At 36.5% G+C, this 72,089-nt stretch overlaps 3 protein-coding genes and 1 long non-coding RNA gene across 5 annotated transcripts; 3 read left to right on the top strand and 1 right to left on the bottom strand.

Annotated features, from left to right (window-relative positions):
* The first annotated feature begins 37,039 nt into the window (after positions 1-37,039).
* LOC127092553 (uncharacterized) lies at positions 37,040-38,953 on the top strand. Of its 2 annotated transcripts, XR_007792210.1 has the most exons (3): positions 37,106-37,385; positions 38,267-38,354; positions 38,679-38,953. It is a non-coding gene; the product is annotated as an uncharacterized LOC127092553 (long non-coding RNA). The 2 variants fall into 2 exon arrangements; XR_007792209.1 differs by lacking the exon at positions 38,679-38,953 and having other exon boundaries at positions 37,040-37,385; positions 38,267-38,543.
* A 10,840-nt stretch (positions 38,954-49,793) lies between these two features.
* LOC127093333 (transcription factor bHLH36) lies at positions 49,794-50,815 on the bottom strand. Its single transcript, XM_051032244.1, has 3 exons — positions 50,498-50,815; positions 50,072-50,422; positions 49,794-49,926 (listed from the first exon to the last, which is right to left on the bottom strand). The coding sequence occupies exons 1-3, from the start codon at positions 50,648-50,650 to the stop codon at positions 49,852-49,854; spliced, it is 579 nt and encodes a 192-aa protein (XP_050888201.1). The 5' UTR covers positions 50,651-50,815; the 3' UTR covers positions 49,794-49,851.
* An 802-nt stretch (positions 50,816-51,617) lies between these two features.
* LOC127096133 (uncharacterized) lies at positions 51,618-64,137 on the top strand. The gene is given in 7 exon segments (XM_073004561.1): positions 51,618-51,794; positions 56,922-57,066; positions 57,120-57,246; positions 57,337-57,442; positions 57,488-57,498; positions 63,707-63,827; positions 63,928-64,137. Coding segments are annotated over 7 exon segments (897 nt in total).
* A 2,101-nt stretch (positions 64,138-66,238) lies between these two features.
* Positions 66,239-67,586, top strand: LOC127097509 (transcription factor bHLH118). The gene is made up of 3 exons (XM_051036006.1): positions 66,239-66,649; positions 66,749-67,036; positions 67,140-67,586. The coding sequence occupies exons 1-3, from the start codon at positions 66,314-66,316 to the stop codon at positions 67,233-67,235; spliced, it is 720 nt and encodes a 239-aa protein (XP_050891963.1). The 5' UTR covers positions 66,239-66,313; the 3' UTR covers positions 67,236-67,586.
* Positions 67,587-72,089: the final 4,503 nt, after the last annotated feature.

The raw sequence follows: 72,089 nt of genomic DNA, 5'->3' as shown, positions 1-72,089 counted from the left end.
GGAACCTCCAAACGAAAAGGAAAAAGACTGCATTTATAGATCTCAGGTACTAATCCCTGTTCTTATTTCTGGAAATTATTACGCTATGTTAGGTCCCCTCCCAAACCCAGAGATTAAACCAGAGCGTTTAAGAGAGTTTTTTCCATCTTACTTTCACACAAAACCCATAGGCGCTGGAAGAAAACCTCAGCCTAAAGAGAAAGTTGTAGAACAGAAAGATTCATCAAGTTCGACAGATGTTGGAGAGTTGGACTTAGCCTATTTGAATTTTCCCAGGATATTTAGAACCTGCCCATGGTCGAAAGATCCTTGTGACTACATATCTTGGTTAGATAAAATCGAAAAAGTTAAAGGGTCTTTTTGGAAAGAAGTAGGCATTTTCGACCTTATCCAGTTGTCAAGAGTAGGACCCAATATCTGTCCAAATATGCTTTTGGCTTCTCTCTACTTTTGGGATAGTACTTACAACACCTTCCACCTTCCTTGTGGGATGGTTACGCCTACTCTTTTCGACGCAGCAGCCATTGTTGGTCTTCACCCCAATGGTATAGATTTCGACCCTACTGTCTTAAGTGAAGATACCATTGCCTTCGAGACTAGCCTTGCACCCTACTCCTTATTCATGTCCTATTACCATGATAAGAGTACCACTGAAGTTTTAGATGTCGAACATATAGCCTTTTTGACATTATGGCTGTCCAAATATGTGTTCTGTTCTCGCTCTCTTCAAGTTGCCAAGAGATTTATCACCATAGCCAATCAGCTTCATGCAGGCACGAAACTATGTTTGAGCGAAATGATTCTGGCGAATCTCTATGAATCTTTGAGCGAGAGCGTACATTTCTTAAAGAACACCAAAACCCAAGGGAAAATCAACTTGTCAGGACCTTTTTGGCTCTTGCAACTATGGCTCAACGCCACCTTTGAAGCCAATCTGCCTGTAACACCAGAAATAGATGAAGAAGAAGTAAGCGATAGGACTGTCGAATGGCCAAGATTAGTGCTACTAACGCCAACTGACGAAGGAATCAGCCTTCGACAAGCTTTTAAAAGCTATGTTATGATGTTTGCTAAAAGGTATCAATTTACTTCGACCATGGCACCTTTTGCTGATAGAAAGATTGGACCTAAGTGGTTTACCCAACAACTGCCTCTGGAGATGCAAAAGGATGAAAATACATTTCTGAATGTTTGGGAATCATTCTTGACCCCTAGGCTCCTTTTTTCTTATCGTAACACCACAAAAAATCAGGTTGCTTTGATAGTTTATCAACCCAACCTTGTTTCTAGACAGTTTGGTCTAATCCAAATCAAACCTCAACCTATATTCCCCAAAAAGGGGTCCATCATTTTTTATAACTCCCTTCACACTGAAGACGAAGGCAAAGAACTGTCGAAGAAACTAGCTGATGCTTCTCTCGACATTCGACCAGTTATTTTTCGACCATCATTCTTATGCACTCCTGAGTTTGATGAATGGTGGAAGGATTATTATTCCAACAAATTTTTCGACGTAGCTGCTTTTGCCACGCATTTGACAAATGCTTTCGCTTTTGTGCAGGATCGGACCAAAAAAGGTATTCAACGACATATTAAGGAAATACAGAAATTTCAAAAGTATTTTGAAACTGCGTATAGACCTGATGATCTTAGTCGAACCATATGTGAAGCAGCGGCTGAATTAAAACGCAAATTGACAGAGAAGTTTAAAAAACTGTCATTGCCTTCCAATCTTTCACCAGAGGCGCGCTATGACCTTGCTTTCAATTGTCATCCACCAAAGTTTCCTCCCTTGCCAACTGCTGACTTTGGGGTGGCGTTTGGTTTTCCACTTCCAGACTGGTTCCTTTGTGGGGATTTTATGAAAATTCTTCGTCAAAAGTATCAAAAACCTGCTGAGCGTGTGGTTCCGACTAAGTATCATCTGGGCGAATATCCAGGACACCTTCATATTGGAATAGAACACGTTCGCGTGGAAGATACCATTCTTGAAGGTGTTCACAGAAAAAATATGATTTTTCTTTCTGTTATTCTAACTGTCTTATCATGTATCTCTTATATTTGTTTCTGAATTTTATTTCTTTCCTTAGCCGTGAAGATCCCTGCTAAGAAAGCTGCTGTCGAAGCATCGCCCAGTACTGCTAAAAAGCCTTCGACAAAGGTGCAAAACTTTTTTTTTTCTTCTTATTATTTTCCTTCCATTATTTGGAACTAACTGGCTTTGGCCTGTATGACTAGGTAAGTCGAAAACCCCCAACAATCCAAAAGAAAAAGAATGAAGAGGAGAAAGAAGAGGATAAAGTCCCTAATGAAGAGTCTGGTGATGAATCTCCAGAGTTAATCCCTCCCCCTCAGAAGAAAAAGAAACTCATGAAGGTCTCTTCCCAAAGGTCCATTGCTAACCCAATCAGGAAGGATCCTGCCAGTGCTTCTCCTGCCAAGCCTCCGTCGAAAGATATGGGGAGTGGGAAATCCAGTTTTAATACTGAAATTCCTGAGGTAATTTTTATTTCGACAGCATACGTTTTACCTTTCATACACCTTTCCTTCTAAATCTTAGAATTTATTTTCAGGAACAAGTGGTTGTCGAAAAAACGCCTGAGAAAATTCTGGAGGAAATAGCCCCAGAGGCAGATGTCTCCACAAGTGACCATGATATGCAAACCGTAGGAGAGTTCGACACCACGGTGGGTGAAGCCTCTGAAGACGAGTCTCCTCCTCATCCAGGATTACATGCTGCACCTCAGGGTGATGATATTGAAATGGAGGTTGTGGTCGAAGATACTCCTGGAGATGAAGCTGCCAGAGATGGGGACAATCAGTCGAAACGAACAGAGGTCGAGCATACTTCGACGCGAAACGCTCCACCTGATCCTGATCGGGTCCAAGGGAGTAGCAAATCGACTGGTTCGACCAGTTTCTCTCGCGAGGAGCTTGAAAATCTCAAAGTGCAAAGACCTTTGGAGTATCTGAAAGCCATGCTTAGCACCCGTTTCAATTTCCAGGATTCTTCTCAGAGTAGTTCGACCACTTCTGGGGCAACTTCTGAAGCACCATCACTTGGCAGCCTCCTGACCAAGATCAAAATGAAAATCCTTGATGTCGATTTGTTTAAAGTCTTGGAAGAGGATTCCCTTGCTCAAATTAGTCTTAAGAAACTCTTGAAGCAAGTGAATGTTTTGGAAACCTCTGCTGAGATTGGAAGTTTTGTGATGGAGTTGATGACTCTCATTGACTTGGCCACTGCGGATCTCCATCGTCGAAGGGATCTTACCGCTCAAATCTCCTCCAAGTCTGAAACTCAAACTGCTGAATGGGATGCGGTTTCGACTTCGACTGACAAAGTTTCAAAATTGCAAAAGCTTTCTGAAACGTATGTCGAAGAAGTCGCTGCTTGTAATGACAATATTCAAAAATGGAAAACACAGATAGCAGCCCTTCAAGAAAAAATCTCTCAAGAGGAAAAACGTAAGGCATCCATTCAGCAAACCAAACAAAGCGAGATTGACGAAGAATTGAGGGTGGGTATTCGACATGCAGAGAAAGCCCATCAACTTAGTCAAGAGATTGAGACTCTCTCTACTCACAAAAGTCTTTGTGATCATCGACTCCAATTCCAGAGGCAGAAGTTTGCCACTTTGAAGGATACTTTTGCCAATTTTAATTTTTAGTCGAATTTATTTTAGCAACTCTCAGCCCTGTGAGGCTTTCTTTGTAATAACTTTTGACTGCCATTTTTTTTTTTTGCCCATCTTATCACAATTATGTTTTGCACTTATTCTGTTATTATTTTTATTTCCTGCAATATAGGCTTATATTTTTTCAAATACTTGCCATTTATTCTTAGGATTCTCTTGTCCTTCTCTATTTCTTCTATTTCATATGCGCCGTTTGAGAATGTTCTCAAAACCTGGAAAGGTCCTTCCCATTTAGGAGACCACTTTCCCATTAATTTATCTTTTCGATCCATAGGAAGGATTACTTTCCACACAAGATCACCTATTAAGAAGGTCTTGGATCTCACTTTCTTGTTGTAAAATCTTTCGACTCTCCTCTTTTGTCTTCTTATTAGGTCTAGCGCGCGCAGCCTTTCTTCGTCTAAATCAACTAGTTCGTCCATCATCATGCTCCAATATGTTTCTGATGGGATTTCATGATGCCTTTGCACTCTAACTGACTGCAGATATATTTCGACTGGCAAAACTGCATCATGTCCGTAAGTCAACTTGAATGGGGTCGAATTCGTTGCCTCTTTGGGGGACGTTCGACAAGCCCACAAGGCTTGATCCAAAGTTTTATGCCAATTTCTAGGCTTTTTCCCCACATGCTTCTTAATCAAGTTTATCACTACCTTGTTGGCTGCTTCAACCTGCCCATTTGCTTGAGCGTAGTAAGGTGTCGAAGTAAGGAGCTTAAAACCTGTTTCTTGTGCAAACTTCTGCATGTTTTTACCAGTGAACACAGATCCTTGATCTGTTGTTATTGTCTCAGGTATCCCAAATCTGTAAATTATGTATTTTTGGATAAAGTCTATGACTGCTTCTTGATCCACATTCACCAATGGTATGGCTTCGGTCCATTTTGTGAAATAATCTATCCCAACCAAAATGTACCTTTGCCCTTTTGAGGAAGCTGGTCGAATCTCCCCGATCAGGTCCAACGCCCATCCTCTGAATGGCCAAGGTTTTATAATTGAGTGCAACTCACTTGCAGGGACATGAGGTATGCCTGCATGTACTTGACATTCCTGACAACCTTTTGCGAATTCGACACAATCTTTCAGCATTGTTGGCCAATACATCCCTTGTCGAAATAAAAGCCACTTCATTTTGTGACCTGCTTGGTGCGCGCCACACGCTCCACTGTGTACATTTGACAAGGCTATGTAGGCTTCATCCTCACTCAGGCATTTCAACAAAACCCCTTCTGCAGTCTTTTTGAACAATTCATTTCCCAAAAGTACGTAACTCAAAGCTCTGTATTTTACCTTTCTTTCTGCTTTCTGATTTGGGTCTTGTAGATAATCTTTGACAGGCTTTCTCCAGTCTGTTATTCCTGAATCATCTATGTTGAATATCTCGAAGTTTTCTTCGTCACCGTATCCTAATCTTATTGACTCTAGATCCGATGGGGATAACCTGGTGGATACGACTCTTCTTCTGACTTCGATGGCTTCTTCTAACTTTTCCTTCGACACCTTGTATCCGGACGCTAGTTGAGCAAGATCATTCGCTTCTTGATTCTCCAACCTGGGGATGTGTCTGAAGACGACATTGTCGAACGCCTTGAGAAGTCTATTGGCTATTACGAAGTACATGATCAAATTTTCTTTCACGCACTTATACTCTTTCGTCAACTGTTTTATTACCAGTTCGGAGTCACCCATTATTTCGACTCTTGTTGCCCCCAATTTCAACAAGATTTCAAGTCCGGCGATCAAAGCTTCGTATTCTGCTTCATTGTTTGAACACAGACTTTCAACTTTGTACTTGAATTTTGTTGGAATTTTTTCAGGAGAAATAATCAACATCCCAACGCCCGTTCCGTTTTTATGACTGGAACCGTCGAAGTACAGTTTCCAAGGTTCCAGTTCGACGTATTCTACGTCTTCGTTTATAGAGTGGTCTGCTATGAAATCAGCGACCACTTGTCCTTTCACTGCTTTTAAAGGCAGATATTTCAAGGAGTATTCTGTCAAAGCTAAAGCCCACTTTCCAATTCGACTATGTAAAATAGATTTAGATAACATATACTTTATTACGTCGAAATGGGAAGAAATATATACATCGACAGGTTTTATATAATGCTTTAGTTTAATACAAGAGAAATATACACACAGGCATAACTTTTCTATAATGCTATATCTAGTTTCGGCATCGTTCAGGACTCTACTGAGATAATAAATGGCCCTTTCGACGCCATTCTCATCTTCTTGACACAACATACTTCCTAATGTTTTGTCTGATGCCGAAATGTACAATCTCATACTTCTTTTTCTGCAAGGAGACATCAGGATTGGGGGATTAGCCAGGTACTCCTTGATTTTGTCGAAAGCCGCTTGCTGTTCTTGCCCCCATGCGAAGTCTTCTTTCTTCAGTCGAAGTAGAGGAGAGAAAGCTTGTGTCTTCCCACTGAGGTTGGAGATGAATCTTCTGAGAAAGTTGATTTTCCCTAGCAGAGACTGCAACCCCTTTTTGGTTGATGGTGCTTTCGCTTCCATTATGGCCTTGGCTTTATTTTCGTTTATTTCGATCCCCTTCTTATGGACCACAAAGCCTAAGAAATCACCCGCCTGCACACCAAAAGCACATTTGAGTGGGTTCATTTTCAAACCAAACTTCCTCATCCTTTCAAAGGATTGTCGAAGATGATCTATATGATTTTTTCCTGAAACAGACTTAATCACAATGTCGTCAATATACACTTGCATAAAAGTTTCGATGAAATCATGAAAGATGGAATTCATGGCACATTGGTAAGTCGCTCCAGCGTTCTTTAACCCAAAAGGCATTACTACCCATTCGTACGTTCCTATGGCTCCAGGACAACGGAAAGCCGTTTTAGGAACGTCTTCTTCTGCGATAAAAATTTGGTTATAGCCAGAGTATCCGTCTAACATACTTAAGTACTCATGGCCGGCTGCAGAATCTATGAGCATTTCTGCCACTGGCATAGGATATTCATCCTTTGGGGTAGCCGAGTTTAAGTCTCGAAAATCAATACATACCCTAAGTTTGCCATTTTTCTTAATTACTGGAACAATATTTGCAATCCATTCGACATACCTGGTTGTGCGGATGAACTTGCATCTTAGAAGTCTTTCGACCTCTTCTTTTATCTTCGACAGGATTTCTGGTGCGAAGCGTCTCGGAGTCTGCTTTACTGGCTTCTTCCCTTCCATTATTGGCAGCTGCATTTCGACCAGATTTCTGTCGAGACCGGGCATTTCGTCATAATCCCATGCGAAGCAATCTTTGAATTCTTTCAGCAACTGGACTATTTCGACCTTGAACTGGGGGTCCATTTTTGCACTTATGTACGTTGGTCTCTGTTCTGCCCCCACTCCTAAGTTTATTTCTTCTAAAGGATCCTGCGCCACCATCTTCTCGTTTGTTGACACTGGATCTTTTTCGAACCCCAGAGGTTCGTCGTCGTAAATGGCGTCAAGCTTTTGGTGTTGCCATCCGCTCATTTGGTTGGTGATATGATCTTCCGCAACGTCTTCTTGAGGACATTGTTTGTTGGAGTTCTCTTGGTTGGCTTCGACAGCCATATTTTTTACTTCAGCCTCAAGGGCCTCTTTTAGTTTGTTTTCGGCTATGTAAGCCGTAATCTTTTCGATCGCTGATTGTTCACTCGTCATCGTCAAATTCACTACCCCATCCCGTCGGCGCTATATGAGTGGTTCCCCATATATAAGTCTCGCCAATCACTTCTTTATCCCACTGGAATCCATGCGTTGGATGCAGGTACATGGAGCAATAGGCATTGTCTGTCGTCTTCAAGTCGAATTCTGCCGGGCTGCAGGGAGGTATATGAGCCAGGTTTTTGTCGAAGCTCTGGCTGTTGACAGTGTTTACTTCGGTCATGAAGTAGCTTTGGTCAGCCTCGATGTTTTCGACGATTCCATCTGGCCTCCATATGGCTATCCGTTGGTGCATTGAAGAGGGTACCGCTCCTACGCCGTGAATCCATTCCCTACCAAGCAGCAGGTTGTAGTTGGCTTTCGAAGCGATGACTATGAACATCGTAGGTCTTGTTATGGTTCCTACAGTTAAGTTCACTTGGATGACTCCCATAGTTGTTCCTATCTTCCCTTCGTAATTCGACAGCACCATGTTGTGGGGCTTCGCGTCCGAATCGTCTTTTCCAATCTTCTTCAGCATGTAGTGGGGCATCAAATTCACTGCCGCTCCCCCGTCCACCAGTATCTTATTCACGCCGACATTTTCCACCTTTCCTTTTATAAACAGAGGTTTCAAATGCGCTTTCATGGAGTCGTCTGGTCTTTCGAAAAAAACGTTCTGCTCTTCGACGCATCCGTTGTTCATTACATAGTAGCAGACGGGCTTGTGTGCCATTGTTTCTTCCTCCATTTCGTCTCCTTCATCCTCAATTTCCATGACTCTATCGTAGTCTCTAGGGAGAACAGAAACAACGTTGCAAATCACGTTGAAGGATGCCTCTGAGTCAGAGTTAAAACTGTCGGTTACTTCATCATCTTCCTGCATCTTCTCTTTCGACGCCACTGATTCGACAACTCTGCTAGGATTGATCTGGAGGGGAGTCTCTTTCCTGCTCCTTGTCTGACGATTGTTGCTAGATTCTGCTTCGTTTGGACCATTCATGTTCCTTTTCGCCATCTCCGTTTCTGCCCTCTTTTGCCTTTGGAACCTCCTCCATTGTGACCTGGACATGGGATTTTTGCCTTTGTAATTCTCTGATGGGTATGGTCGTGGCTTGTGTTTTTCCATTTCCTTCTTGCCCTCCATCGACGCACCTCTCTGAACCTCGAACTTTCCCCATTTCTTCTGCCCCTGGGCGTCCCTAATGGGTTGAACCCATTTGTCGTCTGTGGCTTTGTCAGATGGTTTATAGGTGTTCTGGCGTCTCTCTCCGTGCCTCCATTGGTGGTGATTACTTCTCCTTGGGTCGTATCTCACTGTTCCCCAACTTTCTTTCCTTTTGGTCTTATCCACCGCTTCCAGGTTGGTTGCTGCCTTCCTGTCGAAGACTGCGCTGCAGCGTGGGCACAACATTACTTCGGTTTTCATCCTTTGGCATCTCTTGATGAATTCCATTAAGTTTTCCTCCTCTCTAGGGTACGCCAACCTTTGGTATTCTTTCTGACGGCGATTTTCGCCCTCTTCGACCTGGTCCTTCTGAGACATTTCTACCATATTTACCCCAACGTTTCGTTCGTCGGCGATGCTCAATTCGTTCATCTTCCTGATGAGCCTCTCTTCTTCGCCTTCGACGTCTTTTGGTGTCTGGTCGAACTCTTTCTCTGGGCAGCAGCACCAAGATATGGTCCTGGGACCATGTTTGCAACAACATTTGTTCCAATTCCTTCTGGGGTCTTCCATTGTCCTACGCAGAATCCCACTGATCACGGGCTTCGAAGGACCGTCAGCGGCTTCCGCTTTGATTTTTGTGACTTCTTTACTGAAAGGCCCCATAGTGTTGACACAGTTGGCGATATCACCATCCTTCGTTTCGTCAGAACCAAGGCCTTCAGCAGCCTTGTTTTCGATCGTAAGGTCTTCAGTAACCTTTTCCTTCATATTAGGGGAATGCTCAATTGCGTCGACTATTTCCTCATTGTCTTCTGAAGAAGCCTCCCCCCAACCACTTGGTTGGATTGTGTTGATGTCGATCTGAGAACTTGCCGGCGCGTTGTACTTCACAAGATAATCATATTTTCCACTTGGCTGTCCCAAGCGGTCCCAATTCTCCTCTTGTCGAAACTCCACGTTCTCGACAGCATTGTCACCGTCCTTCTTGTCGAAACCTTCAGTAGTTTCTATTCTTTTCTGGCTTGCGAGATCATCAGTAATCTCGACCATGTTGACATTTGCGTCGAAGCTTCCAGGGGCTTCCACCATTTCCGAATTGCCATCAGGAGCAACTTTGGCCTCCACCATATTTATGACGGATGGTTCAGCGTAGTGGGCTTCGACTGCTTGCATAGGATTCAAGTCGATCTTCATTTGTTGTTTTGGTTTATCACCGAACTTGAGCCTTCCGTCACGGATAGCATTCTGCACAAGATCCCTGAAAAGGAAACAACGAGACGTCTTATGGCCCAGAAAATTATGGTACTTACAAAACCCTCTCTTTTTCTGTTGTTCCACAGGCGGTTCTTTAGCGCCTGGTGGTTTTATTAATTGACCATCTTTAACCAACAGATCGAAGATTTCGTCACATTTAGTAATGTCGAACGTATAAGTCCTTTTGGGGAACTTATCGTTGGCTTCGACTGGGTTTCCGTTCGACGGCGTTAGTACTTTACACGAATAAGGCGGGCCTTGTTTTAGTTCTGCTAGGTCGATCTCTTGTTCGTCGAAATTATTTAGTTCGTTTTCGTCGAACTCGTCATCTTGGCGAACCCCTACGTAGGCTACCCTCTCTTTTTTATTCTTATTTGCCCTGAATTTTTCGTCCCTTAATCTTTCGACCTGTCTCACTCTATCCGCTAATTGTGCCATATCCCTCAGATACTGGGTATCTAGTTTCTTCCTTATGGAATAATCTAGTCCCCCTGCGGCCATTTCGACCAACTCATGTTCTGGCACTGGGGTGAAACATCTAGCCTTTAGCAATCTGAACCTATTTAAGTAATCATCTATTGGTTCGGAGTGTTTTCTCTTGACACTGGCTAATTCTTTCAGGCTTATTTTCGTTTGTCCCATGTAGAATTGTTCATGGAACAGCCTTTCTAATTGGGTCCACGTGTATACTGAGTTTGCAGGCAAAGATGTAAACCAAGTAAACGCGTTCTTTGTTAAAGAACTAGGGAAATATTTTATTTTCAAATTTTCGTTACGGGCTATCTCCCCTGCCTCGATCAGATAACGTGCCACATGTTCTATAGTGGACTCACTAGTGTCCCCTGAAAACTTTGTGAACTTAGGGACTTTCCACCTTGGTGGCAGTTCTTCTTGCAGAATGTACTCTGATAGTGGGGATGCGTAACTAGGCCTTTGTAAACCCATGTTCATCCCGTTTTGTGCCATTATCGTTTCGACCATGGCTGCCAAGTTGTTTTCGACAGGCGGATTATTATACCGTATCCGTTGTTGCAATACAGCATCCGCGTCCTGGCCTCTCTGGATTACTATCCTTCTAGGCTCTTGTGGAATGGGGATTTCGACACGAGGCTGTTCGACTACATCCTCTTGGTTTCTGACGTTCGTTTGAGGATTGTCTAACGGTATCTGGTTTATCGTAGGCTCTTCCTGGACCGCTACCGCTGGGTTATGAACCACTTGCTCTCTGTGTCGAGTTTGAGGGACTCCGAAGAAATCAGCAATGCGCGTCATTTGCGCTGCCAATACTTGGTTTGTTTGAGTGGTGTTCTGTATTAGTGGATTAAACACCGCTCCCATTTGTTGCGTCAACATTTGGACCATATCGTGATTACTCTCGTCCATCTGCTGTCTAATCACTTGCGCCGAATTATTCGTTATTGGCGGCACGTAAAGTGGTTGTTGATTCAATCTACCCATGTTTCCACCATATCCTGACCCTTGTAAGGGTGAAGACACGTTGGCCATCGAATCTGAATATATTAACGGGGAATTATGTAAACTTGCCATCACCGAAGTTGGCATTCCGAAGGGCTGTTCCCTACCAGGCGGAGGCAAGGTGAAATTCGTTACGAAAGGCCTAGAAGTGTTTCCCACAGGGGGGGGGGGTGTCCCAATGGGCATTTGTTGTGCCCTGAAGGACGAACTAGGCGCGTTTTGCGACATCGAAACCGCTGGTATCGATCCTGCTGACGAAGGTACAGCCTCTGACACAGGGACCGATCCTATATTGCCTTCTGTCGAAGGGACAGGGTTAGATACTGGGATGGATTCGTTAGGATTATTTGGCTGGTTCGCCATTTTCCTTACTCTTGTTCTTTTAGGTATTTCTACTTCGGATACGGCTAATTTACCGCTTCTCAGTCTCATACAATGAAGAACAAATTTTGATTAGTGATTATCTAAATTTCTAGATTTCTGCACTGTCCCACTGGGCGTGCCAATTTGTTCGCTGTGAAATTTGGCGAACAACCTCTGGTTTACCAAAACGTGTAGAATTGGGTTACTTGCAGGATCAACCACACAAATCCTAGGACATGTGCAAATCTAGATGGTCTCGAAGATATCTAAAATCACTTTCATATCTTTCATTTCTGTTCTCTTAGTGTTTTACGTCGAAATATGTTGATTAAGATGTTAAGTAGATGTAAATTTAACAAGATAACGTAAATGGCAGAAATTAAACTGATGAAATGTAAAGTGTCGAAAAGTATAAAGTGCAGAAAGATAAATGACTGGAAATCATAAAAGGGATTTGTAAAGACTTAAACTTTATAAAATAAACTTTGAAGGAATTGGTGTTTGTTTACACATACATTTTCCAAATATGACTCTTTTCTCTCACACGGGTACTTTGAGTGTTTTCAGGAATTTTGTATATAGTAATTCTTCACACCTTTTCTAGATAATAACTACCCTATATATAGACAAATAACATAACTGTCATTAACGACTAAATCCTAAAACTACGACACATGGCTTTCCTCCTTTCGCCAGATGCTTCCACGCGTCTTCTGCCAATCGTCACAACCTTTTAAATTCAAATTTACTTTTAAGTCGAAGTGACGTCTTCCTTCAGGATTTTGTCGAATTACCAACGCACTGCACTGCCTTTCGTGTCTTGTCGAAAGTGCTTTTCCTAGGTGTAAACATCTTTGTCGAAATGACGAAACCTCCCTCTTGTCGAAGTGTCGAACCATACCAATCAAATCGTTCCAACCCCTGTCATCATTTGTCGAAAACATCACTTCTTACACCAAATCTCATGGCGTCGAAAACGCACGTATACACTACCACAGTTATATCATACTTCCAAGGTACCGCTTTGGTGCTTTCAAAAGGAAAGGGGGTAGGCATACAAACTACCACGGGTGATGGATGAACAACATCTTTTCTATGATAAGTTATCTCAAACGGTTCTGGTAAATTGAAAACGGGTTCAATGACTGAAACTTCCTCGTTTGTTGTAGGACCACAAATTTGTAAAACACCTTGATCCATCAAGTTCTGAATGTCATTTCGTACCACTTTACATCCCCTGGGATGAATGACACATTCTTCACAATTGTCGTGGCGTGTATTAATCAAACTAGCTCCCACCAATCTTGCATGAAGTGCTATCAACGGGGCTTTAACATTTTCCACGTTTTTGATTATACACACATCAGAAGCGTCCTCGATGGCATTAACATCACCATGCGCCGGCAGAGGGTTACTTTTTACATTGGGTCCGATATCTCGAAATGAAAGAATCTTCTTCTCAACCAGGTCTCGCACAATATGCTTCAAAGCATAGCATCCCTCTAAATCATGTCCAGGGGCACCCCCATGGAAAGGACAATGGGCATCTGGATTGTACCATGGAGGTAAAGGATTTGGTGGAGGACCCAAAGGTCTGGGAGTCACCAACCCTTTTCGTAGTAACGATGGGTACAATTCAGTGTATGTCATAGGGATTGAAGCAAACAGAAGTCTACCTCTTTGTACCCTATTTTGATTTGGAGGATTTTGTGGACGATTAGCCTGTGCCCTTGGTTGTTGATAAGCAGGTGGCGCGGGCGCTTGCTGGTATACTGGTGCTTGTTGAATAGGTTGATAGGCAGGAGCTTGTGACTGGTTGAAATTTGGTGTGACTGCTGCCACATACGGTTGTTGAACATACTGCATTGGATAAGTTGGTTGTTGTTGAGCAAATTGATGTTGCTTCTTCCATGAAAGACTCCTCCTTTGACTGGTTGACACTGCATTCTTTTCACCCTCTTTCTTTCTTTGAAAACCTCCGGGAAACGTTTTGGCATTATTACCAGATGTTTCAGAGGTGGTTATCATTTTTCCATTCTTTAATCCAAGCTCGACCTTTATGCCCACGGCGACCAGGTCAGAGAAGCTTGTAGATACACTACTCACCATTCTTTCATAGAACATAGGTTTGACTGTATCCATGAACCAATCTGCTAACTCCTTCTCAGCAAGGGGTGGTTCGACTTGCGAGGCCACTTCCCTCCATCGTTGTGCATATTCCTTAAAAGACTTGTTATCTTTCTGGGACATGCTGAGCAATTGCCTCCTATCTGGGGCCATATCGATGTTATACTTATAATGTTGGATGAAAGCATCAGATAAGTCTTGGAAACAAGGAATCCTACTTTGATCAAGGCTTAAGTACCACTTAGAGGGAGCACCCCTCAAGCTGTCTTGGAAGCAATGTATCATAAGTTTATCATCCTCTACGTGCGCTGCCATTTTTCGATAGTACATAATAAGGTGACTTTTAGGACACGAGTGGCCCTCACACCTATCGAAATCTGGGGTCTTGAACTTTGCAGGAACCACCAGACCTGACACTAAGCACATCTCCTTAGCAGTAGCACCAAAAACTTGGTCACCTTCCATAGCCCTTAAACTTTTCTCAAGAATCTGGAAATTCTCCTTCATCCCTCTTATGTCCTCCTGCCTCTCATCATCTTCGTCCGAAAAGTCCGGAGCATGTTGTTGATCCTCAAAATAAGGTTGCACATGTGCACGAACGAGAGGTGGTGCGAACGTGTGGACCACTGGGTGAGTTTCATTGATGGTTGGTAGAGGAACCGTCTGCTGAGTGGATTGTGCAAAACCAGGGGCGCCTTCAACTGGAGGTGTGAAACCGGGAGGTAAACCGTAGGCTGGCCAAGTGGTTGGTACTGTCCTTGCAGGTTGGGGTTCAATCGTGAGACCGGCGATTTCTGAAACGACCGTCGTTTGGGTGTCCAACTTTGCCCTGATGACCTGTAGTATCTCCATCACTTGACCCATGTTTCCTCGTAGGTCTTCGAGTTCTAAGCTTACTCGCTCTAATTCTTGTTCTTGGTCCGCCATTCTTCGACGAGCGCTGGCTCTGGTGTTGTAGTGGTGTTGAGGACTCAGTGTGTAACAACTGATATAGAAAACGAAATGAGTTTTTTTATTTATTTATATGGAGAATGCATGAATGTATGTATGAATGCATTTTATGCTTATTTATTTTTAGGGATTCTTATAAACTTCGCAGTTGTTGAGCACGCACTTTAAAAGTAATGTGAACAGAAACAGAAAACAATAGTCAGACGCCGGTTCAAAAATTCAATACCCATTCATTCAATGAAGCCAAAAAGTACAAAGTACACAGTCAAAGTGGGTACAAAACATTAAGCCAAATACAAAAATTGGAAATAACACGAAGTAAACAACTTAAAGAGTCCTCTTAGTAACTCGCTCTTTGTGCGCCTTCAATTCTTCTTTGAACCTTCGCATCATCCTTTCACAATGCAAAACAAGGTCACGAGCCGAAGGATGAGTGTTATTTTCATCCATGCCCTCTAGAGCATTTTCTAATTTCCATGGTAAGTCTATGGCCACGACATTACAAAACTCTATGAGGTTAGCCAACTTTGTGCAGTATGCATCAAGACTTGGCTGCAGAAGGTTGATGGTGCATTCATACTCATCCAATATCTCATTCAAATGCTTCCTATGATTTAGCCAATCCATGCTTTGGCTCTTCAGAGACTCATATTGTTCCTTCCAATAACTAGCTAGCTCCTTGTTAGTATTCACCTCATCACACTTCTCTTCCCAGGCTTTAGGACATATTTGAGAGGTTCTTTGGACTTGTTCCTTAAGACGTCTTTCACGTACCACTTCAGCTTCGGAGCTTTGAAGTTGCTCCTTCAGTTCTTGTATTCGGGCTTCAAGCTCCTCCCTTACCTCCTTCTTTTGCTTAGTGGCTAGGTCCCACCAACGCTTCCACTTTTGTCCATCTCTTTTAGCCTTAGCTAACTCATCACGGAGTGAACCTAATCCACTATCAGCCTGATCCAGGCACTCCAAGACTCTTTCCTTGAGATCTTGCTCAATTCTGTTCTTCTTACGACTCTCCTCCAAAAGTTCCTTCCTTTGGTTACTCTTCCTTTTGAGAATCATATTTTTCCCAGTTTCTTTATAGAGTTCAGATTGCAGATCATCTTTCTCCTTTCCAAGTTTAGCTACCATGGCTCGAAGTTCTTCCACCTCTTCAAGAGAAACAGGGACTGGTTCTGGTGAAGTAAACCTTAGAGGAATCTCTATAGAAAAGGGAGTTTCACAACTTTGATCCTTTCTGAGATCCATTGCTGATAAGGAACCCTTGTTGCATCATTCTTCTTTACTATTTCTGTTCCTTTGGTATGCACCTTTTCCCAAGATCAAATGATTTTGCGGAAAAGAAAAGGATCATTGGTTCCCATATCATTCAAAACCATCTCTTCTAACTCTTTATCATCGGGCTTCCCACGCATAGGATATCCAAACTGCCGCAAAGCTAACATGGGGTTGTAGCTAATGCACCCTTTAGATCCTATTAGTGGTACATTTGGGAAACTACCACAACTGATAATGATTTCTTCAACATTCAGCTTGTGTCGGTACCAAATGATATCCTTATTAGACAAAGACACCAGGGTTCTTTCCCACTCCCCACTGGTCATTTCACTGATGTGATCATTAGGCTTGAACACATATGAGATAAGCCAATTATAGAGCAATGGAAGGCAAGATATCAGCATTTCGTTCTTCCTTTGATGTCGAGTATGCAAAGTATGAAAAGTGTCAGCTAGTAGTGGAGGAACCAAACTCTGTTTATCCTTCCAAACGGCCCAAAAGATACTTATGGCAGCTGAATCTATAAAACCTTCGTGGCTTAGGAACAATACTAGCCCATATATGAGAAGAGCTAGCATATTTGCCAATGCGTCCCAATGATGTATCTCAAACAACCTTTCTGCTTCTTCTTCTAGGTAAGCCCTCCAAAAACCAAAGAGATTCTCCCTTTTCTTCCAATTAGCCAATGCATCAGATATGGGGATGTGGAGGGCAAGGGCTAGCATCTCTACCTCAGGTACCTGACCAATCCTATTATACGGTGTCCTCCCTTTCATAGAAAATCCCAAGAGCCGGTCGAATTCCTCCAAGGTTGGAGTCAACTGAAAGTCTTGGAATAAGAAACTTCGAAGCGGAGGATCATAACTGAGCTAAAGCGGTGATGGCTGGTGTTTGAACATCCACTGAGAGAAGATCCAAAATGTGGCCAAACTATCCTTGCAAAGTAACCCTGAAGCAGGCGGGAAGTTCATTCAGAAGTCTTGATATGTTGGCAGTATCTGGAATTTTGGCTTTGAATGGTAATGATTTCCTTCTTTCTGAACCCATTACAAACTTTTTGTGCTAACAACTGCGTGTTAAAAAATTCCCTGAAAATAAAATTTTGTATGAGTGTCATGATGTTATGCAAATGATCATGAATGCGTGGTATTTGGTTTTGGGATAAAGTAACTCAAAACACCCTATTTGGTAGGCTTCTTAATAGATAGTTCTAACTTGGTTACCCATAGACCCACTCACAGGATAGCTTCTACGTTTTTGATAAGGTTCCCAGAGTCATGGACCATAATCGTATCAACATCATGCAACAGGCTAGCCGCTTTATGATAAGAGTGACGAAAGGTCTCTTCTGAGTGGGGTTTTCATGTTGGGTGCAACAAGGAGAGATCCTTGGAGTCCAACATTACGCGACCACCAAAGCAGGAACTGGTTCTAAGAGGGGCTCCCAGAGTCATGGACCCTTCATGAATCAACGTTATCCAACAGGCTAGCTGTCTTATAACGAGATCTACAAACAGGTCTACTCTATGGGAGTCTTCATGCTAGGCACGCAAGGAGTGGCCCTTGGGGACTAACACTACACAACTTCCAATTCTAAACTTATGTGTTCTCTCTTATTTTTCCAAAGCTCGGGTGTAGAGCTTTATTCATGATATCAAAATCCCAACACCCACACATAGATATATATACAGATATAAAAATGCGATAAAACAGAGATAAAGAATGCATATAACAAAGGAAGAAAAATAAACAAACAAAGCTAACGCCCATTATGGAGGTGAATGGTAGCTACTGAATGATAATGAATGTCAATGATCTATGATAATGATGAATGTCGTTGATTAGTAATACTGATGATGATGAACAATGAATGCCAATGTCATGGTTTTTGAATGAAAAATCTTAAACTATGGTTCTCTTGGCTTTTGTAGATGCTCCATGTAAAGGGAACCAGTTTGGGATGCACTTATTCAAGGTTATTGGTTAGCTTGGGAATTTCAGCTTGGATGCGGCTACGAAGCGCATTGGATGACGGGGCTGTTTTGGAATTCTTATGAAGTGCTATGGCCTTGATGATGTTGATTCGCTACTGTTAGAAAAATCATATGTAATGGATTGGGATATATCGAATGTATTGAAATGGTTGGGTAGTGACTATTGTAATTTGGTTAGATAATATGTAATTGAAAGTGAGTGAAAATTTGAATGGTTTATGTAATATGGTTTGGAATCAAATTACAGGAAATTTGGGGAAAATGAAATTGAATGGACAAAGAGCTCCATGAATTTGAATGGTTTATGTAATATGGGTGAAATTGTTTGTAACTTTGGAATTGAGTGGTGGTTTTGAACATGTGAATTGAAATGGTTTACGTATGTTTGTATGGTTATGGTTGTAGTATACCATGACATGTGTTGGAATTTTGAATGGAACCATTGAATTTGAAATGGAAACGAGGTGTATTTGAATTGATTAAATGAATGAATACACATTGGAATTGTTTGGAATTGAAATTGAATAGTTATGGAAAATTTCTATTGAGATTTGCGTTATGATTGGAATTACTGGTTTGAACCAAAATTGGGAACTAACTGTGATTGAAAAATTATTGGACGTTATTGTTAAATGTGAATTTAAACATGAATGTGGATTGATGAGTTAAGATTTTGAATGTCATACATTGACTTAAAGTCTAGAAATGGTGTAGTGGATTTTGATGGACATGGTTGTTAAAAGGGTTAATGGATAAATGGATATTTGGTTATAAAAATGGATATGGATTTTAGAAATAATCCAAGACTAATCTAAATGTCAATTTAAAATAAAAAACCAATAAAACCAATTAAAATCAAATTAATCTATAATTTGTTAAAATTAATTTGATATCAATTCTAACATTTATTTGAAAATTAAACTCAATTAGAGTTTGAATCATTAGTAAAAAAAACAATTAAGATTAAATTGAAATTTGGAATTAGACGTAATTTGAAATTAAAATCAAATTGAAAATTAAAAAGTCAAATAACTTAAATTAGAATCCATTTTGTAATTAAAAGCACCATGATCGAAAAGGCCTAGATAATGACCAATGTTTATCAAAATCGAGACAATATGGATTTGGGAATGGACGATTGACTTTGGTCAACTAATTGACCAGAAAGTCAACGATTGACCTCAAACGTGAATTAGGGTTTATATTAAAATGAATGCATGATGCATAGTGGATGAATGCAGATGGATCTAAAATCGGGGTATGACACCCATGTTCAAGTTTTTTTAATTGTTCTCAGCTTAAGATGCAGATAGCTTGTCCGTTTGTTTGATTAATATTAATTCAAATTCAAATTATCTAATGCTTTAGGTTAACTTATCTTCCTTTCCATAGGTCAAGACGGTACGGTATGTCCAAGATGGGAGCAATACTTAATCCTGGGGAGCTTTTGGAAATAAATAGTTTTTTCAATTATGTGTAAAAAACTGAGTTATTAGGGATGGGTTTATGTTGTACTGTAATTCCGGTCAATGTTTGGTTTTTAGGAACTATAATGAATATTGTATTCATAATGGTAGTTTTGGAATGGCAATGTATTAGAAATGCTATAATCAGGCGCATCGTCCCTTTTAAAACAACAAGAATGCATTCAATTTATGTACACAGCTTTTTGGATTAAATTAATCAATTTGTAGAGACATGTAAATATCCATTTGCCTTTGAAAAACTAATCCAAAGAAACGTAAATGTAACCACCTATTAACTCTAACTTTATGATAATTACGACGTGTCTTGTGGGTTTGGGGTCCGCGTGTTGACCAAAGGTCAAACTTTTTTATAAGAAAACTTATAATTCCAAACACACGTGCCTTACATGATTGATCGCCAAATGGACATCATTCTCTTGTTTATGACAGAAATGGTATTCGAATAATGTCGTATGGGAGTGACTTGAATCAAACCTTGAAATTGCAATATTTAAGATGAACATGTTGACATGACCGTGCTTTTAAACCAAGAGATCATGTGGATAACTAAAAGAACCAAGACCAAAAAATTGGGTACGCGTAGGCGATACATTGTTTAGATAGAACTCTATGCTTTATCAAAGACCGACCCGAAATGAGACTTGTATAACCAAAAAGTCCCAAAATGCACATGCCAATCCATGCACTGGTAGTATCTAGAAGAGATGAGCGCAACAAATCTTTGGGTTATGAACAAGGAACTTATTAGATGAAACGCCATTGAAAGAATTGTTGAAAGTTTGATGACACTGAGAGTTTTTAGAATGAACATGTGAGCATTGAATGAGCCTCTGGATAGGAAAATGAAACCTTACTAGGAATGATGGGAAGTTTGGAGTAGCTTAGGGCTGGGAAACCCTATAAAGAAAGTTGGTCATGTTTTAGGGTTGATGAAGTTTTGATCAAGTAAAAACCCCTAAGTTTTGAGTCTATGTGTCGTGCTTTTTTTTGTTATGGATGCTTAACGAAAGTTTTTAAACTACCCGTGCAAAATCAGGGTATGACAACAAGAGGCCAAAAAGACTAAGTGAATTTATGTGTAGCTAACGCACCCCCTTCCAAACTAGCCACTCCAAGGGCCTAGACAGTGGAGTCCAAAGACATCCACCTCGATCCTAGTCATAAGTCAGGGGCATAAACGAGGATCCTACACTTCACCATGGACAGTCCTCTGTGACGCAGAGCATTCATCTGACTGTAATTGCAAAGTTATGACACACATAACAGTGTAAGATAAACACAACATATAAACACTGCAACAAATATTACTTAATTTACATAGCAGCAACAAATTACAACGAGTCAGTTCTGGAAACAAACTTTAAGAAACCGTGAAAGGACCAAGATCATGAACAAATAGCTCCAATTGGCCCACAACGTTCTTGAAGTCGGGTTCCTCCAGACTGTCGTTGAAAAGATCTAGCAGTTGTTTGTATAGATCAGAGCTTCTTACAAAACCCCTCTAGCACCATAGAATGAGCAATTTTCTCTTCCTCAAGCTCTGTCTCAACCGTCCGGGCGCTTGAAGATGAGGCCTCCAACATAAGCTCCACTTCATAGGAACCTTCATTCCCCTTTCCAAGCAGGCCCTCGAGTTTAACCACCCATCCGACCAAAGTAGTAGGAGAGCCATATGTATTCACCTCTTCCAAGAAATAAGAAGTTTACTTTAGACTGTGGAACAACCCATAAGACTCCATTTCGAAGTTGGCGACTTTTGACTCAACAAGTCCATATTGAGCCTTCAAAGACACGACCTTTGAGAATAAGCGATGAGGGTCATAAGTTCCTCATGGTCGATCACATATTGAGTCATAAGGGAGGTTGCTTGCAAAAGTCAGAAGGTTGAGTCTCCCAACGAGCCATATTTTCCTGTTTTGGAGAGTTTATGCATGTGGGCATAATCCTCATCAGATACATAGTCATTCATCTCTGCCACGATCTGAGGCATCCGACTAGCTAGCATAGAGGGAAATGGAAGAGGATGACTCCCAACGCTTTTCATAAAATAGGAGCAGACCCAGGATACTTCGAACTTTTAGTACAAATCCCCCGAACGACTACCTTTACCTAGTGCTTCTTTCTCTACCGCTCAAAGGTCGTTTGAGAATTCAAAGGGATCCCTCTTGTATGGTAAGAGCCTTCAGCACCATGCGTTGGCACAGTGTGAGTGAATGTGGCCTTCTTACTCATGAGTCCATATGAAAGAAGAAAGATCAAAAAATAAGAGGCACTAGGGGCTCATAGATTACATATAAGTAAATAGTAAATTAAATACCAAATATTTACTTCCTCTCCTTAGCATATTTCACATCAATGATATCCCGATAATATATCTGGTCGATTGAAAAGGAAAGAAAAGTAGTCTTCATGGTTTTCTCCATATCAATAAATGAATCATATGAAACAGAATAAAGTCTAACCGCCTCTAAAAAGTGATCCAGGTACTAGAATTGTGTCACCTGATCAGCACATACGGTCGATCCTAAAGAAGGGGATGCAATAAAACAGAATTTATCATTAGCATGTAGGAGATGGGAATGGCTAATAAGTAATTAGTCTTGAACATTTTCAGCTCTCTGTGTAAATGCAAAAGACTTTATTGTTAGCTCGACGAAGAGAAACGAGATCGTAACTAGACCCTTTCTTGGAGGGGGTTTACATCAAAAAGGTGGAAGAAGAGGTTCTTGGAAGCTGAACCCATGCTCCCGTGGTATTCATACCAGTACTAAAACAACCTCATAAAAGCCTAAGCAACCAAATAAAGTTGTGAAAGAGGGAGACAAAGGTGATCTAAGACTTCTTTCTCAAAATAAGTTAATGGAAGACAGACACCCAAATTCTAATGGAAGACAGACACCCAAATTCTAGAAGATACAATCATAAAAAGGAATAAAACATCCTTCAAACTTGACACATATCCTTTTGTCAATAGAATTAACCAAGATCTTCCAATATGATGATCCCACCTCTAAGGAGGCTTCCCTCATAGTAGATTTCCAAGTATATGGGGAAAGTGTCTCTAGATACTAAGGATCCACACAGGAGTAACCACTCATGTTTGTCATTGCTATCGACTCTTCTGATCAAGTAAGTCATGCATCTCCATTACATAGTAAATCAGGGGGATCAGCAACAATAGGGCCAAGACTAGAAAGGTTTTCTATGAGATACTGAATGGAGTAGCCCATCTCTCGCGCCTTTATGTTAGACCAAACAAGACACATGTTAACCCATCGTGAGGTAGAGAAGCGACACATATGGTTGTATCACTCATATGTAAATCACTATCATTGCCTTAATAATATACTTCCAATTTAGATTCACCATGAGGCGTATCTAGGATGTGGATGGAAAGTTCCGGTCATAAAGGAGTTCCACAAATTTGGGGTTCTCCATTCCTACAGACGATGAAGACTCTTCGATGGTGAGCTTGAGAGCATCGTTTCAGGAAACATGTTAAAAAAAGATTTGTTTATGCCTTTAAAAGATTTTGATGATAACAAAGTATTTAAAGAAAAATATGGTTTAAACTAATCCTGATTGTTAGCATATGTGGTGAAGTAATTTAAAGTCTGATTCTGATTGGTCAGAATCTGAACTAGTTCATCGCCTCTGAAGGCATCAGACTCTGGCCTCATGACCCAACTTCTGATGACAACTCAAACTCTGAAGACATGGAGAGCAATTGATCCGTACACTGAATCAAAGAAGTCTTGTCTAATCAAATGCCCGGATTTTTGGACAAAGTCAACTAGGGTTTTTGTTTTGGAAGGCTCAAGAAAAAGAGATGTGACATCTTCATTCCATTCTACCTTTTGGTAGATACCTAGTATAATGAAACATACTTAGAGCAATGCTATTATTCAATGGATAAAGCTTCATACCATATGCAAGTCTCCAACGTCTCTCTTGACATGCTTCTTCACTAAGTTTACACATTATGTTCAAACCCTCCAACGACTCTTCTTAAGTCTTTATGAAAGAAAGTTGAACCGTCAAAGGAAGGTTACAACATCACAACACATTACAAGATCTTTGGCATAACTCTGAGATGTTATTTCTGTAATTGTTATTACTTAAAGATCATAAGATTTCTTATCTTTGATTATCTTAGAAATCTTAGAAAGGTTGAAAACCCTTGTGATTTTTGCACAACTGTTATACTTATGATTGTGTATCAAAGTATAATAGTTATCTGGTCTACTAAACTTTTGTTTAAAGTAGAGGAAGTCTCTTGCCTGCACGCTTGAGCCATGAAGTCTCTTTCTAGGTTGATTGAGCAAGGAAATCTCTTGTTTGAGGACTTGAGCAAGGAAGTCTCTTTCTAGGTTGATTGATCAAGGAAGTCTCTTGCCCGAGGGCTTAAGTGAAAGTCTCTTTCTAGGGTGATTGAGCATTGAAATCTCTTACAAGTGTGCTTGAGCAATTTATAACTTGTTTGATTATAGTGAAAAGCTCTTGTTGAGGCAAGTAGATTGGACTACTCTCAATTGACGAGAGGAACGAGGATAATATTTGTCTGTTGCTTGCATTTACTTTTAAACTTTATATTTCCACTAATGTGTTTAATTATGATATCAGATTCTGAACATTATTCGGAATCTGAACTTTCTGGTTTAGAAGAATTCTTTTTAAGTATACACAATTAAACCCCCCATTCTTGAGTATTTTTCTCACCTTCAGAACATCCTCTAGGTTAACCAAGAAAATATATAGAAAAATACAATGAAGTACCTGTGAAGGGGAAAGAGAGAGAAGGCAAACCCATATATAAATAAGCAACATAATGCCAAAATGACTGAGCAAGAGAATTAGTTAACAAACCCAAAAAGAAGAAATGAGTATAGAGCAGCAGGTAGAGCGAAAATAAAGCTTAGTGTAGAAAACCTACCTATTATTAGGAAGTCAATCACTAATCAACGATCCAGATCGAAAGCAAGAAAAATATCTAAAGGTATAAAATCAATCGTCTTATTAAAAGCAGCGAAGGGCAAAAGTACTCAAGTACTAAAGGTAGGAAAATCATGCCATAACCTACACCCCTAAAGACACACGCCTAGAATAGGAGTGAAATGTTTCACTAATGGGAAGCCATTTAATGCGTTTGTCCCCCACTACTATTTTAACTGACTCTAAGCGTTTTTACTCTTGGTCTGAAGCATACAACTTCCTCAAAGGCCGACCACTACTGCCAAACACTTCCCTGACTAAGTAACTTCCGTCAAGCCTTTGGTGTAACTATTTTGGGTCGGCCAAAGTGAAGGAGAATTGCCAACCAAGGCACAGCGGAATTTAAAAATTTCTCCATTTAGTGATCCTTACGAATGGGCATGATCAGTGATAGAATCGTTACCTCTTGTGGTGATTCAAACCTTTGGTGCAGATCTCTTGTAACAATCAAAACCTTGGATACAGATCCACGGAGCGATCACGAACGTTGAACGATGACAACGTCTCTACTCAGTCCACACGAACGGTTTCCTTCAATCGCAGTGCTAGCTGTTATGAATGAAGGCTTTGAGTGAGAGAAAAAGAGATACAAAATTCCAACTCTTCAGTTGTGTTGTATTCCCATACAATGCTTCTGCACAAGAGTTCTATTTATAGAACCACTTGTGTGGGCTTCAAGCCAAAAAGCCCACTTAAGTGTATTTTGGCCCATATCTCATAATATGCCAAAATCACTTAAGTATTTGGTACCTTACCATATTTCGTATTCCACTTAAGTGCACCGTACCTTATGATGTTCCTTAGTTACTCTATCTCTCATCAATCCGTCCTTTGTGTGTGACCCTGTAGGTTTTCGCGATGTTGGCAATTATATTAAATCACACATTTAACATAATAAACAGTGAGTGGTATCTAGCAACACATCACTGCTACCCAAGTCACGAAAATGTCATGTGATCTGACAAAACCTCCTGTGATAATAATTATGTGTATAATTACCCCTTTGCCTTATGTCTATATTGAACACAAGGTATAGACCGTGTCATCCTTGTCCAGTTCAATATTGGGCCCATAGACATTTATCCTGTTAACGTTGGATCAACAATAAAGCACTCGACTCTACATCTAGGATCCATAGTGGTTTCAGGTCGAAGAATGGTATACAATATTATCACCATGAGAATAACTTATGACACTTTGCATAACTTTCTATATAGTATTCTCATAGCGGGTCAATCCGGTATAAATATTACTCTTAATATTCATACCTATGTTTAAGACTTGATAACTCTTTATCCATGATCCATGAGATGTGATCATCAGTCTACAAACATAATAGTCTTAATGCTTTAATGTTATCCCACTTCACAATAAAGCTCGACTACGGATACTTTAAGAATAGTGTCCTTATGTTTAATGTGCTCTCATGATTAAGTCACACTTAATACATTAAACGGACTATCTATTCCAGGGACTTTATTAATCAACCATAATAAAGAAAATGCCTTTTATTATTAATAAATAATTCGATACAAGTACCAAAAGTATTGGCCTCTAGGGCTTACACCAACACAAAGGCCTAAGAAGCTAAGGCCCAAATTGATATCAATCCACTCCAAATAACCCAAGGTATAAAATCCATATCACGAGATAAACAAGGTACATTTTTTTATCTTAATTTTTTACTACTCTCATCTTGAATTCTAAACCGACTTGGGCATTGGAGTGCTAACATTTCAGGTCCACCCCTCACACCACGTATCAAAGATCAATACCACCGATTTGGAATCCTTCACCTTCAACACACACCTAATTCTAGTTCTAGAATATATATATATATATATATATATATATATATATATATATATATATATATATATATATATATATATATATATATATATATATATATATATATATATATATATATATATATATATATATATATATATATATATATATATATATATATATATATATATATATATATATATATATATATATATATATATATATATATATATACACACACACACACACACACACACACAAACATAAGTTTCTGATGCGTTGAGAGAGGGATGACTTGCAAGGTTATCACTCTAATGCTCAAGTTGATATATGAGTGAAACATGATTTTTTAATGTGAAAGTACTTGAATACATGTGAAGTGGCATGCTTTTTTTAAATAGGAGAACTGACTAGTAATTGCACGTGTGTGACACTGCGTGAGATGCGGTCAACCATCAGATTAATCTAGACGTATCACATAACACTCTCGAGATGAACTACTTGTTCGGCAGGAGAAAAGCCTTCACCTTTTTGGACCTTGTAATTGGATCATAACAGTTTCCCCCAAGCCCTTATTTGTGCTTTGCAGGGTATGAATTTGTGGCATGACCTTTATTCGGCCAAAAAATTCTTGACATGGAAGTTCTATATGGTATGTGTCGTTCTTGGGAATAAGCGCATTAAATGTATCCATTGTAAGATGTAATATGATGTTTTGAATGGTTGACACATCTCCCCACGCTAGTTAGTAATGATGTTTCTCCTTCTTTAGAGAGCTAAAATACCTTTTGTATCATTTTCAAGGAGATCTCAATTGTTGGTAGTGCATGGTGATCGTGGATCCTCAATGATCGAGCAGGGTATAAAGATACCCCAAAGCGTCATTTTACATTTTTTTGCTTTTAATGACTTACAAAGGAGAGTATTTCTAATTCATTTACCGTTTGAAAGAAAACACTCTCCCAAGTGTTTGCAAGAACATAATTATAAGTGGAGTGATTGAAATCAAAGCTTCAGACTAAATATCATATCCTTCTAAAATAAAGAAGACTCTTAAGATATAATATTACACAAGTAATCACAAAAGACTCCACTGGACAAAAATATGATGCTCAAAATAACTATTCAAAAATAGGCGAGTCTTCAAATTAGTTGGACCATCTCCTTAAATAGAAAATATGATCCAGTAGAAAAGCCCAATAAGATTTGGTAAAAAACAATCCAAATTCAAAAATAGAAAATCAAATCTTCTTTAATATAACCAAAATAATTTTATTTTCATTAAATCATATCCAATTACAATCTTATTCAAATATATGATTTAATAAAATCTTCTCCAAATTGATTTGATTTGAAATACTTATTCGAAATGCAATATTAGCAAATTTCAAGAAGAACTAAAACCGAAAGAAATCCTGATATAAATGCTAAAGCGGTTCAAATCACACCGAGTCCGTGCTAGAGTTAATCAGAGACATGATGTTTCAAAACAAGTCAATACATCTTGCTTAACAAGTTGCCTAGAAAACTTATCCCATCATCTTGAAATAACAAACTTCCTTTTGGCTATTTTTAGGTAAATCAACAAAGAAAAAACTATCACACACCTTATAGATTAAAGCACACAGCATATACAAAAAGCTAATCAAAGACAACATTCATGCAACAAAAGCAAGCATCCATACACCATAAAAAATAAAGTGGGAATATTCTCCCTTTATTTTCCTAAAAAACCAGGTAGTGAAAATCATCCAAAATGAGACAAAAGAACAATCCTCAGAGAAACCAAAAAACCATAAGAATAACTAAAATAAATCACAAAGACGGAGTAAGAGAGTCATCCTTTGAAACCGTTTCTTACGTATCTCCCTCTTCATCACTTGACATACCTTCATATTGATACACTTACAAAACATCTTTCTCAACATTTAGGACATTATCCAGAGATGAGGAGGCACCAACACTTTGAGGACTCAACATTTTGACGAGACCTTCACACACTTCTTTTATAGTAGTGGGTGTGACAATAATTTCTTGCAAACCTTTGGCTTCATGGATTAGTGCCTTTAAAAAGTGACTTTTTATATGCCCAAGCAAGGAAGATTCATCAACATTAGGAACATTGGGAAGAGAGATGTCACATAAATGTTTCCCAACAAACAATTCGTAGTTAAAGTCAACACCCTAGGAGCAACACCAACTTCATCTTCACTAGTAATAGGGTCATTGTTAGATGCCCAAAAGTGCTTATTTAAGCTATCATATGTGGGCATCTTTCACTCTTTTGCCTTGCTAAAATTGTCAAAATCACATTTATTTTACATGGAATGCGTTACATTGATAAACAAGCTTGGTGCCTTTGATGTGTTTGTTATTGTGCAGGAAAGGCATGAATTAATTGATAATAAAGACACAAGAGAATTGGCAAAGGAACCAAAGCAAAGGAGCATTTCATCTGCCTGCTCGCTAGGCGAGGCTGTGGCGAAGAATGGGTTCGCTAGGCGAGCTCCTGGCGAACAGCTCCAGTAAATCAGCAAATTAATTCGCTAGGCGAGCTCATGGCGAAGTCTGCAGCGAATTCATTCTGTTTTGGTGAAAAAGTGCAGCCAGCACTCACTCGCTAGGCGAGGCTCTAGCGAGTCCCCAGCGAGCATTCCAGTAGCAAAACCTCTCAACCTCGCTGGGGGCGAGCTTGAAGCGTTTCCTTCGCTAGGCGAAGGTATGTTCGCTAGGCGAACATGACAGTTTAGCAGGCCCTGTTTGCTCTGGGCGCAGGGGCTTTTTGTGCCCATTTTAGGACCTCGCTAGGCGAGCTATTATGCTCGCCTAGCGAACATGACAGTTCTGCACTTGTCTATAAGTAGCAGGTGCCACTTTTGGGCACCATACCTCATTTTTACCAACTTTTCCATTTTTTGTACTTTCTCCTAGATATTTTACAGCATTGCTTTGTGGGAGATTTTATGCCCTAATTTCATTTCTCTTCATCTAGCAACCATCTTCCACAAAAAGAAGGTGGATTCCCATCCAACTTCGATTATTCGACTTGGATGTTGATCAACCCTCTTTCCTTACTTGCCGACCAAGCTACCATGAAAATGAGTAGCTAAGTCTTCCATTTGTCAAGGTTAGATGTAGGTGATTTCCGAGCTTTGTGTGTAAATGTAAGGATCCTCATATGTAAACTCTTTAACGGTAAATATATGATGAAAACTTTGTTTCTATTTAAAACTCTTTGTATTGGTATTTGATCGAGAGATGTTTACCGATTCTTGACCTAGGTTTTCATCCAAACTTGTTTGTTAGCTAGAGATAGTAACGAATGATTTTGTTCACCATAAGGTTGAACCAAAAAGTTGTCATTTTGATAGATTGTGTTCGAGAGAAACAATGGATCAAAATGGCAAAACTCACAATGGGTGTTCGAGAGAAACGCATTGAGAGGACCTTGTGAAATAATTTATCATCTAAAGGAGTTTATAAGATGATTGACCGAGCAAATACATGCAAAGCAAATGTAATCATTGAAACCTAACTTTGACAATATTTCTCATATTAATCAAAACGTAACTTTTACCGCAATTAATTACTTTGTATGCAAGATAACTTGATTAAAACCAAAACCCTAGTGTTACATTAAGTTAAGATTAATTCAACCATTGAACGGCAGTGATATCTTACAATCTCTGTGGATACGATAACAAAAACCCGACACTTAAAAACTGTCTCAACAAAATGGCGCTTGTGACTACAGTTTTGAGTGGATGGCAGCATCCCAAAGAGCTATGATTGACATGCACAACAGTATGCAGAGGTTGGAGCTGCAAGGTAATGACCCCTCCGGTGCTCGAGCATTGTTAGCGCGTGAGCAGTTTATGCTCAACGCTAATTGGCCTGTGGACAGGCCAGTCTATGGTGAGGGGGAGGGAGCTGAAGCTGATGATGAGGATATTGATGATGAGGCTACCGGTTCTGAAGCCGGTAGTGAAGAGGAGTCTTGAGCCCTTTGTGGGTTAAGTTTTTGAGTATTTGTATTTCAGTTTTTATTATGTCATTTTTATTTGTACTTCCGAATTTTGTATTTTGACCATGGGTTGTACTATTGGGGTGTTTTGTCCCCCACGAACAAAATTTTATTTTTTAGTTAATGTTATTTATGTTTGTTGTTAATTTTGTGTGTTTAATAAATTTTTGGTTGAATGAGTGGCAAACCCTTCTAGATTGGTTGCTCCTCAAGAAGTACCCAATGAAGGTGCATCCGAGCTTGGATGGCAATGATAAGAATAACAAGTGAATGAAGCTAAGGTACATGGTTACCGTCGGCTAGAATTTTAGAATGCATTAGGAACTTTACTCTTTTTGGTAAATTGAATATTGTCTTTGTGCAACATAATTGAATGAATGTTTCATCTAGAACCTAAAACCACAAAGTGTGAGGAAACCTCCATTGTTCACTTAAATGCTGGATTCTAATAAGTTTTGTTGATTCATGTGATTCATTATTTGTCTGTTATTATTGTGAAATTGTGGAAGCAATTAGAAATGATCAAGGCACTTGTTTTCTTTCGAGCACAACTACATCCAAAAACAACTTACCTGTGAGCAGAGAGAGTATTTGTTAACCCCTTTGAGCCTAAACAGTTGAATCTCGGCTTGAAATAAAGCGAGATCTCAAAAATCTTTTTTTTTACAACCCGGAAAATATTGATTATTGTTCTTTTGCCGTAAAAAGGTAAGAGCATTCACTTAGGGTGTGGAAGAAATAAGTTGGGGAGAACGAAAAAGAATTGGTAAGCACCACAACTCTTGAAAAAGAAAAGAAAAACCGAGCAAGCATAGAAAAATATATGTATAGAAAATATAGAAAAGAAACATCTGTTTTGTACATTTGATGTGAAAGAAAAGAACAAAAATATAAAGAATGAAAATGAATGCTTGCTTGGAAGAAAAATAGTGAAAAATAAGAGTTGAGTTGTGGAATATGTGTTGTGAAGGTTACAAATAAGAAACAGATGAAACAAGTCGAGTAGTGTGAATAATACTGTGAATGTCTCTTTTGCATCGGCACTTTCGTTTCAATGGCCTTAGAAATGACCCTTGTTTGTTAACCTAACCAAGCTTCAACCGAAAAGCCCTTAGTGATCTTTATGCTTCCACAGTAGCATTTTTAATTGATTAGACATTGTATGAATCTGTTTGATTTCTTCATTATTTGTTAGAGAGTGAGATTAGTCCCGCGGTTGCAAACGCGCAAAATCTTCATTCCTTATTCGAAGAGGAGAGATAGGATGATTCATTCAGAATAGTATTGTTGTAGATAGATAAATATTTTGCATTGCTATTTAAGTTTAAGTTCCTAGGTATTATTTTATTCAAACCGTTGGGAACTTGTATATGCGAATTTCGCTTGTGTTTGAGCCGTTTATCCAACTTCGGAGAAACCGTTTCTTTATGCAAATCCTCTTGTCTTTCAAGAGGCATACTTTGCTTGAGGACAAGCAAGAATCTAGTTGGGGAGAGTTGTTAGATGCCCAAAAGTGCTTATTTAAGCTATCATATGTGGGCATCTTTCACTCTTTTGCCTTGCTAAAATTGTCAAAATCACATTTATTTTACATGGAATGCGTTACATTGATAAACAAGCTTGGTGCCTTTGATGTGTTTGTTATTGTGCAGGAAAGGCATGAATTAATTGATAATAAAGACACAAGAGAATTGGCAAAGGAACCAAAGCAAAGGAGCATTTCATCTGCCTGCTCGCTAGGCGAGGCTGTGGCGAAGAATGGGTTCGCTAGGCGAGCTCCTGGCGAACAGCTCCAGTAAATCAGCAAATTAATTCGCTAGGCGAGCTCATGGCGAAGTCTGCAGCGAATTCATTCTGTTTTGGTGAAAAAGTGCAGCCAGCACTCACTCGCTAGGCGAGGCTCTAGCGAGTCCCCAGCGAGCATTCCAGTAGCAAAACCTCTCAACCTCGCTGGGGGCGAGCTTGAAGCGTTTCCTTCGCTAGGCGAAGGTATGTTCGCTAGGCGAACATGACAATTTAGCAGGCCCTGTTTGCTCTGGGCGCAGGGGCTTTTTGTGCCCATTTTAGGACCTCGCTAGGCGAGCTATTATGCTCGCCTAGCGAACATGACAGTTCTGCACTTGTCTATAAGTAGCAGGTGCCACTTTTGGGCACCATACCTCATTTTTACCAACTTTTCCATTTTTTGTACTTTCTCCTAGATATTTTACAGCATTGCTTTGTGGGAGATTTTATGCCCTAATTTCATTTCTCTTCATCTAGCAACCATCTTCCACAAAAAGAAGGTGGATTCCCATCCAACTTCGATTATTCGACTTGGATGTTGATCAACCCTCTTTCCTTACTTGCCGACCAAGCTACCATGAAAATGAGTAGCTAAGTCTTCCATTTGTCAAGGTTAGATGTAGGTGATTTCCGAGCTTTGTGTGTAAATGTAAGGATCCTCATATGTAAACTCTTTAACGGTAAATATATGATGAAAACTTTGTTTCTATTTAAAACTCTTTGTATTGGTATTTGATCGAGAGATGTTTACCGATTCTTGACCTAGGTTTTCATCCAAACTTGTTTGTTAGCTAGAGATAGTAACGAATGATTTTGTTCACCATAAGGTTGAACCAAAAAGTTGTCATTTTGATAGATTGTGTTCGAGAGAAACAATGGATCAAAATGGCAAAACTCACAATGGGTGTTCGAGAGAAACGCATTGAGAGGACCTTGTGAAATAATTTATCATCTAAAGGAGTTTATAAGATGATTGACCGAGCAAATACATGCAAAGCAAATGTAATCATTGAAACCTAACTTTGACAATATTTCTCATATTAATCAAAACGTAACTTTTACCGCAATTAATTACTTTGTATGCAAGATAACTTGATTAAAACCAAAACCCTAGTGTTACATTAAGTTAAGATTAATTCAACCATTGAACGGCAGTGATATCTTACAATCTCTGTGGATACGATAACAAAAACCCGACACTTAAAAACTGTCTCAACAGTCATTCGTTTGACTACTTAAATTATCACAAATTAATGGGGGAAATCCAATTGGAAGTTTAACAACATATGATTAAACATGTTTAACCACTTGCTCAAAAATATAGAAGTATAGCAAAACACGAGATAATATTTTATCCATGGGATGAGGGAGCCCAATTTTATACTTCTATGTTGTACAAAATGGTATATTTTTATGCTCATATTTGAGGCAATCAACAAGCCTTTTGAAGGCCAATCTTCATATACATTACCCATGATCTCTCTTGCTATGATCCTTGAAGATGAAAGGTGGTCAATTGTGATTAGTCTTCATTTACCAATATATTCATTAATAACTTCAGAGGAAAAGATAAAGAAATGACCCATTACATACACCTTTATGTACTCACGACTACCAACATCATTGAATCCTTTGGGAAAATAAACAATGAATTCCTTGACCAATTTTGGATAAAATGGTCCAACACTCATCATGGTTTTAAAACTTGAGAATCATTGAGAAGCTCCATAATCTACTTGAACTTTTGAGCTTCATAGGATAGTTCCCTTTCATGAGAAACTATTCTATGGAAGACAAACTTCCACTTGGTCACACTCTCTTCAGAGTGAAATGAGACATTGTCCAAGGGAACATCAAGAATATTTTTGGAAAGTTTCTTCCCACCAATCACATTCTTCACTCTTTTTGCATTTGGTTCAACTAAAACATTTTCATCTATAATATGATCCAAAAAGTAAGTAGCATTTTTCACAACATTTTGCTTGATAGTGCTAGTAGCAGTCATTTCTCTTATTGTTGTTTGCTAACATTTTCTTCAGCAATATGCTGAATAGTGATGGTAGAAATATTTTTTCTCTTTATTGATTTTCTATCATCAACCTTCTATTAAACATCTTCTTTCTTTTTCTCATTCTTATTTTTCTTCTTGTACATCCCGAAATTCTCAGAGGCTAACACAGATCGAAATCTGGTTAGGAATAATTCAGAAACAAAGCAAACATGTCAAAGTCGACCTCGTGGTAACACTGACAGATGATAAGTCGGATCCGAATTTAGTACTAGGATATCATATGGACAGTCACAAGAGACAGTTATGAAATGACTCCATAATTGCATGAGAGCTACAGACATTGATGGAAAATACGTTATTTGATAATTATAGAAGGTGGCAAATGTTATCTGGAGTCACCTTAAACAGGGATGTGAAGAGGCATGCCTTAAAGGATCATTGAGGAGTCAATCCGTATAAAAGGTAACTTCCTCCATGGAGGAAAGGACAACTACTAATACCTCATAACTAAATAGGACGATTGCGATCTCTCCTCACTAGGCTTTAGGGAGATTTCTCCAAATAGTGATTTTCAAGAACAAGTCATATTTCCTAACAGACGATTTCTCAGTCGATTAACCAATATGACAACTACTAATACCCCATAACTAAATAGGACGATTGTGATCTCTCCTGGCTAGGCTTCAGGGAGATTTATCTAAATAATGTTTTGCAAGAACATTTGGCACCCAACATGGGGCCTCGGTAAAACTTTCCCAGGCCTTATACGAAAAACATACCCTTTTCTTGGTTTAAACACCATTTCCGCTAGCTTCTAGCTCTTTCTAGTTTAAATAACACCCATAATATTATCTCTTTCTTTCATTCTTAGTCCTCCAAACTACAAAGCTCTGACTTCCTTATTGCACGATAAAGATACATAGGCACGAGGATGCGAATCCTTAGCGAGCACTTTTATATGTCTCTCCCCCCTTTTTCTCTTTGGTTCCACGAACTACGAGGCTCTAACATTCTCATTTTACTTTGAGAACACGTAGGCATGAGGGCCCCAATCCTCCTCGAGCAATCTCTTTCTAACCCATTTTCTATTTTGCAGGTATATCAATATAACAACACCCATCCGAGCAAGAGCAATCAAAATGGTTCCCATGGAGTACCATGGACGTGAGGGTTGCTAATACCTTCCCCTTGCATAACCGACTTTCTTACCCATTTCTCATTTCCCCTTAGGTTTTATCGATATTTTCCCTTCCCTCTTTTGGGATAAATAAAGTTCGGCGGCGAATCTGTTGTATGTTTGACCATGAGACACATTCGAGTATATATTAGCCAACTTCACATATGACGTGTCGAACATTATTAAATAATGAAATACTCATACCACAAATAAAGTCTATAAAATCATCTAAATTTGATATGCAAACACTGACAAAACATCAAATATAATTATAAAAAATGATAAAACAAAGTAAAATGGCGACTAATTACAACCCGAAACTTACCATGTTGCTTGTTGTAATGTTAGATTCTTAAATAACCTACCTAGGGAGACAACTTTTAGATCGCCCTAGGAAAGAGGGCGACAATGCAGGGTCGCCCGAAAGGAGGTACCGCCTCGCCCTTATGTTTTCCTCGCCCCTGGGAAGAAGAAACGTGGGATAAGATGTGTCTAGGATAACGAGAAAGTCAAGATAGCTCCTGACCCATGTATCCCTTGGAAATAGGAATTCAACGATCCACCATTTGATGGAGTGGGCCGCGACCTTTTCCAAGAAATCCCTAGGAATCAGGAATTCCTATAAATACTTGTAAGACCCCAATTTTGACCATAAGATTCCTCATGTTATCTCATCATTTGCATTGACTTTGGGATCACACCTTGGTATCCTCCTCACCCCTTATTCACTGGGTTTGTATTGGGATAGAAATTCTCCATTCTCATCATTTTTTGTTTCTTAAGGCTCATGGCATACAACTTGAATTATGATTGATAAGTTGTTGGTAGAGTCTTCTGTTTGTTGCACTATTACTTGTTAGAGAGAGACCTGGCAATCATATGATTTGAATTATTCTAAAGTCTATGAATAAAGGTGAATACGACGAGCAACTGGGTCATGCATCCTGTACCAAAAGATATTCAGAATGAGGATATGAATTCTCCATTCTCATTCATTCCCTATTTCTTAAGTCTCATGCCACACAATTTTAACCTTGATTAACAAGCTCTTGAAGAGACATATTTGATATGCCTCGTATAATCCATTGTTTGATATGACTGGGATGCCTTGATTGAGAGTCTAAACTTGAGGCCTTGAGATCCACAACTTACAGAAAGAGTCTTATCAAGTGATCAAGGGACTTTTTATCACTTGAATAGACTGTAGGATGATACATGATCAAATGATTTAGTCAATCAAAATTGTTTTTGATCAACTTGAATCGAGGGTTTGAATTAACTTGAAAATGTAACCTAAGAGTTAAAATTATTCACAAGTTATTCCTAGGGGAGCATGCCACAATTAAAGTAATATTAATCAGATACTTCATGAAAAAACTCGATTAACCTAGCTAATTATCTAAGTCAAATTTAATCCTAAAGGAACATACATTTTTATGGCTAAAATAACCCTAAGGGCAAAATGGTTAATTCACTTGAAATATTCAACTAGAAACAAAAAAAAAATTCTAATTAAAATTCTAACTAGAACCTAAAATGCAATGAAGTTCTAAAATCTATTTTAATCAATTTCCAAACCTAATTGTTTTAGAAACCAAACTAAATTCTAAAATCAATTAAAATTCTAATTAACCCTAAATTTATTCTAATTAAAAATCTAAGCTTATTAGTCCTAAATTCTATTTAATCTCAGAATTCTAATTAGGTCCTAAAAAGTTGATTAACCTAAGCAAGATTGATTAACGATCCTAATTAAGCTAAAAATTAACACTAAATGGTGATTAAGCTAACTACTGGAGGGTGCAGAACCAAAAGAATGTGTTCTCAGCGGTAGGGCCTTAGGCCCAAAAATCCCTCCCTGAAAAAAGCAAAAAACCAAAGACCTGGACAAGGGAAGTATGATGAGTGATTGCAGTGCCTTGATTTGCAGCATGAAAGAGAGCTTGAGATGCAGAGAAATTGGGAACTTTGTAGAAGTTGCAGAATGAAACAGAGTGGAGCTTGAAGTGAAGAAGTTCATAATGAAGCAGAGTGAAGCTTGAGGTGAAGAATCTCTGCAGAATGAAGATTGTGAAATGTTATATAAAGGATGAGTGTGTAACCAACTCCGGAAGGCTTTGGGAAATTCTGTTAGAGGTGTTAGGTCAGTTAGAAATCACATGGTAAGTTTGTTATCCATATTAACTCTGTTTCATTTTTTGTTAATGTCAGTTATGGTTGCATTCTGTTAATTTTAGTTAGGGTTCAGTTATGCAGTGAGTTAGTTAATAAATCTGATAACAGAACTCGAAGTTATGTTGGATAAAAGTTCAGTTAGTGATGCTTATGAGTTGTTAGTTGGTTAGGGAATTGGCTAGTGATGTAGCAATTATGTTATGCGGTGGTGATGTTGGACTGGTGTGCTAAATGTGAATTGCACTATCATAAATATGTTAGGTCTTCTACATGATGGTTAAATGCTATAGTTGCAAGTCTGTTATGTTGGTTCATGTATTGTGCAGAAACTTGTTAAGCACATGAACTACTCTGAATGCCAAGCTTTGTTATGCTATGATGCTGGACTGCATTTTATGAATGAATTGTTGTTGGTTTTGCTTGCTATGTGATGGACTGATGATTTAGGTTAATGACTTAGGTTAATGATTTTGAAATTGTTGTGTATTTGGTGATTATCTATGTTAATAATCATGAAAGTTAGTTGGGTTTGTTAATTTGTTACATGCTTGTTATGTTAGTTAGACGGATGGGAATAATGAGCTAGTTAGTTAGCATGCTGCTCCGAGTTTGAAACATGAAATGTGATTGAAATGTGATTTTCCCTATAAATGTTCCATTGCTTACAGAGATTTTCAATACCAAAAACTGCTATTTGCTGTTATGTACTGCTGTATGAGTGAACTTTGCAGGTGAACTTTTTTTTTGTATATGACATGCTTGAAACGAAATTGGAATGCTGCTATTGATTTGCAAGAAAATGGTTAGGATAAATTGTGGTGTATATGTTGAATAATACAACTTATTAACGTGTTTCTTGCCTTTGTAGGTATTTCTATGGAAGGAAAAGCAACTTGGCCTAGAGGGAAATGGTGACATGAAGCATGAAGATGGTGGATGAAGAAGTATGGTTGAAGGTTAGTGTTTAGGACTTTAGATTAGATGTTAGAACATTAGGTCATATGTTAGTTCGTGCTTGTTTTTGAGTTTGTTCATTTGTAATGTGTAAGGTATTAGCATGGATTATGTACTTTGAATCTTGAATTTGAATTTGAATGAGAAGTTGTAAATTGAATGAAATGGAAAGTCATTGAATGTTTGGATTGGCATATGGAAATGGTTTAGGTTGCTATGCTTGCATTGTCACATGCTGTGCATCATTATGGCATTTGCAATTTGGTGAACATGAATGCATTGCTTATTGGCTTAAATGACATGATGAACTTGGTATGGTTTTGTAGGTGTTAACATGGTTTAAAGCAATCCTCAAGGCATGGCAAGTTTCACACAAAAATGAGGTTTCTCATTCATGAAGTCAATGATCATGGAATGCAAGGATGATAAAGATGTAATGAGTTTTTGGGGATGGAAAATATGTTAGCCGATTTTGGTCAACTGGTTGACTAAAAAGTCAACAGTTGACCAAAAGTCAACTTTCATAAAACTTGTATTTTTTTTATTTTCTTTTGTAAATGATGTAAATGCTAATTGTATGAATGAATGAACATTGATTTTAATAAAATGTTTTCTATGATGGAATGAGAACATGACTTATTTCAAAATGAACCTTTTTTCCATGTTTATGTTTAGGCCATAACTTATAGTGAAACCTTTGAATGAATTCGTGGATTAAGAATGAACATTAAAACACCCAAATCAAAGGATCGTGACTATATGATGACACAATGTACTAAAACCAATGGACTATGAATCAAAGACAATAGACTAGGAAACAATAACTAATGCACTATGGACCAATGAATGCACCAAGAGACTTATATCAATGTGACCATAAAGCATAATGGAACCAATGGAATAAATGGATCAACAATACCATGGGGTATGAAGCAATGTAAATAAAGAGTGGAATTAATGGACTTTGATGCACATGACATGGATGAAATCTTGTACAAGGCCTTGGATGAGATGAACCCCCAAGTAGGTAGGTCAAATGATCAACTTGCTTGAAATGATTTCCATGAGCAAAAATAAACCTGATGATTGATGATGCATGCCATAATGATCAGAAACCATCCTCTAATGAATTAGGGTTTGAACAAACCCAAGGTGAAAAGTCAAGGCAACAAGGCATACTAGAACCAAGACTTCCTGATTAGGGTTTCAATAACACCTCTTTTAATCAAAGCCTTTGGATGTATTAGGATGCTTCCCAATCAAGTCTTCAACATATATGATCCCCAACTAGGGTGTAGAAGTCAACGTAAGACCCAAGGAACAAGCATGAAGCCTCACCACCAAATCATCATCAAATTAGGGTTTGAGATCCTTGAAGATTACCATGATGGAACTTTGTTGAATTCAAGTCCCAAAGATCAAGCCATTAGGGTTTCACGATCAGATGAATATCCAAGCCAAACAAACCTCCAGGGTTTCATCCGCATCAAAAAACCCTAGCTTTGCAAGTCAAGAGCTTTAAATCTATGATGATTATTTGCAAGTATTAACATGAATGAATGATACACATGTATTTAGAATGAATGAATACAGATAAATATCAAATCAAAAGTTAGATGAAAAGTGAGAGAAGTATGACAAATTTTGGGGTATGACACTACCCTTGCAACACCATAAAAAAATCTCCACGACCTTCAAACAACTTCCTTGCTTACCACCTTTATCCTTCCCCGTAAACACTCATTTTAAACTTCGTCGTCGGCTTCTCACCATCCTTGGCCGCGCGAGTTTTCCCGTGCAAACACCCCACCATAAGAGCTTCCATTTTCGACACCCTCCAGCTCTATAAACAACAAAACTCAGCTTTCCAACACCATGTAAATCACCATATTCACACCGCATACATAATTGGCTTAACTTTCAAACGAAACTGTCCATTCAAAAGAGACATTGTAATGTCGGTTCAACATCCTCAAAGCCTCCATGCAAACCGCCGACTGTTGTGACAATAAAGCTACGCCGCCGTCGTCAGTACTGCTCACTAAGTTGATTTGTTTTCGTTTGTTTTTTTCTTTCATTTTTACTATGTGTTGATGTTTGAGTTTTGTATGGATTTCTTTCTATTTAGTTTTTATTGTATTTGGTTTTGCATAGCAAGCCGAAAAGTTAAACATGAGTGAGGAAGGGATTGAGAGGGTTTAATTTGAATTTGATATTTTGAGTTTTGTTTTTGGAAGACAAGCATCGTGAGAGAGAAATATAGGTTTTAATTTTTCTTTATTTTTGTTACCATATTTGCCACGTGTTAAAGATAGAGTGGAAGAGTTTATTTTTTAAATTTAAAAATGGGTGTCTCTCATTTTGCAACTAGAGCGACACACTTTCTTTTTTCTTCTTTCATATATATATATATATATATATATATAATTTGTATTTATTTTGATTTTTAGTAGAATTAGGGTTTAATTTTTAGTTGGGCTTTGAGTTCTAGACACAATTATTTATACCCCTTGTTCATATATGCACTCCTTTGTGTGATTTTTTTTATTTTCTTAATTATTTTAATATAGCATTTAGTTAACTAATTAAATTTTTATTTTATTAGTTGATTGTATTTTAATTAATTAATTGTTATTTACTTCTCTAATTGATTATGTGGTTATTTGTGTGATCTATTGCGTTACGATTTCAAAAGTTTAAATTCAGTTCAGTTTTCGGAATTTTTTTGGACGCATATATTCAGTTGTTCGGCTTCTTATAGAGGAATTCATACACGAGTCTAGTTTAAGTTAGCTTAACTTAAAGCTAAATTCAGTTGCTTTCGAGTTCGATTGATTTTCGGTCCCGTGGTTTACTCTTGGGTCTTATTACAATGAGATTTTTTTTTACATTTACTTGTTTGATGCGCTAGCATTTTACTCGTTTTCTTACTCCCCATTGATAAAATGCACCCCTATCCCTTAATTGAAATTTGTATTTATTTTCATTGCTCTTAGTTAGTTAAGATGAACTAAATAAATAATAGACAAAAAATAGAAATATAAAATCAACCTTTCAAAGTAATAAAGCACTTGGTTAACACCAAGTTCCATTTCAAAAAAATATTTGGTCAACATCAAGTTTCCACCATTAAATTACAAACTCATTTAAATCATTTTCACCATTAATTTAATCATTTTCAAACACTCCAATCACTTCAAACCTTTTATAACCACAAATAAAAAGTTTGATCCAACATCAAGTTTCTTTTCTCAAGCAAATCCAAAAATGAATAACCATTAACAACTTTGTTTTTTCATAATAAAATGAAGGGAAAGAACTATCTGGGTGTAAAATTCAGTCATAGTCTCGAGTATTAGACCCAAGTCGTAAAAGTCTGTAAGTCATAAATACTCTACTTTCAACCAAAAAAACATCAAACACATTCAAACCTTTTTTTCCTCTTGGCACAATCATTCAAAACCTCTTTCACAAATAAAATGTTTTTTGTCTCGAACCGATGCTAGACAGTGCTCCGTCCACAATTGTGTGAGTTGAGATAAGTGGCGTTTTCCCGTGAATGTTGATTTGTAAATCCATTCAATGTGATGCAAACACCCTCTCCTCACATGTTTTAGGTAAGTAATTTTTTTCGTCGATTGACACAAAATAACTTTTTCTAAAATTGACCGACAAACAAATATTTTCTACCCAGAACTACATAAGCCTTGAGTTCTCCATCGCACCCAGAGATACGTAAGAGCGAGATTCAAAGTCTCTTTAGGTACTCTAATAAAAAATAAACATTTTTTTCCTCTTATGTTCCCTTTTTAATAATCCGAGAAGTTTAACGTTTCTAAGCTAACACTAACACGCACAACTAACCAAACGGTTCCCGTGGATTACAATGGACGTAAGGGGTGCTAAAACCTCCCCCTTACGTAAAATCGACTCTTGAACTCTGATTTGGTTGCGACCACCATAATCTTAGTAGTTCTTTTAGGGATTTTATCAATATTTTCCCGTTCTCTCATTGGGAATAAATAAAGTTTGTTCATGACTCTCTTAGTCCATCCCGTGTGCGTGCGATTGCGCTTCGCGAGCGTCGTGTTCTCATTTTTTGAGGTACGACAAAGAGCTCTGAGCTTCACTTTTACAAAAAAACCTTTCCAACCATAGAACTGAGAATTGGACCAACTACTCAAAACCACCTTAGGGAGGCGGGGATGAGAAAGTCGATAGTTATTGAAACGAAAAGGCTTTTGGCCCCATAACTAATTAGAATATTTGAAAATAATAGATCAATGATCTAACATCTCCATAGCCAGGGCCCTTGGAGATGTAGTTCCCACACCTTCCACCACCCATCTGAGATACGTATCATATCAAGGCGAATCGCCTCCATGCCAAAAGGCTGATACCAACTAAAACTTCTACATAGAAGAGGGAGATTAAGAAAATCCATCTCAATGATGAAATTACTGAACTCAAGACAAATAGTATTACCAACATTGGGAGGGAACCATCCCCACCAGTTCTCTCATCCATAGACCAAACATAATTAAAGTCTCCTATAATACACCAAATGTCCCCTCCAAGGTTGGCCCTCCTCAGCAGGAGGTCCTTACAAATGGCCCTTTTCTCTCTCATGCTACTACTAGAATATATATATATATATATATATATATATATATATATATATATATATATATATATATATATATATATATATATATATATATATATATATATATATATATATATATATATATATATATATCCTTACAAATGACCATTTTCTCTCTCATGTTACTACTAGAATCTATCTATCTATCTATCTATCTATCTATCTATCTATCTATATATATATATATATATATTAACAATGAAACAAATCGTCTTAGCCACCACCCACTCAAGACACACACCCAGATGCCCAGGATCAAGAATGGAAAAGAGAGTTGATCCCTTTGAACTACACCAAGTAGAGAGAAGACAACCTATATTACCCAAAGATGGGGAAGATTTCGAGTTAAAAAAGGGTTACCCCACAAAGAATGGACAAGAGAATTAGAAAACTCCTCGATCTTAGTCTCTTGAATTACTATGAACTCTATTGACTTAGAAACGATGAGTCCTATCACCTTATTCTGCTTGACACTACTTCCTAAACCATGAATATTAAAAGACCCTATTAACATTGAATAAAACTCCAGGATAACCTAATTGATTTTAGTTTCCTATCTCTTTGTTCTAGGCCCACTAAACGTTTCACCTCAGCTTTAGAACTAAACACAAAGCTACAACCTAAATGTTTGTCTTCTTTAACCATCCTGACAACTTTCTTGTGATTTAAGGAAATCAAAAACTTGGATGATACAAGTATATGTCCTAAGTGACTTGAAGCTCGTGAAAGGGGAGCACAATCCAAGCTAATGGACAAGTTAAGAATTCGTCAATTAAGCATTCCTTCGAAATAGATCGTGGAACACCATCCTGCCAGCGAAAGTTAATAGAAGTTTGAGGACTAACAATACATTAATCCGACAAAGGAGTGGAGAGTCTGAATGATTGATGCACTAGAGCTAGTCCAGTAGGAGAGTCTGACACCAGTTGAATATTAGGAGGTTATGAAATTTTCACCATACAGCTAAGAAAGACGGAGAGGAACCATCTATAGCTGAAAAAAAGGAATTGGATGAAAAATTAAACTTTCAATTGACCGTAAAATTAATAACCTTAACACCAATTAAAGGGATAACCACATCCTTATTAGGAGACAAAGAAATATCTCTATGTGAACGACTAAATTTTTTTGGGAAGACACTGCCCTCCATGGAAATAATCTTGTTTTATATATATATATATATATATATATATATATATATATATATATATATATATATATATATATATATATATATATATATATATATATATATATATATATATATATATATATATATATATATATATTGAGTGGAGTTTAACTTAGTATAAGAGGAAGTTTTTTTAACTTATTTTAAATTATAGTCTTTAACTTAAATTTAATCTAATCATTTATTAAATAAAAATGTTAATTACAATTAATTAAAAATATTAATTATTAAATTATATTCAATTTAACTGCTGATATTTTTAGATTATATTCAAGAGAAGAAAAAGACGTCAAACAAAGATGAGTAAGTAGTCTAAGAGATATAAATAGGTGTGTAAACCTAATGATCTTAGACATCAGGTTAAGGAAAAGAAATAACATTCATTACATTAAGATCAAGGTGTGTAAAGTCTTCCACCTATTCAAAAATAATTCACATACATATGCTCATTAATTTAACTTTTTGCACTTCCATTAGTAAAATTGTCCAAACTCAGATTAATATACCCTAAACTATAGTAGTAATTAACAGACACAGATTAAAATTAATTAAGTAGGTTAAAAGTTAATTAGCTTGCTACTACTGTACCTCAGACTTAATAGTATGAAATATGTTCCCATTAACTTGGCTGGTAACACAGTGAACAACATCACATCCTTCATGAAGTATGAAACCACTACATATAACAATTTGCATCCTTCTTTGTTTTTCAACTTCCCTACGTATGGTTTTCTTCTCATTATTGACCAAAGTATTTAATATGTTATGCTGATTCTTATCTTCCGACATTTTCCTGGCAAGATTAATTCCCTTAAATGATTCTTAGTTGCCCCAATTCAGATCTTTGTCTATAGTAAATCCTTGCTTGATTATATGATATATATTTGAAAGAGGATCCTAATTATTGTGTAGCTGGAAAGAGGAAAAAAACAAATAAACAATAACCCTACTATTCGGAGAAGAGTGTGTTAAAGTTCTTTTAGTTATTTAGTCGAATATTTTTCCTTTTGTTCAGACCACTGTATCAAACCTAAGTGATATTGGTGTCTATTCCTACTCAATAGTTTGTTTTCTCTTTAGTTTAGTCTAAATGTGGTTTTGATTTTATCATCAAGTTACTTCGAGATAACTTAAAAGTAATTATTAATTGAGATTAATTATTATGCATGGTCAGTGTAAGAAGTTTTATACTATCGATTCATCACTATCACCCGTTTATATTATTTTATAGATTTTTAAAATAAAAGTCAAACTTGTTTCAATATCCAACGTCTATGATTAACTGACGCTGTAAAATCCTTTTACACTGTCAATGTATTTCAATTAAATCCTTATTATCTTGAAGAAAATTTAATATTATTACATCTCTAAGGTTAAATTCGAATGATTAATTTAGAAGAGATCTTTTAACTTGCATACCTTTAGTTACCGTCAAATATTAAAGAAAATATAGCTATATTATCAATTTTCTCATACTAAAACTCTGTATATTTTCAAAACACTTTGAGGTTTATGACTAATTTATTATATGGAACTAATGGAATATCAAATATTTTAGAATTTGATATAACTTACAAACTTAGGTATTTTTTATATCAAATCTAAAGAACTTGTAACATGTCATTTGCCTTGGCATTATAATTGAAAAAGGAAACAAATTAAATTTTAATTTTGTTGAATTTTAATATTCTTAATGATTTTTTTGTCTCAATATTATTTTTTGATAATCTTTAAAAGAAATTGTTTGAATCATTTAATTTGTGAGAATTGTGAATGGTTTATGATATACAATTTCATAATATCGGTATATTTCTATCAAGATCAAGCCAAACATAATTTAAAGTGAACTTGAAAACTTCTAAATCAATTAATCCAATAAGAGTATCATAAATATATGATCTTATCAATGATGATTTTGGGTCAAAAACAACCTGGGAACAACATAGATGTTTATTTAATTCCATTAATTGAAGATTTAAGACTTTTGTGGGAGGAATGCATTGATGTTGATGACGCGCATACATAAGACAATCGTTGTGAAAAGTACTCTACATTTATTATAAAACATGTGGATTGCTTGTTTTTCCTTACACCTCACTAAATATATACCACAATTAAAATTGATGTAGAAGATAATAATTTAAAATATTAAATTATTGTTGAAAAACAACCTAAATGAACCACTGTTTTTCAAATTGAATTCATATTGTAATTCATCTCTTCCTTCTTAACATATAGTATTTGATTCAATGCCGCAAATTCTTCAAAGGCAACGATTCGTTTCTAGTTTATTTTGCAAAACATCAATATGTTGACTAATTCGGAATCATCACCATTGTTTTAACCAATAGTAAAGATTATTATGATGTCAGCGATGGAGATGATATTTAATTTCTCGACAAATTTGATGTTTTACAATATAAATTAATAGAGAACGAACTGTTGCTTTGAAGAACCTGGGACAATAAACCAAGTTCTACGTGTTAAAGAGCGATATAGATGAATTACGAGATGAATGCAGTTCGAAAATCATGTTTGATCTAAGTTGCATTTCAAATATAATTTATTTTCAGATTATTATTTTCTAAATCACTTTAAATGAATGCATGTTCAATGAGGGGTTAGTGAAACAAATAATATACATACATTACAATAAACTCAACAACAACATACATTTTATTGAATAGATTCATGGAATGATCAGAAGTTGATCTACTTTGTGTTGCCATGAAGAAAAAATACAAGGCGAATGGAGCTTCCAAAATTGCTTCATACTTATTGAATTGTTTCTCCATAGCAAAATAAATCATTTATGAATCACACTCATAGTATGAGTTCTCTTGAACTAGATTTTGAAATATAAATAACTTTCAAAATGTTAACCTGTTTTAAAAACACAAACTAGAATTAACATTGTAGCATAACAATCAACAACAACCTAACATACAAAAACTTGTCAACAAAAACAATCAACAATAAATCATGTAAAACTTAATAAAGGCATTCAATCTTCCTGCCTAGTTGAGTTTGTGCAGTTCGCAAGGTCTTCATCTGATTCATAATCAGTTACATTCAAATTCATTAGATCATTTATAATAGCTTCTACCTTCTTCATCTTTTCAGGAATAATAATGTGATCCCTAATAGATCCAACTTCATTGACTTTGTTCAACCATAACTCCACCATATCAATAACCTTCTTTGTAACCTAAATCTCGTGGATAATTTTATTGCTCCCACTATTCATGCTTAGAAAAGGATCTGAAATCAGAACTAGAAAACAACAACATACAACAACATAAAACAATAACAACAACATACAACAACAACAAAACCATAAACTCTTGAACAAGAATAAAATCTGGTGAAAATCACATGAAACATAAAAACAACATACACAAAAAAGAAAAAACAAGGACAAAGAAGAATACCTTTATGTATGAAGGGAGAGCTAATGACGAAGAATAATAGAGAAAATATATGCTAGAGTTTTGCTATGATAGATACGACGATACTGTCAAGAAGCGAGAGCTAATTTACTTATATTATATATGAGTAAACAATTTCAACATGATTGTATTCAAAAACCCTGACGAAATATAATGACTTTCACAACAGTTCACATTAACAACCATGGTGATAGGTATTTTAATTGTAATTTATATGTTATAACTAATAACAAACCCGTGCCTACGCACAAACTTTGTTTTTGGATGAGATATAATTTTGGATGCGCATTTGTTTACATACTGACATAAAAGTTGGAAGGAGAAAAAATATTTTTTTTAAGAATAATAGTAAATTTAAGTGGAAATAGTAATACATGTAGAAGATGAAAGATAAATAACAATATCAAGAATAATATGATTAAAAATAAAAAACTATTGAAACTTTTTTAGATAAATTTTCGTTTTAGTTTTTTTTTACAAATAAGATAATTATTTTATAAGAGAGAATACAATTTTTAAATATCTACTGAATCTTTTTTAATAAGCTCCCTTAATCTTTTTCACATATTTGAAAAAAAGGATCAATAAATTTCTATTATTCAATATTTAGATAAGTTGTAAAGTTGTTCTCGTTTATAATGATAGTATTTTTTTGGTATATAAAATATTTTAATTAACAATGTATTTTTTTCGTATATAAATATAATTTTTGTTTTAAGATTATTTATAAAAATATTTGAATCAATAGTAAAGTTCTTCTCGTATATTAAAAATATTTGAATCAACAATGTATTTTTTTCGTATATAAATATTATTTTTTATTTTAAAAATATTTGAATAAATAGTAAAGTTGTTCCCGTTTATAACAATAATTGGATCGGCAGTTTCATTTTTCCCGTTTCAAATAATTTCTACGATATGAGAAAACAAAATTTATAAAAAATTTATTGACTCACTATATATTTTAATCAGTAATTTTATTTTTCCTGTTTCATATAATTTCTACAGAGGAAGCAAATTTTATAAATTTTTTATTGAACCACTGCATAATTCATATCTATGAGAGATATATAGTTAGAGTATACATTAATAAAAATTATATGAATATGAAAATTGTGTTTTAATTAATATATATCTAAACTTCTTTTAATGACTATTTGGATAAAATTAATTATGGAGCAATCAGTAGTATATTTCTACCCTAATGTAAACAATAATCAGTGACTACGCATTGGTTCTGATTTGTACGTGCATTTTCAAAAGAATATATTTCAACTCTTAATTAATTGTATAGTTAGAATATTTAATGATTTGTTTAATTTTTTTGAAAATTAAGAAAGTGTGTAGAGATTTTTTCATTTGTTTTTGTTAGAAGAGAAACAATTTTAGCACTAAAGAAACCACTAAAACAACCAAGTACTCATTTAAACATCGATCGAGTAAGTATATAGGACTATATGCGTTTGACTCATAAATTTGAAACCACTCATGCTTTAGAAGCAATTCCCAATAATAAGATATTTATTTCAAGCGTGGTTAGCTATTGTTAGACACAATGTCTTGTAAGCTATGACAATCTTACTCCACATAAAGGTAAGGTGACAGGTTGGTGAAACACTCAATCAACTATAAATAATATATTTCATGACGAAACTTTCACCTCAATTATTAAAAAATCGAGGTCAAATGATTTGGAACACGCTATATCACTACTACAAATAATACATATCATGCCAGACGCGAAATGAATTTCACATCGGTTACAATGCCGAGGTAACGAATGGTGACGTAAAAAGCGTGAGCTTTACCCCCGGTTTAAAAATAAATTTAAAAATAACCGAGGTATTAGTTTAAATAATCATGGGTTCGAATAAGTACCCTGCTCAAGAGGAAAAAAAAGACGAATCAAACAAAAAGTTGAGTAAGTAGTCAAAGAGAAATAAATTAGGTGTTCAAAACCTAATGATCTTATCATAGTCACACATTCATTACATTCAAATTATCCAATGACAGCTTGAGAATTCTTATCATAGTCACACATATTAACTTTAGAAAGAAATTTCTTGGCATCAAAAGCACTGACATTACAGGTACAAGTGAATCAAAAGCTGAAAATACTGATCGTATTTATATATATAGTCATGATATCACAAATTGCACTTGGTTCTACCCTCATAGCATGACATATATGACTACCTTGACAATAAGATTGCATGATCCAGTTTGGTTTGCAGCCTAGTAAGATCAAGGTGTGCCATGTCTTCCACCTATTCAACAATATTTCATGTATAAACTTTTTGCACATGATTCAATTTGTCAATACTCAGATTAATATACCTTAGACTAGAGTAGTAATTAACAGACATAGATTAAAAAAATATAGGTTAAAAGTTAATTAGCTAGTTACTGTACCTCACACCTAATAGTATGAAATATGTTCCCATTAACTTGGTTGGTAACACAGTGAACAACATCACATCCTTCTTGAAGTATTATTTTCATTAAACCTGATAAATGCGAACTGCGATCCTCGGTACCAGTACATATAACAATTTCCACCCCATCTGGAATTAGGTTAATGTTGACACACTTCACCAAATTTGAAGGATCTGCTGATAATTCAATATTTCCAGTTTCAATCATACTTGAACTAATGATTTCTTTGAGTTTATCCCTCTTCTTTCCGAGTTCAGTAACCTTCTCCTTCAAATTTTGGACATAATTTGCAGCCTCACCTATGTTATCTGATACTGAACTTTTTTCCTATAATAATATTTTAAATGATGATGATTAATAAGAAAAAAATAAAAAAAATAAAAAAGTAAGTTAATGAAAGACCTTGATGAGGTGAAAAGGAAGTGAAGATCGGAGTGATGAGCATAGAATAGACATTTGCATCCTTCTTTGTTTTTCAACTTCTCTACGAATGATTTTCTTCTCATCATTGACCAAACTATTTAATATGTTATGCTGATTCTGATCTTCAGACATTTTCAATGATTCTTAGTTGCCCCAAATCAGATCTTTGTCTATAGAAGATCCTTGCTTGATTACACGATATATATTGGGTAGCTAGAAAGTGAAAAAGACGATGTAACCCTACATTTGGGAGATAAGTATCTTAGTGTTTTAGTTCAGACCACTGTATCCCAACCTAAGTGATATTGATGTCTATAGTGTGTGAATGTAGTAAACTTTAATTAGTGTCAAGAGTTTGATTCCTACTCAATAGTTTGTTTCACCTTTAGGTTAAACTAAATGTGGTTTTGATTTTATTTATTTATTGAGGACCTTTTCATTAGTAAAAAATACATATCTTTTACACGCAAGCTTAATCCTCTCTATTGATGAAAATTACAATAAATATTAATGTTTTTTTTAAATAAATTTAATAGCACTGTGTATTTAAAACTAATTCCAAACTAGAACTTTTAGAATAAGATGAAAAAGATTCTTTAAGTTAAGTAGCTTTAGTTAACCTCAAATATTTAAGAAAATATAGCTATACTTTTTATTTTATATATATATATATATATATATATATATATATATATATATATATATATATATCAAAACTCATATTGGATACTTGTTGATGTGTTTTGTATAACATATATGTGAAGATACAACATTATGAACTTCACTCATATTGTATCGCATATTGTACGGTTTTGTTAAAGTCTCATCACTACACTCAATTGAAGATATCTAGTAAACCTCCAAATCGTGAAACGGTCTGCACCATCATGTAAGGCCAAACTGTATCCTCTGAATCTCCAAATCCAAAAAAATGCTTCACCTCTTCAACCTGTTAACATCAATATTGTTGCTCCTTCCAATTTTAATCATTTGACTGAATTTGCTTCAATTGAGGTCAACTTTAATCAAAAGATTTTTTTTTCAAAAGGAGATTGTTTTGAATGGTTTTTTAAGTATAACTTATATTAAAAGTGAAAAGATGTTTTGGAACATTTAGGCTAAAATTATAAGGTTATGGCAAGTCTCCGACTTCAATCGAAATACTCTTCCATTCTCTATTGAAATGGTTTTAATGGATGCTGAAGGAGACAAAATTCATGCCTCTATAAAGAAAACATTGCTTTACCAATCTAAGAATGAAATTTTAGAAGGAAGAGTTTATAGTTTTTAAAATCTTGGTGTGACTACTAATGGTGGTAGTTACAAAACTACTCGGTACAAATACAAACTTAATATCTAGTACACCAATGTTGTTTAGCATATGGTTAATTTGCATATCCCAAAGTCAACCTGTATGTTTGTGCCAATTGATACAATTGATGGTGTGGGATATTGTTGGAACAAGATTAAACTTGTTCGAGGTGAATCAATGGTGGAAGTTATTATTTTGGTGGTAGAAAGGTTAATTGAGGAAGATGATGAAAATAGAGAAATAAAAAAAATTGAGATGATAATATTGAATGGTATTATCTGAAGGCATTAACCACAAATATTACAATTGAGGTCTATTTATAGTGTACAAACCACTAAACAAACAGACTAAACAAAACATCCAAAACTGCCTAATAAAACAAAACTGTTTTTCTGTTTTGGCTTCAGGAAATTGCTATTTCTGCAGCAAACAAGAAGCCTTCCAAAATAGTTTCTCAAATAAGCTATTCTCCAAAAACACTTCAAAAGCCAATTACACTGCATTTGACTTATTCTAATCATCCAACACACCACCTTAAGTCAAATGCTCAATGTTCTTCATGCCCAACCTCACCACGAGTCGCTTGAAAACATGATTCGTAACCGCTTTCGTCAACAAGTCTGCGACTTGCTCTTCACTTCTGCAGTAGCTCAAACGTAACTGTCCAGAACTCACTAAATCTCTCAAGTAATGGAATCTCATCTCAATGTGCTTGCTCCTCCCATGTGCTATGGGATTCTTAGCAAGATTGATGGCTGAAACGTTGTCCACCACCAACAAAACAACTTTTCTCGTGCTGCTGTCCAGCTCACGCAGTAAGTTCACAAGCCACATAGCTTGGCATGCACACAATGACGCTGCAATGTACTCCACCTCGCAAGAAGAGAGAGCAACCACCGACTCCTTTTTAGAACACCAAGAGATTGGTGCTCCGCCGAACATAAAGACATAACCAGTCGTAGACTTTCGATCATCTTTATCTCCACACCAATTGGAGTCGGTGTATCCAAGTAAATTGCACCTTCTGCCCGTGTCACTTGCCGGAAACAAAATTCCACAGCCAAGAGTACCTTTCACATAACGAAGGATCCTCTTAACCGCTGTCAAGTGTGATACCTTTGGCCTCTCCATGAACCTACTAGCAATATCGACACTAAATGCTAAATTTGGCTGCGTATTGCACAAATAACACAATGATCCAATCAATCTCCGGTATTGAGTCGGATCCACATCTTGCTCTTCCTCGCTTTTGGATAGTTGTGAACGTGCCTCGGCTGGAGTTATGGCAGCATTACAATGCTCCATATCACACCTCTTTAAGATCTCCAAAGCATACCTACTTTGATGCATGAGCAGCCCCAACTTTGTCTTTTGGAACTCTATGCCTAAGAAGTACTTCACATACCCAAGGTCACTCATTTCAAACTCCTTCATAAGCTCTTCTTTGAAGCTTGAAATGTACTTTTCACAACTTTCAGTAATCAACAAATCGTCCACATATAGACAAAGTATGATTACTCCTTCGCTTGCACCCGATTTCACATAAACACCATGCTCGGACACACACTTTTTGAAACCAATGTCGTTAAGAAAACCATCTATGCGTTTGTTCCAAGCTCTTGGAGCTTATTTCAAACCATAGAGTGCCTTCCTCAACTTGTAGACCCTTGCCTCTTGATTTTGAACAACAAAACCAGAGGGCTGTCCAACATACACCTCCTCATCCAATGGACCATTCAAAAATGCCGATTTGACGTCCATTTGATATAACGGCCAGCTATTGTTATTTGCTATCGCAACAACTAACCGGATGGTTTCATATCGAGCAACCGGAGCAAATACCTCATCAAAGTCTATGTCTTCCTTTTGCAAAAATCCCTTTGCAACTAATCGAGCCTTATGCTTGATTATCTCGCCTTTCGGATTCGCTTTCACTTTGAAGACCCACTTCACACCAATTGCCTTTTTACCTTTCGGTAAGTCAACCAACATCCAAGTATTGTTTTTCTCAATCGATTCAAGCTCTTCCTTCATTGCATTCATCCACTTTGGATCGCTTAATGCCTCCTCCGTATCTACCGGTTCGGATTCGGCCATTAAAGCGAAATGAATGAGATCACCATCGTTATTGATATCACTATCACGGAATACCTCACAATCTCCGAGTCTTTGAGGCATACCTCTCTGCCTCGCTGGTCGTCTACTCGATTCACCATTCTCTGTTGCGAATGGTTGTTGTCAGCATCATTAACAGGCTGAAAATTCAAATTTCCTCCCAGGAAATCGATTTCCCCATGTGGTAAATCGATTTCTGGGCCTGCATTTCGAATCTCAGCAGCTTTAGGAAGTGCAATTTCGGGCTGGAAATCGATTTCCCCTTTCTGGGAATCAATTTCCTAGACTGGTATAGCAGAAATTCTGCTGTTAAAAGTCCGAATTTCATCCACGATCACGTCTCGGCTAATCACGATCTTCTTGCTACTCATATCAAATAACTTGTAGCCTCCGGTAGGATGATAACCAACAAGCAACATTTTTCCACCCATGTCATCTAACTTCTTTCGAAGTTGACCCGAAATATGTCGAAACACTACCGAACCGAAAACACGCAAATGACTCAAACTCGGTTTGAATCCGGACCATACCTCTTTTGGAGTAACCTTTTCAAGCTTCTTTGTAGGACACCTATTCAGCAAATAGGCGGCAGTAGAAATGGCTTCACCCCAAAGCGCTTTCGGTAAATTCTTCGCTTTCAACATGCTACGCACCATGTTCATAATCGTCCGTTTTTTCCTCTCGGCAACACCATTTTACTGAGGCGTATAAGGTGGTACAACCTCACGCACTATACCCTCGTCATCACAATAACTCCTAAATTCACCCGAAGTAAATTCGCCTCCACCGTCGGTTTTGAGAATTTTGAGTTTGTGACCTCTTTGTCGCTCAACCATGGATTCGAACCGTTTGAACACTTTAAACACCTCATCCTTCCTCCTAATGAGATAAATCCATAGCTTCCTACTAAAATAATCAATGAACGTGACGAAGTATCAGTTGCCTCCATACGAATTGACTTGCATTGGTCCGCATACATCGGAATACACCACCTCAAGGTGATGCTTGGTCCTATGACCCGCATCCTTGCTAAAATTACTCTTGTGTTGCTTCCCTTGCACACACTCATCACATATTTCAGATGGAATATTAATCCGTGGCAGCCCGGACACCATACTGTGCCTATGTAACGCGTCGAGGTCTCGAAAGTTGAGATGACCGAGACGGTAATGCCATAACCATTCTTCACGACTTGCAGCAGTAGCTAAGCACCTATGCTCCATAAATTTCAAATCAATCTTGAAAGTTCTATTGGCAGCCATAGGAGCCTTAAGGATCAAAACACCGTTTTGGTCCAAAACACGCAAAACCTTATTTTCCATGCGAATCGTGTAATTCCTTTCAAGCAATTGGCCAATACTTAAAAGATTACATTTGATTCCAGGAATATACAATACATCTTTGATAAAGGAATGACCACTATCCCTTCTCATGATCAAAACATCACCGACACCGTCGGCCGCTAAAGTCGTGTTATCTGCGAATCTCACTCTACTTCGCGTGGCTTGATTGATCTTCACGAACCAATCCTTTCTACCAGTCATATGAGTCGAACAACCAGAATCCAAGTACCACTCATCACTACCTTGAACTCCATCTCGAACCGTTACCAATGCGTTTTTCTCCGAACGCGTTTTCTGCACTTTTTCGGTACTACAGTAGTTGCTGTCCATCAACTTTCTACTGCTGTCCATGCCATTATTCTCCTCTGTAATCACCACAAGAAGCATATTTTCATCATCCGTTTCTTGCCTAGCTACCTTAGCCTCATCCGCATCATTTTCCTTGCATTTTGAGCGACATTCTCTCGAAAAATGCCCAAACCTTTGACAATTATAACACTTCATGGAACTTTTGTCGAGTGGTTTGTAGGCGCTTTGATTACCCTCTTTGGAGCTTCCATCACCCTTTAGCCCCTTTGAATTTTGTGGATCTTTTCCACCAAAATTCTGGAAATTCTTCTTACTTCTAGAAGACCATTTCCCTTTTGATCTGTTATTCTTTTCATTTAAACGAGCTTGCAAAGCCACTTCCGCTTTCGCCTTATCGTTTCCTCTTTCATCCATCCTTTGTTCATGAGCTTCCAATGAGCTTTGAAGCTCATCTTTGGTCATAGTCTTGAGGTACTTTGATTCTTCAATCGCAACCACAATGTTATCGAATCTAGGTGTTAAAGAACGCAACACTTTTGATATAATATTCTGCTCCGAAATAGCTTCACCGCAAGACTTCATTTGATTCACCAAACGCGTAACACGCGTCACATAATCGTTGACCGTTTCCTTTTCTTCCATTTGAAGTAACTCGAATTGACGTTTGTGAGTTTGTAACCTCACAACCTTCGCTTTGTCTGCCCCTGCATAAGCCTTCTCAAGAATCCCCCAAGCTTGCTTTATCGAGTCACAATCGCCAACTTTCTCAAAGTTGTCACTATCGATGCAAGAATGTATCAAGAAGAGATCTTTGTAGTCTTTCTTCTTCTCTTCTTTGTGAGTAGCTTGCTGGGCTGCAGTAGCCTCTTCAACAAGAGGAGTAACATCGGTGGTAATCACATCAAGCACATCTTGATAACCGAACAAGACTTTCATTTGCTTGCACCATTTGTCGTAGTTCTTCGAATCAAGAAATGGAAGGTTGTTGGGTATTTTATCGTTTGAAACAGACACGATTGCAGTGGAATAGGATCAGAACCAAAGCTCTTGATGCCAAATGTTGGAACAAGATTAAACTTGTTCAAGGTGAATCAATGGTGGAAGTTGTTATTTTGGTGGTAGAAAGGTTAATTGAGGAAGATGATGAAAATAGAGAAATAAGAAAAATTGAGACGAGAATATTGAATGGCATTATCTGAAGGCATTAGCCACAAATATTACAATTGAGGTCTATTTATAGTGTACAAGCCACTAAACAAACAGACTAAACAAAGCATCCAAAACTGCCTAATAAAACAAAATTGTTTTTCTGTTTTGCCTTCAGGAAATTGCTATTTCTGCAGCAAACAAGAAGCCTTCCAAAATAGCTTCTCAAATAAGCTATTCTCCAAAAACACTTCAAAAGCCAATTACACTGCATTTGACTTATTCTAATCATCCAACAGATATGACAGAGATTTTTTTGCCAGGTCAGATTTTATGTTTATATGTGTTGGATTCTTTTTAGTTTGTTATTACAAAGTGTTTATTAGTTTGTATTTTAACGTTATAGATGTTATTGGATTTTTGAATGGACTTGGAGTTGAAAGGGAGATTCAACGAAATAGGACAACTACTAAGTTAAATGTCACTGAATTAAAAGCTGATGGGTACATTTAAAAATATAACTTAATGTACAATTACAGTTAAAAGAAAATGATGTTACTTTACTTGCATGTGTATTGTTTAAAAAATCATAGTCACAAGATTCAGTACACTCTATTTGGAAACTATGTTGATGAACTCAACATTTTCATTGCAACTGGTGAAGTTTATAATGTTGTTGTAGTTCTTCAACTAACAAAGGTTAAACTTTTTCAAGGTTAAATTAATTTATAATTTATATTGTAGTTCTTAACATGGTTTTAAATTGCGGTTGCGTGTGTTGCGATTGCGGCCATTGCGGTTGCTGCGATGCGTATTCCAGCCATTGTGGCGTGAATTTTTATTGAAAGATATTTAAAATACAACAACAAAAAACTCTTGAGGTTAATCTTTTACATTATAAATGAGATGTAAATTGAGGTTTTGGATTCTCAAACTTTGAGTTAGGATGAAAATATGTGAAGAAACATTGGTGAAGTTGTTTGATGCAAATTCTAATGTGGTTGAACGCGTGATTTCAAATCACACGTAATTGCGGTATGATACGGATGCGGAGACTACCGCATCAGCAATATTGCGGTCGCAATTGCAGTTGCGGACCGCAATTTAAAACCATGGTTCTTAATATTTAAATTGTGTTAAAAAACTATTACACATACGATGCTGACATTATGGATTTAGAATGTGTAGATAAAATTCATATACAAAATTGTAGGAACTGTATGTGTATTGTCTTCAATCCAATCTATCAAGAAGGAGTTGCCTTGAAAAACAGATAATACTTTATGCCCTTTAGCCCATTGTAGTTTTAGTAAAGTGAGTTTCTATTAATATTAAGAGTTTTCTATAAAATGGGTTTGTATTATGATTCATAGTACTTTATTAAATATGTGTAAACAATTATGGATTTTTTAAATTTTTTTTCGAAAATAACAAATAATTCAAAAAAAAAACCAAAATAATCAGGTTTGGAAGAGGATGCGCCAGATGAATTAGCGCACCCCAAAGCATTAAAAAGAGGCGCCAATGCTATTGGCGCATGCATTGGGCCTCATGAGAAGGAGCCAATGCTCCTGGCGCCTAGGTGTGCCTTGTAGTGTGGGCGCCAATTCATCTGGTACCTGCATGTTCTCTCATGTGGGCGCCAATCCCTCAGGCGCCTGCATGTCATGTACAACTGATGTTTAGTCTCTATAAATACCACACATTGGATGCAATTTTTTTCACTCAAAATCATCTCCTAATACCATAATTTCTCTAGTTCAACCACCATCACCTTCAAGTTTCTCTGTTTTAACAATGTCTGCATACATTCAAAAACAAAATGTTGATGTAATATTTCCCGCCGTTGCGGCTCCGGTACAGATTCGACTTTGGAATACAAATAAGTTTGAACGTCTTAATCGGACGTTGTACAGTTGGTTAGAGGGAGAAATTGGAGAGGCTAAAAGGATTAGAAGAATACAATGACTTGTGTCCACGTTCAACCAAAACGGAGAAGTGCGTGAATGGGTGGATATTAAGACTGACCAAGACGCTCGTAGGATGATGCATTACATGTTCAAAATTGTTTTAATGGTTGTAATCGCATAGTTCTTGTATTGTATTTGTTATAATTATTTGTGTTACTGTTTATGTAATGGTACTTTCGTCACAGACGTCTAACAAGAAATAAATTTAGTTTTTCATATATTGCAATAGAGGTACATGTGAATTTATCTGGTTATGCTCGTTCCAACACTAGGATTATTATTACGATTGTGACTTGACTGACGACATGAACTACATAGTCTAACCATTTTGTTCGCCGTATCTATTTCGGTTCGAATCCGGGTGCTGTTTGGGCGACCCTTTTTCTTCCTTCGCATAACTTCGTTGTGCCAGACGATGTCCCCTTGATATTCTGGCCAATAATCCTCTTTTGCCACTACAGAAAAACTAATTTTATAAACATTTGAAAGGCTGACGACTTTGTAAACTTCAGATAGCAAGTAGGATGGATCTCTTTGAACCTTTGAGTATGCCGTAATTACATGGGAGCAGGGGGTACGAAAGGCTTGGAACTTTCCGCAGTCGTACCAACCTCTATCTAGTTCGACTCTGTATTGTCCCATCGGCATGCCCTTATTGTGATCCATGGACTCGACAACACTATACCAACCTTTAGTGCGGTCAAAGACCGTAACCACGTGTGTGTTTTCTTTGACAGCTTCATGTCTAATGAATTTTATTGAAGCATCGCTGAACAACTGTCCAGATTGCAACACTGAACTCCATTTTGAGCGTCTGGTTTCAAACAGCGCCCCTAGCCTAAAATATATTGCCTGCACCAAAGCGGTTATAGGTAGGTTACAGATGCCTTTGAAGACAGAGTTCATAGTTTCCATAAGATTTGTTGTCATGTGGCCCCAACGCTGACCGTTGTCGTATGCCCTAGACCACTTTTCTAATGGAATACTATCGATCCACCGTACTTCATCTTCGTTTGACAATCTTATTTCCTCGCGGTAGTGTTTGAAAGAAGGTTCTAATAATGCTTAACTTGCATTGACAACCTTCTTCTGCAACGTCTTATCTTTGATTTCCCGCATGAAATTCTGAGCAATATGTCTAATACAGAACACATGTGTCGAAGGAGGATTTTGCCAGTCATTATCAATGTTATTATATGCACTGATGATTGAAGGGTGTCTGTCGGAGATCAAACATAAATTAGGCTGAGGTGCAACGTGCAATCGGAGATTTCTTAGGAAAAAACTCCATCCCTCAGCAGTCTCCCCTTCAACTAGGACAAAGGCGATTGGAAAAATGTTGGTGTTCCCATCTTGTGTCACTGCCATCAATAACGTTCCTTTGTATTTTCCGTACAACCATGTACCATCAATTTGTATAATTGGTTACAGAAAGAAAAACCTATGATGCATGGTTGATACGCCCAGAAGAGATGGTGAAATATTCCATTTCCAACAACACACGTACCATCTGGTGCATACGTGGGCAATATTTCCAACTTGACAATAGTCCCGAAAGCATATTGTTTTAGAGCCAACAAGTATTTTGAAAGTTGTTTGTAAGAATCCTCCCAATTGCCAAACACTTTTTCAACAACCTTTGTCCTAACTATCCATGCTTTCCTATATGATGGAGTGTACTCGTACTCTGCCCTAATATGCAAGATTATTGTACTCACCTTTAACGAAGGATTGTCGCCAATGACAAATAATATTTCATCGCATATTAGCTGAGAGCTTAATTTACGATGATCCTGCATTGGGTTTGTCAGCATGCATGTGTGATCTGGACCCATTGATCCAATCTCCCAAGACTCGCTCCTCTTCCGGTACGAAGCTGACAACCTAAAAAGGTAGTGCTCGTTCGAATAATAAACTTTATACCTCGATGCGTCAGTTTTGTCAACTATGAAATCAGCTGATAGTTGCATGTGGAATTTCTTAATGGCTTTTACACATTTCTCTTTTGTGCGAAATGTGTCTCCTTGTTTCAAAGATCCTTGCATTTGCACGTAAGGATTGTACCATACATCTGATGAAGGTTCATCCGAACCCAAATTCAACCTTGTCATGTGTTGGGATGGACAGTATACATGACTTGCTGGTATTGGCTCCTCTTCCTCATCAGCGTTCACCATTGAATCAACGATGATCTCAGCTTCTTGTTCTTCTTCGTCATCTGTAACATTCACCTCAGCTTGTTCGTCATCAGTCTCACAAAACACTTGTGACTGATCAATAAACTAAGACACCTGTTGTTGATGTGGTAATATATACAACTCTATATCGTTGTAACCGAATTGTTTGTGATTGACAAACATATGCTGAACATCGTCATCATCTTGAATCTTCTTCTGATAAAATTTCACCTGGTTTTCTGCAAACCAAACCAGATTTTTATAGATGATCTGGCCCACATTAATGCACTGCAATTTCTTTTCTATTCATTGTTTCAGATGTGAAAAATTTGATCGTCGATTTATTGTAAATCGAGTTACCTCTGTGTTTCGAAAACAAAAACCGAACAACTGATTATCAAATATTTCACCTTCGACATGGGCACTGATCATGTAATGTTGTGTGGAAGACATTTTGTTCAAATATTAAAAATCTAAGTTTCTTTACTAGAATTGAATGCATTGCTAAGTTGTTCATCTGCATAACATAAATAGCGTTGCATTGATCACTTGGTTTGTCTGTATAGACTTGACCATGCATGCAGTGAAAAGAATCCACATGCAGTGACAAGAGTGACAAAAACACACATGCGCCCAGGGAATCCAGGAATCTCTGAAGCAAGGAATCTTTGAGCCCTAATATTCCTAACAAGCGTCCATTCTCTATGCGCCATAAAGCAACTTGGACGCCAAGAGGAAGAACGCCCCTTCACTTCAAATGAACTAACACTACGCCAAATAAGGGAAAAGAGGGCGCTTATTTTGGCCTATAACAGCGCTTTTAAGCGCCCTCTAAAGTGGCGCTGGCATAGGTAAAGACAGCGCTTTGTTTTCCTAGAGAAAGCGCTGTCTAAAGTGGCCCTTTAAGGGCCACATTATAGTGCGCTTTCAGAAAAAAGCGCCCTCTGGAGTGGTCCATAAAGGGACACCTTAGAGGGCACTTTCTGGAAAAAGCGCCCTCTAAAGTTGTCAATGTAAAGTGTTTAGAGGGCGCTTTCTGGAAAAAGTGCCCTCTAAAGTTGTCAATGTAAAGTGTTTAGAGGGCGCTTTCTGGACAAAGCGCCCTCTAAAGTTGTCAATGTAAAATGTTTAGAGGGCGCTTCCTACAGAAAGCGCCCTCTAAAGTGTTAGTTATTTTAAAAAAATTTGTTTGAAAAACAGTGGATATTTAATTGGTAACCTGTTCGCATGCTGCAAAAGTGTAAAATTCATATTGATTTCATCCTTTAATCCAATGTTATACACCATTAATCCATTGATATATACAACATGAATCCATTTATATACAACATTAATCCTCCATATATACAACATTAATATATGATTCTTTGATCAACAATATACAACAACATATTCATGATTTAGTAAAAGTACAACAACAATATACAACATATATACAACAACAACATACAACAACAACATTCCATACATATATGTACAACAATATACAACCTAGCTATATGATTCTTTGATCAACAATGAATTGACACAATTCATCCTTCATTTCATCCAAATGAGCTCTTGAGTAAGATTTGTATTCCTCAAAGTACTACAATTAAGAGAATAAAACATATTCATGATTTAGTAACAAATTAGATGAAATATCTGATAATATTAAAATAAACCCTAAGTTATTATTCCATACCATTTTTGGGATGTCTATACGATTCAACGCAATGATATCTCTCATAAATCTCAATACAAAAAATCCGCAATCGACCGAATTATTTTGCTGAGGACACTACACAGAAAAACAAACAATATATATATAGTTAATTTCTTACAAACACTATTATAAGCAAAAAAACAAACACTATTATAAGCAAAAATAAGATACATAATATATACCTGAACTCTGATCCAGGTAATGTCCTTCCTATTGCGATAATTCTTTTTCGATCTAAATTTTATTATTGCCCTAACAAAATAAAAACGTATATTGAGATCAATCTGACAGACATAATTAAATATACAAATACACACATATGCTGAATTGTTCGTGATTGACAAACATATGCTGAACATCGTCATCATCTTGAATCTTCTTCTGATAAAATTTCACCTGGTTTTCTGCAAACCAAACCGGATTTTTATAGATGATTTGGCCCACATTAATGCACTGCAATTTCTTTTCTATTCATTGTTTCAGATGTGAAAAATTTGATCGTCGATTTATTGTAAATCGAGTTACCTCTGTGTTTCGAAAACAAAAACCGAACAACTGATTATCAAATATTTCACCTTCGACATGGGCACTGATCATGTAATGTTGTGTGGAAGACATTTTGTTCAAATATTAAAAATCTAAGTTTCTTTACTAGAATTGAATGCATTGCTAAGTTGTTCATCTGCATAACATAAATAGCGTTGCATTGATCACTTGGTTTGTCTGTACAGACTTGACCATGCATGCAGTGAAAAGAATCCACATGCAGTGACAAGAGTGACAAAAACACACATGCGCCCAGGGAATCCAGGAATCTCTGAAGCAAGGAATCTCTGAGCCCTAATATTCCTAACAAGCGTCCATTCTCTATGCGCCATAAAGCAACTTGGACGCCAAGAGGAAGAACGCCCCTTCACTTCAAATGAACTAAGGCACCACTAGGAAGGGCGCCCCTTCCCATTCCCTACACTAAGGCGCCAAGAGGAAAGGCGCCTCTTCCTTGCATGTGAAGAGTCACATGCAGGTGCCAAGAGGAATGACGCCTCTTCCTTTGCATGTGAATTTACAGCGTTATTATCTAATTTAAATGAATTTGTAAACTGCATTTTAGGTTCATTATCAAGGTTCGTGTCATTCATCAAACTGATTGTGCAACTTTGGTCATATTTGATAGGAATGCTTGCATCCTATTTAATAAAAGTTGTACGAATATGTTGGTTGGAGTACCTGGGGTATTACATTTGAACTCAATATAATTTTATGTTTTTATATCATGTTTCTTAATGTATTTCCTTTTTAAAATGTTTTGTCTTAATGTTTTCACAATCTTAGGGATTTCTTCCAAAGGAACTTGAAGGTTTGGTTGATCAAACACTTTTGTTTAAGGTTGAAACAAAGGTTGTGTTTAATACAAAGTTCGAGCAGTCTTTCCGTGTGAGAAAAATATGTTGTGATGTTAATGTGATGATCGAGTTTAAGAAAAAGTGGGAGACTGAGGATGCTTTAATCAGTAAAAAAATAAATGTAACAATTAGTTTTTAAGATGAATTTCTTACAGGACAACATAAACAAACTTACAAACTCATATAAATATTAATATTTTTAGGAAGATGCCTCCCTGAGTACTCTACTTAATATCAATTGCCTTTATTTATGTTTTTTTTTCTTCTATTAATGGTCTCTTAATTATCAATTTGAACAACCTTGTCTTCTATTAAGTTTTTTTTTACACAGCATTTGAATTTTATATAAGAGCTGATATTATCCAAATCAATACACAAAATACTCAACGTGTATAATTTTATTCAATCATTAATGTTCAATTATCAAATAACCAAAATGATATAATACAAATATACATCCCATAATTTTATTAAGTGATTAAAGTGTTTTTACTTTATAACTTTTAATTTGAATTTCCAATAGTGTACCCGTTTAAAGATTTTAATAACAACAACTTCTTTTTAAGACTAAATTTATATTGAAACTAAGGATTTTTAAGACTAAATTTAAATTGTAACCAAAATCACTTTTTATAGTTATTAACCTAAGGATTTTATTATTTTAGATTTGATAATATAGTTTATTAACAATATAACTAGGGAAATGGAGGTTACAAAAGTTATTGCAGAAAAAAGAAAATAAACAGGTCATGATAAGACATAAATAAGAAGCGTCATTGTTTAACATTGGTATTATAAGTAATCTTATGAATAAGGCATGCATGTGCTTTGTCATATATTGTAATGTTTCTGTCCAAACAAGATCAATTGCATTAGAGTATGCAGTTATGACCTCTTAGGCAGGATGAAAAAAGTAATGGGAATATATACCACTTTGTTGTTTATCTTTTTGCGTTATTTAGTTTTTCGCGTGTCGTTTTGATAGTGTAATACTGAGTTGGAAATATCTTATTTTGTTTTTCTGCGAGTTATTGAATTAACTATTGTATGATTAAATGAAGTTGAATTCTATTTATGAGACAATTGGAGATTTGTTGAAGATTATTTTTCACTACTATTGTGATTTGTATGTTTTATAAATTAAGTGTTTGGGGTATAGGTTTACACGCTCCACTATCACGAGAGATTTTAGATGTATCTCTTCAACCCAAAAGATCTCGAAGGGCTTGAGCCAATTGACACCCTCCAGCTGAGCTCCACAAATCAAATGATCCTTAACATCAGCATCACTCGGATCCCGACTATAGCTGGTGTGGTAAGTCTTGATGAAATTTTGGGTTTTTTCTTATACTAAGTAGCGATCTCAATATCCAGAGTAAACAAAGTGGGGAAAGTTAAATCTCCTACAACTACATATGAAGTTAGCAGCGAACTAACTACGCGATCACATCCCACATCCTCATTAGAAATAAAAGTGTCAAGGGAAGACTTGTTAAAGGAGGTTTCTCTATCAAGAGAAGCACTAGTAAACATCTCTGTCTCAGAACTATTAAACACAATTATAACGATAGGAATTGAAGGATTGTCAACTAGACGACGAGAATCTAAACTACAAGATGTTTCTTCCCTAGCTAAAGGGGAAGAATTGTTACTCCTAAAAGCAATAGATAAACTTATGGGATGGTGATTTATATTATCCATGGAAAAATAAATACCGGAAACTCTGAAACAAACTCAAAATAAGAAGGGTACATGGAAATATTAGAATTTGACGAAGAAGGTAAATGTTAAGTGCGGAATTGAAAGCTTTGTTCTGGTAAAGGTAAACACTCAAAGAAATCTTCTTGACAAACGAGGAAATTACTCTTTCAAATAGAAACAAAAATTCTTTCAAAAATCAAGGACCTTTATCGAGCAACGAATCAGATCAATGAGAAACAAAAGTTACAAATCAACAGTCATATTTCACATTGAAAATACAAATGATACCTCTCACCTCTAGCCGATTATATAAGGATGAGTTATTTAAAACTTTAATATATATATATATATATATATATATATATATATATATATATATATATATATTTTTTTTTTTTCCTTTTAGAAAAAACATTCACTTCTTTCAATATTTTTGAATATGTATCACTTTCATTTTTAATTGGTGATTGGGGTTTATATGGAAGCATCTTTGCTTTTTATTATTATAATCTTATTACAAGGGCCCTCATATCCCTTTAGTTAACAAATCTTACCCCCAAACCCAATCTTCTTTGCCAATAATTTGGGAAGTCTTTGAGCTGACCAAACCAAATATGTTTCCTTTACAACGATGCAATGAACTGGCAATCCCGTCATCTAATAGTCTCCACCACCACCCACAAAATCACAATATCTCCCAAGATCTGATTCTTGAAGATTGTGATTCTCTTGTTGTTGATTTTTCTCATAAAAAATTGAGTAGCAGCCGGCCACAAAAGGACTTATTTTATTCACCAGGAGTTGATACTACAAATCATTGTAGTAATCTTAATTCTATCAAAGATAATAAGAAGAAAATGATTCATAAGGAGATTGAGAAGCAAAGGAGACAAGAAATGACAACCCTTCATGCTTCCCTTAGATCCCTTCTCCCTCTTGAATTCATCAAGGTAAAATATTTGATCTATTTTAATCAATAAAGTTTTCTAGGTTATTCTTTTCTAGAATAACTTAATTTAGGGTTACTGTTCTTCCTATGGCTGTTTCAGGGAAAACGTTCTATATCTGATCAAATGAATGAGGGAGTGAATTACATAAATCACTTGAAGAAGAATATAAAAGAACTAAGTGCAAAAAGGGATGAACTCAAAAGCCATGCATCATGTAGGTTCAGTATCCACAAGAATAATACAACTGTGGGAATTGAAATTAGTACTAGAGAAGAAGGGGTCCCTCTATCAAAGTTGCTGGAGCAACTGCTAAAAGAGGGACTTGATGTTGTTAGCTGCTTTTCAATTCAAGTTAATGGCAGATTACTCCACAGTATGCAGTGTGAGGTATATACAGTTACAGATTATATATTGTTAACTTTTTTCTTTAATTTGTCAAAACTTTTATATAAAATATTTTGAATTTTCTCTTTGATTTGATGATTCACAGGTTGACAATTCCAAGAGTGTAGATCTATCTGAGATAAGAAGGAAATTTTCCAAAATTAATCCATCATTTAATTGTTCCGATCAAGATTTTAAATAACGGTCGCGTAACTATGTTGAAGGCATGCCTATTTAAAGTAATTGATATATTCATGTTTTTGCCTTTTCTAACTGGCTGGTAATATATTCTATGTAGAGTGAGGTTGCTTGTGTGTAATGTAAATATGGAATCTCTTTGATCTCTCTTTGGTTTAGAGAACCTTCACTGATTGTGTTTGAACTTGAAACTGGTACAGATTAGCATTTTCTCTTGTTATTTTTTTTCAATTTTGTTGAGTTTAGCATGAGGAATGTTTCTTTTTTCTGCAAAGTTTAGTAAGAGAGATGTTAGTGTTGCTATATGTAGATTTTTTTCTAAGGTGTGAAACTTGTTTAAAACTTTTTTTATTTGCCATTTCTTAGTTCTTAATCAATCTTTGTTAAATATTTGGATTATATAATTTTTATATTATAGTTTAAAATATCATACCTAATGTAAATTGTTTGATTTTCTTTAACGTCAAATTAAACTATTAATATAACATGAAATTAAAAATCCATGTAAAGTACATAAAAGAAAAAATTATTTAAAAATTGAAACTGTATCCACACCGTTCGAAACCTAAAGAGATTTCCAAATAATATTTCACATACACAACTATTCTCATTAATACAAAGACAACACCAAAGGTAACCAAAACACCCAAAACACTAAAAACCACCACAAAACAACACCTTTGAGAAAATTCAAACAATTAAAAAAAATCACATTTAAAAAGAAACAGATTAGATTTCACACCACCTAGGCCACCAACAACATAATAGAGAATCTCAATAGAAGATTCAAAACTCTCAATCTCTTATTCGTTAAGATAATAAGATTTTAAAGCCAATTAGATAAATACATAACTTTATCATTTATTTATCTAGAAACTATTTCCAAATTAAAAATTTATTTTTATCTTCTACTTCTTTCACATTTGTTAAAGAACACTAGAAATAGTGTAATTTTCAACTATTCAAATAGACCAAACAATTGTTTGTCAAATCATTACAAAACCACTCATACTCCTCTTCCTACAATCTAAAGAGAGGATAAACTCAAACAAAAATCTAATATCATTAGAAAGATCCATCAACCAGCCCAACCACTTAAATATTTTATGCCACAAAGTCGAAGTTAATGAGAGATAGATGAGATACTAACTCAATCAAACTCCCACACATAGACCAAAAGACACCTTTTGGATCATCAATCACTAACCACTAAAACAAATATTCTCAAATAAAGACCAATATATCTTACAAAATCTGTCAAGAAACTACCACCACCTTAAATAGATCCCAATTAACCAGATAATCAAACCATCAATTATATTTTATTTGTGTTCTTTTAATTACTTGACCTATATAAGTTGTAAACTCTAGGATGCGGAGTTCCATTTATAGTCATAAAAATAAATGTAGGAATATATAGCTAGTTAATTCTACTCTAAATCACTAATCTGATGGTCAGAGTGTCAAACAAAAAAGTATATATATATATATATATATATATATATATATATATATATATATATATATATATATATATATATATATATATATATATATATATATATATATATATATATATATATATATATATATATATATATATATATATATATATATATATATATATATATATATATATATATATATATATATATATATATATATATATATATATATGGAATACAAATCCACATTACATTAGAATCTCGCATAAGATGGTATCTTCAATAAGCCTTTTCAATGTTCATCAGGGACATGTGAATCCCTGAGAATACTTGGATCGTTTCAATGAAGAAATAATTAAGGTCATTCATTCCAATCAGAAGATATTCATTGGTACAAAAATCGGCGACGATCATGGATGAAATAATGGTGTGAGATGAATGCTACATCAAAGGGGAGGAAAAGTAATATGGAGAAGAGGCCAATGAATGCAAAAGAGAATGGAGTGTGAAAGCTAGTATCTGGAGGACATATGAAGCATAAAGCTCAAGCCCGAAGTTGAGAGAAAGCGCCTTTCACGATAGATCGAAGGCCATACGAATATCTCACCTCATTGAACACAAAGACATAAAGGATTATGGAAGAAGTTTTACATACAAAAATTCTCCCTGAACCTAACCCACCCAAAGGAAACGTGATCGCAATGGATACATACAAGTGGTGTAAATAGCATAAGGTACGAGGCCATCATACAGACGAATGTCACCACTTTAAGCAAGAGATAAAAAAAGTTGATACATAGAGGCCGTCTTCGGAGATACACGCAAGATGGAGGTCGAGGCACACACCGAAGAATATCCCTGCCACAAGAACCCTAAGGAAGAAATTCTCTGACTAAGAGGGCTCGGAGCGTGTAAGAACAAATATGGAGTACAGTAACACCCTGAATACAATCACCGGATGATTCATGGATGATAGAGAATCCAACTCGCCCTAAACGAAATATGCATGTCGTTAGTTCTTCCGACACCTAATAGAGGGCCCCCGCCCTAACCGTCAATTTCTTTCGGAGGGATATTTAAGGCATAATTCCCCATGAAGACAACTTGATGGTGATTAACCTCTAAATACATGATTGGAATGTGAAGAGGGTGTTGATCGATCCTGGACACTCGTGGGATATCCTTTTTCGGGAAGCTTTCCATTGTTTAAAGCTAAACCCGAAACTCCTTAAGTCATTCAAGGGATCGCTGGTAGGCTTCTCAGGCAATCAAGTGCAAGTTCAAAACATCGAATCGGAATGCCAAAATTGTTATTCCAATACAACAATGAACTAATACCATATCAATTTAATTTCAAAAGGGAATAGGTAGTCTGAATTCAAAGAAGCCACTTTGATGAATATGTATTTTCAGATATCAGAGATACATGACAATGGAGGAAAGGTACAAATTGATTAGTTTGTTAGTTAGGAAAGAGAAACACAGATTTTTCGAAGACATTAAGCCTTGTTTCAGCTGATAACACAGATCTTATAATGTAATATTTCAAAAGATTGTTTATTTTAAGTCTAAGCAGAAATAAATGCACTGACAAAATGCATAATAACTGCCTACCCCAAAATGAGTTATTAATCTGTAATACAAAACTGACCAAAACAATTACTTTCCAAGCCTAGATATTTACATAAATGCTCCAAGGAAAAGCATAGTAAAGAAAGTAGGAACACATTTAAAATTCTATATTACTTTTAATACCATGCAAGGGTATTCCTAAACTGCAATCAAACACAACAACTCACCATTAAAAGAGAATTTTTTAAATGCTTTCTGAGCTTCAATAAGTACAAATAAGAACCAGTAAAGGATGTGTGTTTTAGTAATACTTGCATCAATAAAGCCCCTATAGTAGAATATGACATGTGATCATCTATAGAACAATCCATAAACTTCCATCGTCGGACACCTCATCAGCGATAATGAATCTTCCTCCTCTGTCGTCGTCGCTGTTAACATTGTCGATTCATCTTCTAGAAGACCGTTTAATGTTGCTCCACTGTCGGATGTGAAAAGTAAAGTTATGTTGTTCTCTTCTTGCATGTCGGAATCTGATTGGTGAGCGAAGAGATTCAAATTCAATTGTGGTTGTTGTTGTTGCCTTGTTGTATTTGTTTGGTTAATTTGAGTTTGTGAGACTTAGGTTTTCTTATTTTCGATATGTTCCTACGTTTGTGTGGTTTAAGAGAACAACGTGAAAAAGAAGAAGATGAATATTTATTTGTTTGTTTCTTTTTCCTCTTCATGGCAACAAATTTAGTTTTGTTTGGAAAAATTCGGTGATAAAAATTGATTTAAGAGGCTAATTAATTTTGAAAGGGGTTCATGGGTTATTAAAGGTAGTAAAGGTGAGAGGGGTTTAAGGTTTAAGATTGAGTTAGGGAAAGAAGAAGGGGGAATGAAGAGGTAGAACAAGTGGATTATGGGGTTTAGGATTTTTTTTTCTTTAATTTTGTTTTAATTCTTTTACTAAATTAAAATGAGAGAAACTTGAAAATTCTTGGAGAAAGAAATATTTTTGTGGGTTAATTACCTTAGAGTTGGACAAAATTTAAATATAAAATATAAAAAAAAAAAATATGGGGGAATGAATTTAGGGTCGGTTAAGGCCGATGACATTATTTATATAAAATAATAAAAAAATTATTTGAGTCAGAGAGGAAAGACATTAGCATCGACTAATAAAGAAACTAACATTAAAGTCATTTCAAAAAATTAAAATTAAATGAATAGCTTCATTAGAGTCTAGAGTCTATATTCAGTCATGTAAAGATGACACAATTAGCGTTGGAGTCAGAACCAACGTTAATTTTTTGAAGTTAAAACTCATTTTTCTTATAGTGCCCACCGCCTTACAACATCATCATTGCTAGGCCAACCTTTAAAGCTCTAGAGGCAGTCCTATTAACTTTGTACCTGGCTATGAAATACCCATTGAGCATCAACATGTGAGTTGGAGTGATCAAGGGATACCATGAATTCGCAAGACAATGTTATCGAGATACCCACTAAAGTTTAAAAAGAAGTTCAATCGGGAATGTAACTGTTACCACGAAAAATCTCTAAGGCATGCTGAAAGCATAGTTAATGACAGAGTCCTGTGAATTTGGGGGTTATACCCCATCAAAAGATGAAGAGGTGTCGGAGGCAAGCAAGAGTAGGAAAAACACAAGTCAAAGGATGAAGCCGACAAGAGAAGTTGGCCTGGTCGACAGCCCATTTTGTCGACCAACGTGAAGTTTGAGACTTAAAGAATTATAGCCAAATATGCAGAAGACAGCATCGTCCCAACGTCTGGGCGGGAGAAATTTGAAATTTAAAATAACCAACAGTTACAAAAAGAATAAGAGCGCCAAAAT

The sequence above is a fragment of the Lathyrus oleraceus genome, chromosome 6, assembly GCF_024323335.1.
Source record: "Lathyrus oleraceus cultivar Zhongwan6 chromosome 6, CAAS_Psat_ZW6_1.0, whole genome shotgun sequence".
NCBI classification, from domain to species: Eukaryota; Viridiplantae; Streptophyta; class Magnoliopsida; order Fabales; family Fabaceae; genus Lathyrus; species Lathyrus oleraceus.
The sequence above is the reverse complement of the archived record's forward strand: the minus strand, read 5'-3'. Positions and strand labels throughout refer to the sequence as shown.

Coding starts and splice junctions, on each gene's coding strand:
- LOC127097509 (XM_051036006.1), top strand. CDS start 66,314: ATGTTTCCTTTACAACGATGCAATGAACTGGCAATCCCGTCATCTAAT. Junction 66,650..66,748: donor TCCCTCTTGAATTCATCAAG/GTAAAATATTTG, acceptor TGGCTGTTTCAG/GGAAAACGTTCTATATCTGA. Junction 67,037..67,139: donor TCCACAGTATGCAGTGTGAG/GTATATACAGTT, acceptor GATGATTCACAG/GTTGACAATTCCAAGAGTGT.
- LOC127093333 (XM_051032244.1), bottom strand. CDS start 50,650: ATGTCTGAAGATCAGAATCAGCATAACATATTAAATAGTTTGGTCAAT. Junction 50,423..50,497: donor TTCCTTTTCACCTCATCAAG/GTCTTTCATTAA, acceptor ATATTATTATAG/GAAAAAAGTTCAGTATCAGA. Junction 49,927..50,071: donor TTCATACTATTAGGTGTGAG/GTACAGTAACTA, acceptor ATTGTTGAATAG/GTGGAAGACATGGCACACCT.